We start from the raw sequence: 72,089 nt of genomic DNA on the forward strand, positions 1-72,089 counted from the left end.
AGGGGGGGGAGCGAGGGTGGTGGGTGGAGGGGGGGGAGCGAGGTGGGTGGAGGGGGGGGAGCGAGGTGGGTGGAGGGGGGGGAGCGAGGTGGGTGGAGGGGGGGGAGCGAGGTGGGTGGAGGGGGGGGGAGCGAGGTGGGTGGAGGGGGGGGAGCGAGGTGGGTGGAGGGGGGGAGCGAGGTGGGTGGAGGGGGGGGGGAGCGAGGTGGGTGGAGGGGGGGGGGAGCGAGGTGGGTGGAGGGGGGGGGGAGCGAGGTGGGTGGAGGGGGGGGAGCGAGGTGGGTGGAGGGGGGGGGGCGAGTTGGGTGGAGGGGGGGGGGGAGCGAGTTGGGTGGAGGGGGGGGGAGCGAGTTGGGTGGAGGGGGATGAGCGAGGTGGGTGGAGGGGGGGGAGCGAGGTGGGTGGAGGGGGGGGAGCGAGGTGGGTGGAGGGGGGGGGGAGCGAGGTGGGTGGAGGGGGGGGGGGAGCGAGGTGGGTGGAGGGGGGGGAGCGAGGTGGGTGGAGGGGGGGGAGCGAGGTGGGTGGAGGGGGGGGGAGCGAGATGGGTGGAGGGGGGAGCGAGATGGGTGGAGGGGGGAGCGAGATGGGTGGAGGGGGGAGCGAGGTGGGTGGAGGGGGGGGAGGGAGGTGGGTGGAGGGGGGGGAGGGAGGTGGGTGGAGGGGGGGAGCGAGGTGGGTGGAGGGGGGGGAGCGAGGTGGGTGGAGGGGGGGGAGCGAGGTGGGTGGAGGGGGGGGAGCGAGGTGGGTGGAGGGGGGGGAGCGAGGTGGGTGGAGGGGGGGGAGCGAGGTGGGTGGAGGGGGGGGGGAGCGAGGTGGGTGGAGGGGGGGAGCGAGGTGGGTGGAGGGGGGGGAGCGAGGTGGGTGGAGGGGGGGAGCGAGGTGGGTGGAGGGGGGGGAGCGAGGTGGGTGGAGGGGGGGGAGCGAGGTGGGTGGAGGGGGGGGAGCGAGGTGGGTGGAGGGGGGGGAGCGAGGTGGGTGGAGGGGGGGGAGCGAGGTGGGTGGAGGGGGGGAGCGAGGTGGGTGGAGGGGGGGGAGCGAGGTGGGTGGAGGGGGGGGAGCGAGGTGGGTGGAGGGGGGGAGCGAGGTGGGTGGAGGGGGGGGAGCGAGGTTGGGTAGAGGGGGGGGGAGAGAGGTGGGTGGAGGGGGGGAGCGAGGTGGGTGGAGGGGGGGGAGCGAGGTGGGTGGAGGGGGGGAGCGAGGGGTGGGGGGGGGTGTGGAGGGGGGGGAGCGAGGTGGGTGTAGGAGGGGGGGAGCGAGGTGGGTGTAGGAGGGGGGAGCGAGGTGGGTGTAGGGGGGGGAGCGAGGTGGGTGTAGGGGGGGAGCGAGGTGGGTGTAGGGGGGAGCGAGGTGGGTGTATGGGGGGGGAGCGAGGTGGGTGTAGGGGGGGGGAGCGAGGTGGGTGTAGGGGGGGAGCGAGGTGGGTGTAGGGGGGGGAGCGAGGTGGGTGTAGGGGGGGGAGCGAGGTGGGTGTAGGAGGGGAGCGAGGTGGGTGTAGGGGGGGAGCGAGGTGGGTGTAGGGGGGGAGCGAGGTGGGTGTAGGGGGGGGAGCGAGGTGGGTGTAGGGGGGGAGCGAGGTGGGTGTACGGGGGGGGGCGAGGTGGGTGGAGGGGGGGGGGCGAGGTGGGTGGAGGGGGGGGGGCGAGGTGGGTGGAGGGGGGGGGGGCGAGGTGGGTGGAGGGGGGGGAGCGAGGTGGGTGGAGAGGGGGGATAGAGTGAGGGGTGCGTGAATGAGGGACGGGGTGCGTGAATGAGGGACGGGGTGCGTGAATGAGAGACGGTGTGCGTGAATGAGGGACGGGGTGCGTGAATGAGGGACGGGGTGCGTGAATGAGAGAGGGTAAACCATCAGGTCATTGCGACTCATAAGCGTGATTCTATTGTGACTGACACGAAAATGTGGAGAATATGAAAAGACGACAACCACAAGTGTGGCTAGTATTGAATTCCTATTGGACACCGCCGCGGGTATAACCCCTCTTAGATCATTACCGTGCCAATCAACACAGCCTGTGTGCATTACAATGCATTGCAGCCAGCTCTCTCAGTGACAGGTTTAATGTCAGGATCTCCCTTTTTCCCACATCCTCAATGGAACGCAGACCTTTTATGAGTTATACATTCAATTGTAATTATACATTTAATTACAATACTGCTCAGCTCCTAACACTCCCCAATATACTCACTGTCGCCAGCAAAACTGGCGCAGAGTATATTCATTCATAGAGGCAAAGCAATGCAGTCTCATATGATGTAGTGATGCTATTATAACCAAAATCCCCTTCAGCTCAATATTGTGCTTGATTTTTCCTGTCGCAACCCCTTGTTGTTTTGTTGAGAGAAGGTGCAGCTCCAGTTACTACCAGACTGAAGTCCAATATACAGTATGTGACTTTATCACAGACCTGAGCATCAATTATTCCCTACATTCAAAGTAACTTGCTGCAGACACCCCTGGCAGGTAAACAAAAGTCACATTATTATTATTATTATTATTATTAATCATTAGGTATAGAATACACAAACATATCCCAGATGTGGACCCTTGGGAGTGGGACATGTCTGTGCTCATGTCTGATTTCCCCCCCCTCCTCCCTCCTCCCTCCCTGCCTGTGAGAGGGGAGCTGGGGCAGGTTACCTCCAGGTAGTAGAGGTCCAGGGCGGTGATCTGCGAGTCCAGGAAGTCCTCATACGTGTGGAACTGGGTGATGATGCTGTCCGCGGCGGCAGCCTCTTCTTCCTCCATCTTGGTTGTCAAGGCTGCGGCGTCCCTAGCAACGAAGGGGGCGAACAGCAAGTGGGCGGGGCTTGTGTAACACCCACGCCGCGGCTGGGGAGCATCTAGGGACGTTAAGGAGGCGCGACCAATAGGAGTGCCCGCAAGTGGAATTGAAACCCCGCCCACTCCTGGGAGAAGCGTGGCTGTCCACACAAGGTGATGTCACTGCATGTGATGTTTGTACAGAGGCAGGCTGATTTACTGACTGCATGTTTTTGTCCTGTACTATCAATATAAAAAAAAAATGCAAATATATCATAATGCTTAAAAAAAAATATCTATTTGTGTACATGTTTAATGCTTCCCCTTTATTCCACCTGATATTATAATCACTATATATAATATACAGTGTATATGTGTCACTTGAAAAAGTGAAATAAATGTCTGTGCTGACCCAAACCAAGTGATTTAGACAGAAATGCACACTAAAGTATTAATATTAAAAATAGATATACTTGAAGAATCTGTGCAAAAATATAAAAAAAAAATACCCAACCTTATCTCAAAGGTGGCTGCTATTCAAAAAGATGGCTCATCATCTCAGAAGCTAAAGGAAACAGAAAAAGGACAAGCACACGACTCTAAGGCTGCAGCCCGCTAGCGCTGAGCAGGCGGTGCTTGGCGAGCTGACTTGCGAGCTGACTTGCATATATGTGTGCTCATTTGCATGTCATTTCCCAGAATCCCTTGCTGCAGTGGAAGTGCTGTATGCTGGGTGATAATGGGGAAAGGCGGGGTTGCAGACCTGCCTAAGACATGCAGATGAGCATACAGCTATATTTGCATATATATATATATATATATATATATATATATATATATATATATATATATATATATATATATATATATATATATATATATATATATATATATATATATATATATATACACACACACACACGAGTCCCCGCTCACGCGATGCACGTGCGGGTATGCGCGTGCACACACGCGATACGCTTAGGTAAATAAAAATTTTATACTTACCCGCTCGCTCAATATTCGGCAATGCTGATCCCCCTCCCCACGCACGTGAGCAGACGCAGGACACCCGCCATGCATGCTTTGAGCGCCAGCGCGCTCAGCGCTAGCGAGACTCAGCCTAAGGGTTTGTGACGGGAGGGGGCGTGGCGGTGGGTTTGCAGGGGCGTGGCCATAACCTCACGCGGCTGATTCGCCCTCATTGGCTGAACCGCCGGCTGGGGCGTGGCCACGCCTCCGTCGCAAGTTGTAAACTCTATTTTCATTGGGTTTAAAAAACCTGGCAGTACGGCGCGGATGCACCTTCTGCGGGAAGGTGCGTACTGGGCCCAGCCCCATTGAGGGGTGGTGCTTATACAGTACTAGCTGATATACCCGGCGTTGCCCGAGCGTGGAAGGGCAGGGGGAATGGCGTGGAAGGGGGGGGGGGGGCAAAGGGCAGGGAGGGGGGGGGCAAAGGGCAGGGAGGGGGGGGGCAAAGGGCAGGGAGGGGGGGGGCAAAGGGCAGGGAGGGGGGGGGCAAAGGGCAGGGAGGGGGGGGGCAAAGGGCAGGGAGGGGGGGGGCAAAGGGCAGGGAGGGGGGGGGCAAAGGGCAGGGAGGGGGGGGCAAAGGGCAGGGAGGGGGGGGGCAAAGGGCAGGGAGGGGGGGGCAAAGGGCAGGGAGGGGGGGGGCAAAGGGCAGGGAGGGGGGGGGCAAAGGGCAGGGAGGGGGGGGGCAAAGGGCAGGGAGGGGGGGGGCAAAGGGCAGGGAGGGGGGGGGCGAAAGGGCAGGGAGGGGGGGGGGGAAAGGGCAGGGAGGGGGGGGGGAAAGGGCAGGGAGGGGGGGGGCAAAGGGCAGGGAGGGGGGGGGGCAAAGGGCAGGGAGGGGGGGGGGCAAAGGGCAGGGAGGGGGGGGGGCAAAGGGCAGGGAGGGGGGGGGGCAAAGGGCAGGGAGGGGGGGGCAAAGGGCAGGGAGGGGGGGGGCAAAGGGCAGGGAGGGGGGGGGCAAAGGGCAGGGAGGGGGGGGGCAAAGGGCAGGGAGGGGGGGGCAAAGGGCAGGGAGGGGGGGGCAAAGGGCAGGGAGGGGGGGGGCAAAGGGCAGGGAGGGGGGGGGCAAAGGGCAGGGAGGGGGGGGGCAAAGGGCAGGGAGGGGGGGGGGCAAAGGGCAGGGAGGGGGGGGGCAAAGGGCAGGGAGGGGGGGGGCAAAGGGCAGGGAGGGGGGGGGCAAAGGGCAGGGAGGGGGGGGCAAAGGGCAGGGAGGGGGGGGGCAAAGGGCAGGGAGGGGGGGGGCAAAGGGCAGGGAGGGGGGGGGCAAAGGGCAGGGAGGGGGGGGGGCAAAGGGCAGGGAGGGGGGGGGCAAAGGGCAGGGAGGGGGGGGGCAAAGGGCAGGGAGGGGGGGGGGCAAAGGGCAGGGAGGGGGGGGGGCAAAGGGCAGGGAGGGGGGGGGCAAAGGGCAGGGAGGGGGGGGGCAAAGGGCAGGGAGGGGGGGGGGCAAAGGGCAGGGAGGGGGGGGGGCAAAGGGCAGGGAGGGGGGGGGCAAAGGGCAGGGAGGGGGGGGGCAAAGGGCAGGGAGGGGGGGGGCAAAGGGCAGGGAGGGGGGGGGCAAAGGGCAGGGAGGGGGGGGGCAAAGGGCAGGGAGGGGGGGGGCAAAGGGCAGGGAGGGGGGGGGCAAAGGGCAGGGAGGGGGGGGGCAAAGGGCAGGGAGGGGGGGGGCAAAGGGCAGGGAGGGGGGGGGCAAAGGGCAGGGAGGGGGGGGCAAAGGGCAGGGAGGGGGGGGCAAAGGGCAGGGAGGGGGGGGCAAAGGGCAGGGAGGGGGGGGCAAAGGGCAGGGAGGGGGGGGGCAAAGGGCAGGGAGGGGGGGGGCAAAGGGCAGGGAGGGGGGGGGCAAAGGGCAGGGAGGGGGGGGCAAAGGGCAGGGAGGGGGGGGCAAAGGGCAGGGAGGGGGGGGCAAAGGGCAGGGAGGGGGGGGCAAAGGGCAGGGAGGGGGGGGGCAAAGGGCAGGGAGGGGGGGGGCAAAGGGCAGGGAGGGGGGGGGGCAAAGGGCAGGGAGGGGGGGGGGCAAAGGGCAGGGAGGGGGGGGGGGCAAAGGGCAGGGAGGGGGGGGGGGCAAAGGGCAGGGAGGGGGGGGGGCAAAGGGCAGGGAGGGGGGGGGCAAAGGGCAGGGAGGGGGGGGGCAAAGGGCAGGGAGGGGGGGGGGCAAAGGGCAGGGAGGGGGGGGGGCAAAGGGCAGGGAGGGGGGGGGCAAAGGGCAGGGAGGGGGGGGGCAAAGGGCAGGGAGGGGGGGGGCAAAGGGCAGGGAGGGGGGGGCAAAGGGCAGGGAGGGGGGGGGGGCAAAGGGCAGGGAGGGGGGGGGCAAAGGGCAGGGAGGGGGGGGGCAAAGGGCAGGGAGGGGGGGGGGCAAAGGGCAGGGAGGGGGGGGGCAAAGGGCAGGGAGGGGGGGGGCAAAGGGCAGGGAGGGGGGGGGGCAAAGGGCAGGGAGGGGGGGGGGGCAAAGGGCAGGGAGGGGGGGGGGGCAAAGGGCAGGGAGGGGGGGGGGGCAAAGGGCAGGGAGGGGGGGGGGGCAAAGGGCAGGGAGGGGGGGGGGCAAAGGGCAGGGAGGGGGGGGGGCAAAGGGCAGGGAGGGGGGGGGGCAAAGGGCAGGGAGGGGGGGGGGCAAAGGGCAGGGAGGGGGGGGGGCAAAGGGCAGGGAGGGGGGGGGGGCAAAGGGCAGGGAGGGGGGGGGGGCAAAGGGCAGGGAGGGGGGGGGGGCAAAGGGCAGGGAGGGGGGGGGGCAAAGGGCAGGGAGGGGGGGGGGCAAAGGGCAGGGAGGGGGGGGGGCAAAGGGCAGGGAGGGGGGGGGGGCAAAGGGCAGGGAGGGGGGGGGCAAAGGGCAGGGAGGGGGGGGCAAAGGGCAGGGAGGGGGGGGGGGCAAAGGGCAGGGAGGGGGGGGGGGCAAAGGGCAGGGAGGGGGGGGGGGCAAAGGGCAGGGAGGGGGGGGGGGCAAAGGGCAGGGAGGGGGGGGGGGCAAAGGGCAGGGAGGGGGGGGGCAAAGGGCAGGGAGGGGGGGGGCAAAGGGCAGGGAGGGGGGGGGCAAAGGGCAGGGAGGGGGGGGGCAAAGGGCAGGGAGGGGGGGGCAAAGGACAGGGAGGGGGGGGGCAAAGGACAGGGAGGGGGGGGCAAAGGGCAGGGAGGGGGGGGCAAAGGGCAGGGAGGGGGGGGCAAAGGGCAGGGAGGGGGGGGCAAAGGGCAGGGAGGGGGGGGCAAAGGGCAGGGAGGGGGGGCAAAGGGCAGGGAGGGGGGGCAAAGGGCAGGGAGGGGGGGGGGCAAAGGGCAGGGAGGGGGGGGGGCAAAGGGCAGGGAGGGGGGGGGGCAAAGGGCAGGGAGGGGGGGGGCAAAGGGCAGGGAGGGGGGGGCAAAGGGCAGGGAGGGGGGGGCAAAGGGCAGGGAGGGGGGGGCAAAGGGCAGGGAGGGGGGGGGCAAAGGGCAGGGAGGGGGGGGGCAAAGGGCAGGGAGGGGGGGGCAAAGGGCAGGGAGGGGGGGGCAAAGGGCAGGGAGGGGGGGGGCAAAGAGCAGGGAAGGGGGGGCGACTCAATCCCCCACACACACACACAATCCCCCCCCACACACACACACACAATCCCCCCCCACACACACACACTCAATCCCCCCACACACACACACTCAATCACTCCCCCCCCCACACACACACACTCAATCCCCCCACACACACACACTCAATCACTCCCCCCCCCCCCACACACACACTCAATCACTCCCCCCACCCCCACCACCACCAACACACACACACTTAATCAGTCCACAATTTCACCTGGGGGGGCGACATGCTCCGATCCCCCAACCCCCCATGCTGCTGAAAACAGGAAGCAGACAGGAAGAGAAGGAGGGCTTGTCTGTGTGCAGAGGAAGCCCCGCCCCCTCTGCAAGACACAGACATAGAAGCAGCAGCACGGATCTTCTGGCCCCGCCCCCTCTGCAAGACACAGACATAGAAGCAGCAGCACGGATCTTCTGTCCCCGCCCCCTCTGCAAGACACAGACATAGAAGCAGCAGCACGGAGCGCCCCCAGGTTTCCCTGCCAGCTGCTCGCGCCCCCCCCCTACATAATCGTGCGCCCCCCCAAGGGGGCGCGCCACAAGCTAATGTATGTAACAACCCCCCTAGTGTGTGTGTGTGTGTGTGTGTGTGTGTGTGTGTGTGTGTGTGTGTGTGTGTGTGTGTGTGTGTGTGTGTGTGTGTGTGTGTGTGTGTGTGTGTGTGTGTGTGTGTGTGTGTGTGTGTGTGTGTGTGTGTGTGTGTGTGTGTGTGTGTGTGTGTGTGTGTGTGTGTGTGTGTGTGGCCCGTCACTCCGCCTGAGGCCAATGAGAGGTGTGCGGGGGCGGGCGGCCCAAGGGACCAATGAGATTTCCCCTAGGGACACCGGACATCCAGACAGGCATACAGTGCTTTCACTAATATAGTATATAAGATGCACAGCGCACAGCAGTCACTGGGACCGCAGCCTTATAGTGTAGTATGTAAAAAATATATCTTATGTATTGTGAAAAGGGGTGAGTATCACACGTACAAAAAAGCAGTTCTTTAAAGCATTTCATGTAATATTTTGACATGGGATACCGCAACACCACCTGAACACAATCCTCATGAACGGCATACAGTACATGATTAACGCAGATGACTTCCTGCCAACGTCGCCCCGGATCAGAAGCACGCAGAGTGACTCATCTACTGCGTTCGTGAGTACTGGGTTCGGATGGTGTTGCGGTAACCCATGTCAATATGTTACATGAAATGCTTTAAAGAACTGCTTTTTGTACGTGTGATACTCACCCCTTTTTACAATATATAAGATATATATTTTACTGTACATACTCCATTAGGAGAGTCGTGCGCTTGTCTTTTTTTTATGTATATATATATGTAGCCCTCTTGCCCCCACCCTAAGTGAGATTGGGGTGGGTAGATGTATCTGACTACTTATCAGTGTGGTGCTGTACCTGTTTGGCAACCAGGAGGGCTGAGCTTCCGCCACGGGGAACCTGGGGTATATACTTAAACTCGGTGCAGCGCCTCCACTGATGAGGGATCCCAACGTGGTGGGAGTGTGCCCTCACCAGAACAACCATACAGTAAATACACACCGTGTGAATAAACAGTATTTACTGAGCATGAATGGTAACTTCAATGAAACTCTCTTTGCATAACATCAATACATCATTACATCATATGAATAACATTGCATCACCCTGAATGCATACCATCCCCTCAGCCCACATGTCCATCATCACATCACCCTCAGTCCCTTTGATAATAATGTGATTGGGCACTTATCCCTTGAGTGTCCACAACACTAAGGTGAGTGTAAGTGTGAGGGATAGCGCTTCCCTGTGTTGGGGCCCGGTGGTGCACTTAATATACTACCTCCCTGATCCTGATCAGGATAATCCTTTGTAAACAGCAACTCCGCACAGTGATCCCACGTCGCGATGCGCTGCTTCTTGCAGGAATGATTACTCCATCTGACTCCTCTGGGGAGGGATCCCCAGCTGGATGATCCTTTAAGAACAGTCTCTGCTATGGAGTCAAATCCTCTTCCATCTACATGCTGTACTGACAGTCAGGCACTGTCCTGCAGCATCTCTCTCTCTGAGTATGGTGAAGGAGTCCCTGTCTTAAGGCAGTCCCTATAACATACAGTATTACTCTACAGTGTCTCAGGTGACTAACTGGGCCCTAGGGGTATACTTCCACCCTAGTCCTTGCATGAAGAAGACCTCTTCCTGTAGATACTGTCTGATCCCAGACTCTGGCAGTTCACCACGTGCAACTGGCACTGGTGATATCACATAACACTGTGTAACTCAGAAAGAACCCCCCCCCCCCTTCTTTCTATGAGGGGCCTTTCCCTGACACAGCCAAAGCCAACTACTCTGGCTGCACTGCAAACAACTCTGTTGCAACTAGCTATCCTGCTCAGCTAAAGTGGCAGCCTCCCTATCTGGGGTCTGTCCCTAGCTACAGTAACTCACTGGTGACTCAGGGCAATCTGGGGCCTGGGGAGGGTACTCTGGCCTAGTGCATGGGTCCCTGCCCTGCACACCTACCTCCTCCCCTGTCTGCTTCCCCACCCTGAGTGACTTCCTTCCTGCCAGCCTGCTAATATCCCTATATTGATCCTCCCCTTAACAGGAGGATTCCTCAACCCTATTGGCTAAGCTAAAACATCTGACTGCCTGCAGCCATGCCTCCTGGGAACTTTAGTTCCCATGGAGGCTCCTGCCTGTCGAAACCGCATGGGCGCCTCTCTAATGGCTGCCCCTCTTGTCCTACCTGCGCCTGCGCTATCCTAATGGCTGCTGCGCCACTTCCCTGCACATGCGCAACCTCTAGAGGGTCTTCCTGCCTCTCTGCCTTCTCCTGCGCTTGCTCTGTCACCTCTAAGATGGCCGCCGCACTCGTCCACGCATGCACGAGCGATCGCGCACGCGCGGTCGACTCCAACATAGCGGCGCCCGCCCGGATGGCGGCGCCAACCAGTGGAGAGCCGCCGGAGCCTCCCTGCACCTCCTGCTGCCGGCTATCTCACCGCACCGCCATAACTAACTGCGCGGCACCTGCCCATACGCCAGGGAGAGCGCTGGGAAGAGTCCCATAACCGGGGACCCGCGCTGGTAAGGGAACCAGGGCTATACACTCCCCTTGGTTAAAAACGCATCGTCCCCGCTTAGGGAACAGCATCGCACAGTACAAGGATACACAAGCAAAATACATTACTATATATATACATCTTAATGTGCAAACTTTATCACCAGTGGCATACATCAAACTGACAATCAGGGTGCATATAAGATACCCCGCAGTGATACCCGAGGCCAGCTGAGCCCCATAGTGGAGTGCCCCTAACTGATTGGACGAGGGTACCTCCCTCTGATTGTCATGAATGACTGCCTGGTCAGTCACTGGTACTGGAATGGTAGCCTCTGGTTTAGGGTCACTTCCTCCCCCGGGTGGGGGAAATAGCAAGAGGTCCTTGGTATTGACCCTTCCCTGATCCCCCGCATTCGTCTCACGGGAGACAGAGAGGTTCAGTCTCTTGCCTCAGTCCACCACATGGCTGGCAGAGCGCTCCATGTTGCGCTTAGAGGAGGCAAATTTCAACGGAGCATTCACAACACAGTCTTTGCCCGTAAGCACTTGAGTGGATTCTACTGGGGAGCGAACAATTAGCAAAGTCTCTCTCACCTCCTGCAGGGGGTAAAGGGTTGATACCTTACCACTGCATTGATTCACGGTGGCCAACAGGTCATCAGGGGACGCTGGCAGTTCCCACCTCAGCTGTCTTGGGACCTGTCCCCGGTACTTCTGGGGCAGTCCCCTCACTTTCTAGAAACTCGGGAGCGTTGGATCCCAGTCCTGGGACCATTTGGGTTGGAGCGCACGGGCTCACACTTAGCTCAGTCACAGTAATACTTATGGCGGCACATGGGCCCACCACCAGGTCATGAGCAATCCCACCTCGGGCACACGGGCCCACAGCAGGGTCTGTATCCACCAAGATAGTTGGCTCTTGGTCTTTGCAGGAGTGGTCCGCCGGTAGGCGCATCACCACTGATGATTGATCAGTGTCAGTGATAGGAGAGAGAAGAGACACTTCCACAGGGGGACAGCATCTGGGTACCTTGTATTCGTCGTTGGCTATCAGCAAACAGTCTTGCTCCGGTGCCACTAGCGGAAATGCATCCCACTTCTCCTGGGCAGTCACCCCACTCAGCGGTTCTGGCATCTGAGATTCCTGCTCGGGAACCAGGTCCGGAACCGACATCCGGGGTTCCGACATCTGTGACTCTGCCTTCAGTGACTTCGGCTCGGGACCTGAGTCTAGAATGTCCATTAGTGCGCACGGGCTCTCGGCAACCTCCATGGCTGGGGTAGGTTAAATAGCAGCGTCTTGAAACCCCTGAGTAGAGAGATCAGTCACATCAGTTTTCTCTGTGGATTCTGAAGCCAGGGGCATAATAGGGTCCAGAAAATGTGCCCCGCAGCAGGCACAGTCAGGCCTCCACGTCAGGTCGTCCCTAGAACAGTCACATGTGACACAAAAACATTGTAGGCACTCCTTCCAGACCACCTCTGTCCTCCTGAATTCCAGTGGGAGCTGAAATAGGTCGACTCCCCTACCCAAGGCTTCCTGTAAGCAGGGGCACAGTAGCGCGAGTGCGTCTGTTCCAGGCAGTCGCCGAGCCACATACAAGTTAGGGTGTAACTCCTCGCAGTATAGTCCATCCCCATAGGAAAAAGAATCGGTTTCTGCAACAGTGTCTGGAACATCGTTTTGGACACACGGGCCCCCTGAAGCCTCGGGGATTAAGACAGACTGATTAGTAGCGTAACTCACTTCAGTAGAGAAGTCTGGCTCCTCCTCCTCTTCTGGTGGTTCTGTAGGCTGCAGCAGTCTGGGTTTCAGGAACTGTGCCTCGCAGTCGTACACTTGGGCCCCCGGGTCAATTCACCAACTGGGCAATCACAACCGACCAGGCAGCAGTGCAGGCATCCTTCCCCATCTACCACTGTCGTCGTGAGCGCTAGTGGTAACGTAGATAAATCGTCGATCCAGCCACCAGACACCTTCCAGTCTTCTAATACACATGGGCATACCACCAGGGGTGCGCCTAACTTTGGGGCCCGTATGACTTTATACAGTCGAGGGCGAAGGTCAGAGCAGTTGGTACCCTCCTCTGTGTGGATAGAATGGGCAAAGTCAAGCTCATGGTGATCCCTCCCCTTAGTTAAATCTGTGGGAGGGGGAGTAGAGATTACGGTTTTCAATACTGAATCACTCCCTTGCAGGGGGTGGGGCTCGGGGTTTCGTGCCAATCCCGGGCATCTTTCTGCAAGGTTATTCGGCGCCGCCTTCAGCGCATCAGCACGTGCACTCTTCCAACTTGGGGAAAGTTGCCATGGCGCTGGGTCAGCGTAGACTAAGGGATAACCCTCCGGCGGGCCCCCTGACATAAACAGTGTGGACGGTGCCTCTGACAGCCATATATCCCAAGTGGGGGTCACCACGAAAAGTATCGACATCCACATGGACGTGGGGTCTTGTTCTTCATCTACAATACAGGCGTAAGGCCACCCAGGAATATTACGCATATGATCACAGAGCTCCACGACTGATATAGTTGCGGGAAGGCCTCCTACGGCCACCACACGGCGGGGGCTAAAATCTTGCCTCATGGCCCAGGCGAGGAACTCGTGTCCGGACTTTACTACCATATTTGGAATTTGGAGATAAAAATCTATAGGGCACCCCAGGTCTGGAGCTCAGCAGCGCCTCCAAATGTAGCCCTCCTACCACAACCCTATGTGAGATTGGGGGGGGGGGTAAGTGTATCTGACTACTTATCAGTGTGATGCTGTACCTGTTTGGCAACCAGGAGGGCTGAGCTTCTGCCACGGGGAACCTGGGGTATATACTTACACTCGGTGCAGCGCTGATGAGGGATCCCAACATGGTGGGAGTGTGCCCTCACCAGAACAACCATACAGTAAATACACACAACCATACAGTAAATACACACAATGTGAATTAACAGTATTTACTGAGCATGAATGATAACTTCAATGAAACTCTCTTTGCATAACATCAATACATCATTACATCATATGAATAACATTGCATCACCCTGAATGCATACCATCCCCTCAGCCCACATGTCCTTCATCACATCACCCTGTGAGGGATAGTGCTTCCCTGTGTTGGGGCCCGGTGGTGCACTTAATATACTACCTCCCTGATCATGATCCTTATCAGGATAATCCTTTGTAAACAGCAACTCCGCACAGTGATCCCACGTCGCGATGCGCTGCTTTTTGCAGGAATGATTACTCCATCTGACTCCTCTGGGGAGGGATCCCCTGCTGGATGATCCTTTAAGAACAGTCTCTGCTATGGAGTCAAATCCTCTTCCATCTACTGTACATGCTGTACTGACAGTCAGGCACTGTCCTGCAGCATCTCTCTCTCTGAGTATGGTAAAGGAGTCCCTGTCTTAAGGCAGTCCCTATAACATACAGTATTACTCTACAGTGTCTCAGGTGACTAACTGAGCTCTAGGGTTATACCTCCATCCTAGTCCTTGCATGAAGAAGACCTCTTCCTGTAGATACTGTCTGATCCCAGACTCTGGCAGTTCACCACGTGCAACTGGCACTGGTGATATCACATAACACTGTGTAACTCAGAAAGAACCCCCCCCCTTCTTTCTATGAGGGGCCTTTCCCTGACACAGCCAAAGCCAACTACTCTGGCTGCATTGCAAACAACTCTGTTGCAACTAGCTATCCTGCTCAGCTAAAGTGGCAGCCTCCCTATCTGGGGTCTGTCCCTAGCTGCAGTAACTCACTAGTGACTCAGGGCAATCTGGGGCCTGGGGAGGGTACTCTGGCCTAGTGCATGGGTCCCTGCCCTGCACACCTACCTCCTCCCCTGTCTGCTTCCCCACCCTGAGTGACTTCCTTCCTGCCAGCCTGCTAATATCCCTATATTGATCCTCCCCTTAACAGGAGGATTCCTCAACCCTATTGGCTAAGCTAAAACATCTGACTGCCTGCAGCCATGCCTCCTGGGAACTTTAGTTCCCATGGAGGCTCCTGCCTGTCGAAACCGCATGGGCGCCTCTCTAATGGCTGCCCCTCTTGTCCTACCTGCGCCTGCGCTATCCTAATGGCTGCTGCGCCACTTCCCTGCACATGCGCAACCTCTAGAGGGTCTTCCTGCCTCTCTGCCTTCTCCTGCGCTTGCTCTGTCACCTCTAAGATGGCCGCCGCACTCGTCCACGCATGCACGAGCGATCGCGCACGCGTGGTCGACTCCAACATAGCGGCGCCCGCCCGGATGGCGGCGCCAACCAGTGGAGAGCCGCCGGAGCCTCCCTGCACCTCCTGCTGCCGGCTATCTCACCGCACCGCCATAACTAACTGCGCGGCACCTGCCCATACGCCAGGGAGAGCGCTGGGAAGAGTCCCATAACCGGGGACCCGCGCTGGTAAGGGAACCAGGGCTATACACTCCCCTTGGTTAAAAACGCATCGTCCCCGCTTAGGGAACAGCATCGCACAGTACAAGGATACACAAGCAAAATACATTACTATATATATACATCTTAATGTGCAAACTTTATCACCAGTGGCATACATCAAACTGACAATCAGGGTGCATATAAGATACCCCGCAGTGATACCCGAGGCCAGCTGAGCCCCATAGTGGAGTGCCCCTAACTGATTGGACGAGGGTACCTCCCTCTGATTGTCATGAATGACTGCCTGGTCAGTCACTGGTACTGGAATGGTAGTCTCTGGTTTAGGGTCACTTCCTCCCCCGGGTGGGGGAAATAGCAAGAGGTCCTTGGTATTGACCCTTCCCTGATCCCCCGCATTCGTCTCACGGGAGACAGAGAGGTTCAGTCTCTTGCCTCAGTCCACCACATGGCTGGCAGAGCGCTCCATGTTGCGCTTAGAGGAGGCAAATTTCAACGGAGCATTCACAACACAGTCTTTGCCCGTAAGCACTTGAGTGGATTCTACTGGGGAGCGAACAATTAGCAAAGTCTCTCTCACCTCCTGCAGGGGGTAAAGGGTTGATACCTTACCACTGCATTGATTCACGGTGGCCAACAGGTCATCAGGGGACGCTGGCAGTTCCCACCTCAGCTGTCTTGGGACCTGTCCCCGGCACTTCTGGGGCAGTCCCCTCACTTTCTAGAAACTCGGGAGCGTTGGATCCCAGTCCTGGGACCATTTGGGTTGGAGCGCACGGGCTCACACTTAGCTCAGTCACAGTAATACTTATGGCGGCACATGGGCCCACCACCAGGTCATGAGCAATCCCACCTCGGGCACACGGGCCCACAGCAGGGTCTGTATCCACCAAGATAGTTGGCTCTTGGTCTTTGCAGGAGTGGTCCGCCGGTAGGCGCATCACCACTGATGATTGATCAGTGTCAGTGATAGGAGAGAGAAGAGACACTTCCACAGGGGGACAGCATCTGGGTACCTTGTATTCGTCGTTGGCTATCAGCAAACAGTCTTGCTCCGGTGCCACTAGCGGAAATGCATCCCACTTCTCCTGGGCAGTCACCCCACTCAGCGGTTCTGGCATCTGAGATTCCTGCTCGGGAACCAGGTCCGGAACCGACATCCGGGGTTCCGACATCTGTGACTCTGCCTTCAGTGACTTCGGCTCGGGACCTGAGTCTAGAATGTCCATTAGTGCGCACGGGCCCTCGGCAACCTCCATGGCTGGGGTAGGTTAAATAGCAGCGTCTTGAAACCCCTGAGTAGAGAGATCAGTCACATCAGTTTTCTCTGTGGATTCTGAAGCCAGGGGCATAATAGGGTCCAGAAAATGTGCCCCGCAGCAGGCACAGTCAGGCCTCCACGTCAGGTCGTCCCTAGAACAGTCACATGTGACACAAAAACATTGTAGGCACTCCTTCCAGACCACCTCTGTCCTCCTGAATTCCAGTGGGAGCTGAAATAGGTCGACTCCCCTACCCAAGGCTTCCTGTAAGCAGGGGCACAGTAGCGCGAGTGCGTCTGTTCCAGGCAGTCGCCGAGCCACATACAAGTTAGGGTGTAACTCCTCGCAGTATAGTCCATCCCCATAGGAAAAAGAATCGGTTTCTGCAACAGTGTCTGGAACATCGTTTTGGACACACGGGCCCCCTGAAGCCTCGGGGATTAAGACAGACTGATTAGTAGCGTAACTCACTTCAGTAGAGAAGTCTGGCTCCTCCTCCTCTTCTGGTGGTTCTGTAGGCTGCAGCAGTCTGGGTTTCAGGAACTGTGCCTCGCAGTCGTACACTTGGGCCCCCGGGTCAATTCACCAACTGGGCAATCACAACCGACCAGGCAGCAGTGCAGGCATCCTTCCCCATCTACCACTGTCGTCGTGAGCGCTAGTGGTAACGTAGATAAATCGTCGATCCAGCCACCAGACACCTTCCAGTCTTCTAATACACATGGGCATACCACCAGGGGTGCGCCTAACTTTGGGGCCCGTATGACTTTATACAGTCGAGGGCGAAGGTCAGAGCAGTTGGTACCCTCCTCTGTGTGGATAGAATGGGCAAAGTCAAGCTCATGGTGATCCCTCCCCTTAGTTAAATCTGTGGGAGGGGGAGTAGAGATTACGGTTTTCAATACTGAATCACTCCCTTGCAGGGGGTGGGGCTCGGGGTTTCGTGCCAATCCCGGGCATCTTTCTGCAAGGTTATTCGGCGCCGCCTTCAGCGCATCAGCACGTGCACTCTTCCAACTTGGGGAAAGTTGCCATGGCGCTGGGTCAGCGTAGACTAAGGGATAACCCTCCGGCGGGCCCCCTGACATAAACAGTGTGGACGGTGCCTCTGACAGCCATATATCCCAAGTGGGGGTCACCACGAAAAGTATCGACATCCACATGGACGTGGGGTCTTGTTCTTCATCTACAATACAGGCGTAAGGCCACCCAGGAATATTACGCATATGATCACAGAGCTCCACGACTGATATAGTTGCGGGAAGGCCTCCTACGGCCACCACACGGCGGGGGCTAAAATCTTGCCTCATGGCCCAGGCGAGGAACTCGTGTCCGGACTTTACTACCATATTTGGAATTTGGAGATAAAAATCTATAGGGCACCCCAGGTCTGGAGCTCAGCAGCGCCTCCAAATGTAGCCCTCCTACCACAACCCTATGTGAGATTGGGGGGGGGGGTAAGTGTATCTGACTACTTATCAGTGTGATGCTGTACCTGTTTGGCAACCAGGAGGGCTGAGCTTCTGCCACGGGGAACCTGGGGTATATACTTACACTCGGTGCAGCGCTGATGAGGGATCCCAACATGGTGGGAGTGTGCCCTCACCAGAACAACCATACAGTAAATACACACAACCATACAGTAAATACACACAATGTGAATTAACAGTATTTACTGAGCATAAATGATAACTTCAATGAAACTCTCTTTGCATAACATCAATACATCATTACATCATATGAATAACATTGCATCACCCTGAATGCATACCATCCCCTCAGCCCACATGTCCTTCATCACATCACCCTGTGAGGGATAGTGCTTCCCTGTGTTGGGGCCCGGTGGTGCACTTAATATACTACCTCCCTGATCATGATCCTTATCAGGATAATCCTTTGTAAACAGCAACTCCGCACAGTGATCCCACGTCGCGATGCGCTGCTTTTTGCAGGAATGATTACTCCATCTGACTCCTCTGGGGAGGGATCCCCTGCTGGATGATCCTTTAAGAACAGTCTCTGCTATGGAGTCAAATCCTCTTCCATCTACTGTACATGCTGTACTGACAGTCAGGCACTGTCCTGCAGCATCTCTCTCTCTGAGTATGGTAAAGGAGTCCCTGTCTTAAGGCAGTCCCTATAACATACAGTATTACTCTACAGTGTCTCAGGTGACTAACTGAGCCCTAGGGTTATACCTCCACCCTAGTCCTTGCATGAAGAAGACCTCTTCCTGTAGATACTGTCTGATCCCAGACTCTGGCAGTTCACCACGTGCAACTGGCACTGGTGATATCACATAACACTGTGTAACTCAGAAAGAACCCCCCCCCTTCTTTCTATGAGGGGCCTTTCCCTGACACAGCCAAAGCCAACTACTCTGGCTGCATTGCAAACAACTCTGTTGCAACTAGCTATCCTGCTCAGCTAAAGTGGCAGCCTCCCTATCTGGGGTCTGTCCCTAGCTGCAGTAACTCACTAGTGACTCAGGGCAATCTGGGGCCTGGGGAGGGTACTCTGGCCTAGTGCATGGGTCCCTGCCCTGCACACCTACCTCCTCCCCTGTCTGCTTCCCCACCCTGAGTGACTTCCTTCCTGCCAGCCTGCTAATATCCCTAACTAGATCCTCTCCTTAACAGGAGGATTCCTCAGCCCTATTGGCTAAGCTAAAACATCTGACTGCCTGCAGCTATGCCTCCTGGGAACTGTAGTTCCCAAGGAGGCTCCTGCCTATGGAGGCCACATGGGCGCCTCTCTAATGGCCGCCCCTCCTGTCCTACCTGCGCCTGCGCTATCCTAATGGCTGCTGCGCCACTTCCCTGCGCATGCGCAACCTCTAGAGGGCCTTCCTGCCTCTCTGCCTTCTGCTGCACTTACTCTGCCACCTCTAAGATGGCCGCCGCACTCATCCGCACATGCACGAGCGATCGCGCACGCGCGGTCAACTCCAACATGGCGGCACCCGCCCGGATGGCGGCGCCAACCAGTGGAGTGCCGCCGGAGCCTCCCTGCGCCTCCTGCTGCCGGCTATCTCACCACACCACCGTAACTAACTGCGCGGCACCTACCCATACGCCAGGGAGAGTGCGAGGAAGAGTCCCATAGCTAGGGACCCGCGCTGGTAAGTTGACCAGGGCTATATATATATATATATTATATATTTTTTTAATTATTTATATAGCACCATCCAGGTACATAGGCTCATTCATAAGCCACTTATCGAGCACTTATCGGCCAAAATGCCTACTGCGATTCTGTATTCCCTGACAAGGGGGCGATAAAAGAATAAATCGCCAAATTTTTCAGCCGTCAAAAAAAGATCGCCAGGTGAGCCGCGATAAGCCACTTATCGGCAGGTTCTGAAACTCGTGCAATTCTAGTAGCTGTGATTAGTTTATCAAGGCTAATTGCGTCTCTAGAATGGCGGTTTCTACCAAAATCCTCATGCCAGGAAAAGTTGGCGTGAGGCTGGTGAGAAGCTGCTGAGAGGCGGCGAGACATGACTAAGAAAAAAAATGCTATTTTTTGATGCCAGCAATCAAGCTAGGCTTAGAAAAGGGAGGGCAGATTTTGCCAACTAGTATTTCAATAAAGTGGGCTGGGGTGGGGAGGGGGGGGGCAATTTAACAGTGTAAATTGTAAGGCAATATAAAATAACACCCCTCCTCCTCACTTTGACCTATCTCTCCTAGAAATGATCCCTCAATGGCGATATTTGCATTGGGAGTTTTAGGGGTTAGCCATGTTTCTGTGAGAACGATGGCTTTGGGTTTATGCATAAGGCACCATGCCCTTAGTTCATCCAGTTTGGGCATCAGGCTACAGATATTGATATGGGTGACAGGCCTTTTTGGAATTTGAAAGGGGAATTCCCAGGGGTATGGGACAGAGTTGAAAGGGAAGGCCTGGGTTAAGTTTAATATCACCTGCTAAAGAGAGTAATTGTATGAGTAGAAATGTGAGTAGTTGTTTGCAAGTTGTACATTTGTGATGTTTGCCATTAGAGTGAGCTGTGGTTGGTGTGCTGGTTTTCAGAGTTCTCCACCAACATTCAGTAGCTAGTGCAAGGCTTTTGAGTAATCCAGGGTGTATGGTGATGTTGGGTGTGGGCCAGGAGGGAGGAGTTTGTAGTGCATAGAGAGAGTAACATTTCCACGAGGCCACAAGTAAGAACAAAGTTGAGGCACACACCATGTTCATTATCACAGAGGTAGGTAATGTTGCATGAAGCTGTTGTGAGCCAAGTGAGTGTGTGCAGACTAAACAGTAAGGGTGTGCCTTTTCCTTGTCAAAATGTTTTGCTGCATTGCAATGCTAGGGCCTATTCAGGGATTGCAGAGGGTTGAGTGGGGTGAGGGTTGAGGAGGGGGAGGGGGGGGGCAGATGTGTGCAGTCAGTGTTGGGAGAGGGTGTAGTAAAATAAGGTGGAAGGCGGGGGGGGTTAAGTCTGCAGGCTAACAAGAATGGGGTCATAGTGTGGTCAGAGTAGCTCTCAGTTTGTTGCCTTGTGTAGAAGAGTTTGCAGAAGATGCAGTCCCAAGTCAACCTCTAGTCAAACTATAGTGTAACTATATATTCTCACTTAAAAATGATCACAGGGGGTGAAATGAACATGTGGTTGCAGATCAATCAGTGGGTTAGGAAGGAGTGGTCAGTGAGTAAAGACACAGACTGGCACTGAATTTGAAGCAGCGGAACCCGCTCTCAGCTCCTTGTGACCTTGGGCAAGTCACTTTATCTCTCTGTACCTCAGGCACCAAAAACATAGATTGTAAGCTCTACGGGGCAGGGACTGTGTCTGCAATATGTCTCTGTAAAGAGCAACGTAAAAAAAACTAGCAGCACTATACAAGAACAAAAGAAAGATATATATCCATTAATATAAGTGCCGGAGGCCCGTGGTTTGAATCCCATGCAATAAAAATGCATTTACAGTCAATTAACACAGAATTGAATGAAGGGATAGGTGTATTTGGCATAGAATATACTAGGTAAGGCAGCGCAATTGCCACATTCAAAGAAATAATGCCATTATATTAGTAAACAGTAAAATCCTACCATATTAAGCCTTCTTAGTTTTTAAATGTCTAGTGCAGTGATGCCCATGGCGGTGCGTTTAAACATCCAGCTACAACCTTGTAGGCAGTGCGAGACACAGCGTCCGATCCTCCTCCTGGATTGACGTCACTGCGTCATACACCCAACGCGTTTCCCTCCCTATCGAAGCTTCGTCAGAGGCTGATGAGTGACAGATGCTGCGTGATTTGCCTTAAGTAGCGGCAATGGTTGCTATAACAACTCTACTCCAATCGAAGCTTATTGTGTTGCAATCCGAGCTAATAGGCTCTTTAGATGCTACTTATATTGGCAATACACTGCTTGCATTAGTGCTGGCTGATGCTATGTTACAGAAGTATTACAATAAGATAAAAAAAATTACAAATATATAATTCATTTGTATTGGGAGACAAACTGTGTGCATATCTTGGCTACAATTGTCTGCACTGTAGAGTGCAGACAAATGTAGAATATAATCTAGGGCTACTCAGATCCCTAGGCAGATAGAATTGATTTATATAGCAAGATGAAGCATATATATACAGTGATGAATAACGCAGTAGAGTCACAAAACATAGTGAATATACATTAAAATCTCAATATAATTAATTTGGACTAGTGTTGTAAGATCAAAGCTTTTTTTGTTTATTGATAGTCACATGTAATAAAAGATTGTCAGTTGATATACTGAATTTGGCTGTAGTTAATGTGAGCATATGGGGTAAAGTAGAGAATATGGATCATGATTTGCACATAATATGAGAATCAACTCTTGTAAATGTATATGGTCTACAGAGTGTGAATACAAATAATTATACTATTGATCAAAGTTTCAAATAAACACCTAAATAAAGGGAGCATATGTAAATCCTTCATTAAGACCAAATGGACTTAGGGCCTCATGCAGTAAGCGTTGATAAGGGAATTATCGCCATTTTATAGCCAAAATTGGGTTTGAGATTCAGTAAGCGCCGATAAGTGCTTGATATCGCCAGGTTTCGGAGCCGATTATTTTGTTATGGCCAGTCGGCTGCCGATAAGCCTGTTTTCGCCACTGATCGCCACTTTTTTAAATCGGCTGGATTCAACAAAAAAAAACAGCTTATCGGGCCTGATCGGCACTACGAAATTGAGATGTTATGGCCAATTTCTCCCGCCAACTAAAGTTGGCAGTTTGGAGGGGAGAACGATCGCTAAGGCTGCCGCAACGGCACTTAGAAAAAAAAACTTCTGTACATCAATGGAGTCAATGGAGCGGGGACGTATAACAGTATAGTACTGTTTACGTTTCATTGCTCACAATACAAACGTCATTTGCATTACAGTGTGGGGGCATTCCCTGCATTGTGTCACAGCTGACGTGTATTATTTGCATAACATTATACTTTTACATGTTTGCAGCATTTGCGGGTCACATTACTCATCATGTGATGATGTGCCAAGGGAAAATACTATACTCAACTCTTAAAGGAGAACCTCACATCATATCACACATTTTACTGAACTGAGCGACAATTATTTACATGATGTTACACATGTCACACATGTCACACATACACAGTATATTCATGTTCCTTTACATTACACAATGCTTGTAATGTGACACGCATCTTTAAACGTTCATGTACATCTGTCTTCTCATGTTTACATATAGTTTTGGGTCGTCCCTATTTTCATGACGTCACTTATTGGACGCTCAATCACATTGCATGTTTACATTGTAACCGTAGCATTACAAGCACTTCAACCTAACTTATACACACATGTACAGTAATTCAGCATTGGGACACCTTGTAAACTCATTCTATAGCAACTATCCTCATTACACAAATGCATGCATATGCACACGACTATTCATTGTTGTCAACATGTCACAATAACATGCCTAATTACACATGTTACACAAAACTTTTCCCACGTCAATATCAGCCTTTTTGCCTAATTACATGACTGACTGTTGCGTTCACAAGTGTTACATGCATTGCACATGCAACTATTTATTTGCAAGCAATGTTTCTACAAAGGTTCACGTCACATCATTGCCAAATATCATCATTCCCTGCAGAATACACACAACAAATACTTATAACAAGAACTGCACACAGCTTGCCACAGAAGTACTTTATTATGTTAATGTAACACCTTGCATTTTACTATGTCACCTGACATCATCACATACCTACTTAAAGGACGCCCATTACCTGATCATTCACAGCTACTCATTTCAAAATGTTGAGATTGTTTAGGAGACGGAGGAACATTCTTTTCTATGACATGCTTGATGATGAAGACAATCATATAGGGCAAGGGAGGGACACACCGAGGGACAGTGACAGTGACAGTCACGCGGATACGACAGAGACAGGGAGAGGGACAGGAGATCAGAGGAGAAGACAGAGGAGACAAGTTGTGCCTCGTCCGCGTCTGTACAGGGAGAGAACCCTGTTAGATGGGATGAGTGAGGAGGAGATTGTAAGTCGCTATCGTTTGAGTTCAGCAGCAATCTTAGCTCTTTATCAGGAGTTAAGGGGAGATTTAGATTTTTTCACAGCCAGAGGTCGTGCAGTCCCTGGGCTTGTTAAAATGCTGTGCTCATTACATTATCTTGCTTCCGCGTCATACCAGACAACTGTGGGCATAGTGGGCGGGGTCTCGCAATCTACATTCTCGCGGGCCTTGACCCAGTTTCTCTATGCACTCAATAGACGCGCTAGGAATTATATTCATTTTCCTACAGAGGCGACAGAGTGGCTGGAAGTCAGGACTGGCTTTTATAATATAGCAGGGATACCATGTGTGCTGGGTGCAATCGATTGCACACATGTTGCTTTGATTGCACCTAGTCAGAGTGAGCATGTGTACCGCAATCGTAAGCACTACCATTCACTTAATGTACAGGTGGTATGTGATGCCACGATGAGGATAATGCATGTGGTACCCAAATTCCCTGGTTCCAGTCACGATTCCTCTATCCTGAGGAACTCTTCAGTCTTCCATGCGTTCGAAGAGGGACATTTTGAACATGGTTGGCTGCTGGGTGAGTACACATTTACATGTTCTAACACAAAACACATTTTTATTTAGGAATGTTGGCATTGTACAATTTGATCACTAATGTCAGCTTATGTGTGCTCCATTCATTATAGGTGACTCAGGATACGGAATTAGGCCGTGGCTCTTGACTCCGGTGCTAAACCCTCAAACTGAAGCAGAGGAGAGGTACAATGCAGCCCATATATCTACAAGATCTGTTATAGAGAGGACATTTGGCCTACTCAAGACCAGATTTAGGTGTCTGGACAGAACTGGTGGGGCTCTTCTATACAAGCCTCAAAAAGTGTCTGATATTATCCTTGCCTGTTGCATTTTGCATAATGTTGCACTCAGGCACAATGTACAGTCAGACCTAGCTGAGCCTGTGGTAGACGAGCATCCCACCCATGTAGCTGCTGAAAATGAACAAACAGCCAGTGGTGGCCAGACACGCCAGAATCTCATCAATTCATTTTTTTCTTGTAAGTACAAACATATATGTTCCAAGTTCTACTTTTATACTTACATTATGTTATCTTAACAATAATGTTTTTTTATATACCCTTCTGGTAGGACACAGATGAATATGGGTTGCACACCTTTCTTCTCTCTGCTGTGTGCACAAAGGGATGTGGCACCGGTATGTTATTGTTGCACAGGTTATATAATCCCACTTCAATTTTACTTTAGTTGTGTGTATGTGAATAAAACTGGGGTAACAAAGCACTAATATTTTAGCATTGTGTTGTTCCTTATGCTAACACAATACACATATTATGCCCATACTCATTCATGCTTCTAGTATGCTTACATACAATGTTATTGGTGCAGTGTAACATGTACATCCATATGATGTGTACACCAGCCTGATTTACATTTTGAATGTCATGAAATATACATGGTGTTGCACATTTAACACCAAATACACACTTTGCTGTGTTGTTTACGGTACTGAAGATGGCATGTCAATGTTTGCAATTTATATATTGTTCCTTTGCATTATAGGTATATCTCCAGTATGACTGATCATGGTATGTATATTTGCTGACATCTCTCATAAGATGTGCCTACATCAATCTTCCTATAATGATTTGAAGTCAAAACCCAACATATTGGTTTAAACACAAATGTTACATATATGTACTTTCTGTATCATGTATATGCATTTAGCTACTCTTGAGCTTTCATGTGCATTGTATTAGAAAATGATTACTCCCATTTCATCACATTTTATGTATGTTTCCTTATAAATTCCATTAATGTAATATAGAGGTGTTTGGAGACAAGGGGATAACTGTACTTATTTCTTTACTTACGGGAGATCATTCATCACGGATGAAATTGACTGATCATAAAACTCCATGCATGAATGCCTGCAATCACAACAATGCGTACTACATCTTATATTTAGCAATGTTGGTGTTTTGTAATGCTAGGAATTAATAGTCAACATTAATTTACATTTGTGACATGTGTATGTATAAGTCACACGTGTGTGGATGTGTCCTACATGTACCAAGTGTTAAACTGTTAACAGAGAAGACAAATTTGTCACTAATGTTACTGTCATTTAGCATTTATAATTTACCAATATGACAATGTTGGTAATATTTTTGCAATATAAATCACGTCACTTCATCATTATCATGATGATAATTATCAAGTATTGTCACAATTGTAACGTCAATCACGTGCACATTAGCATAGACACACTTTGTAAGACAACTGTTTGTGTCTGTATCAATTTGTGTAGGATCCATGTATAACACCGACAAATGATAACACCAGCTTTATTATGGTAGCTTATATCATCATATTGACTATACTATGTATTTTTAGAACGTTTAATAAACACAGTAAACTATAGTTAGTTAGGTTAATGAAATATACACAGAAACGTACTTCATTACATGATGTTGATGTCATAATCAGAACATCATGCATTGTAGGGGACCACAACATCTGGCCAATAACATTATTTGCTACAGTCCCAAACCATTTTATCAACATACCCATGTAACAAGAGATTTTTAACAAGAAATGGCTAGTTGGTTGTAAGTGTCCTTTACATTGGGAGAAGGAGTGGCTCAGTGAGTAAAGACACACACTGGCACTGAGATTTTGAAGCAGGGGAGTCTGGTTCAATTCCCGGTGTCGGCTCCTTGTGACCTTGGGCAAGTCACTTTATCTCCCTGTGCCTCAGGCGGCAAAAAATAAATTGTAAGTTCCACGGGCCAGGGACCTCAGCCTGAAAAATGTGTCTGTAAAGCGCTGTGTACAACTAGCAGCGCTATACATGAACATGCTCATATTATAATTATTATTATTATTATTATTGTTACATAGTTTCGACAGTCATACGTTCCATTACACAATAGAATTCACAAATGTGTTAGCAGAGTGGGAATGGTTGTTATATATAAAACACACCATGCCATAAAATGATAGTAGTCATTAAAGAACACTCAATAAAAATTCATGAGGCACTATTTTGCAACATCATTATGTTAATTAAGTGCTTATGCAATATAGGCATAAGGGTATCACATTTTTAATTGTTTGTTAATAAGCGCTGCAAGCAATATAAAATTAGTTCCATATGTAGTATAGTAGTCGGTGGCTCCTCCTCACAATCATCTCATATAAAGGTAGACTCTTCTGAAATCATACATTGATCCGATTGTATCTTCCCCGACATCTCTGAAATACAGCAAACACATGATGGTCAAATATGGCACCTTACTATATATGTATCCGTGACAACGCGTTACACAGCTCTATATGATTGTGTACATACACACGTCACTCACTTATATGTTAGAAGTACAAGTGTACATCAGTATGTAATGTTTCTTTAAATTTGTAGCAGGCATAACTATGTATATGATGTGAACGTTGCCTGTATACTGAAAAATGTGCGCGCACATCTTAGTGTGCGCACGCACTTCAAGCTTGGCTGCACTAACTGTTAGCGCATGCGCAAAACAAAGCATACGTTGTGCGTTCAATACATCTTGAAAATACCATTAAACATAAAATCTTTATTTCAAATACAATGAATACGAAACTACATTCGTTCTAAACGAGTACATCTGTATTCTTTTTAAACAGACGTGTTTGGACAGAAAGGACGGCCGATAACACAATGCGCAAATGCAATACGTGTGACGTCATGTTAAACCAGCGTGAAACGCACGCTAACTCTCCTCCCACTCAATTAACATTCGGCTAACGCCCACTTTACGGCTACAAACACTGAGCCGCACACATGACACACTGCAGTTACCGTTACTATAACAAAACATGACAGCCAATAGGCTTTGAGGCGCGCACGTCGCTTGGGGGCGGGACTTACATCCGTAATCCTTTTTAAGGACGCCTTGGGCCATGACAAGGGTCCCACGTCATACGTGGTGGACCCGCTTTTAAATGTTGCATGATAACAAAACAGGTATGTGTTAGAGTTATGTTAAAATGTTGCTACTATGGTTAAAGGGATAGGAAAGTACGTATATTTATTCCGTCAGCAATGTGTACTACTCTTTCAGGTTATACTATATTGTATTCGGCAACAATTTCTTTGTGATCGCTACATGTTATGCAGTCTGCAATGTTACGCTGTATCCACGCATTGAAAGGGAAAATGGTGGTTAAAAAAAAAAAAAAAAAAAAAAAAACATTTAAACGCACAGTCAACGCATAACGGTTGTTATATTTACCATTCTTCTAGAATTAACTGTTCGTCTGGCTGCAACTGGTCGCTCCAGAAATGCAAGGCATTTTCATCCACGCTTGACCCACCCGCTGAATCCAGTATGACACACATCTCCTCCATGAAGCGCTCATAGGAATCGCCACTGCTTTCTTCAAACAATTGGTCGGGAGGTAGGTTAATTTCTTCTGGTTCCCATTCCAATGCATTTTCAGCTGAAAGGCTTGGTACATAATCATAGTACTTTTGTTGTTGTACAATGTGGGTTTCAGGAATGGAGGGTGCAGATATTGCAGCAGGTATCGATTCACACGGAACAGTAGTAGCGGATCCATTGCTATTGGCATTAGGAATAAATATGCCTTTCACAACAATATATGTGCCCTCTTTCAGGGTAAAATGCTTTTCCTTTGCAATCTTCCAGAAACCATAGGTGTGTTCTAGCTTATCCTGCACACGTTCAAAAAAGTCATTAGTTGATAAAGTGAATCTTATTGAGGAATTAAAATTCCGCGCATGCCTACGGTCTTGGTAATAAGGATATTTAGCTCGAATCAAATCATAGATTTGGCGTGTGCTTGCTTTGTGTCCGCGACTGTTTAAAATTGCTTCTGAAACCATGTACTTATACCCTAAAAGGGGATTCATATTGTTAACGAATTCATCAGCCATGTCAGAGTAGCACAAAAGATGTGTGCAGTTCTGTCTTCTTTGCTCATCAAAATGATTCTGCTCAATGGCTAACAAATTCCTGTGTTTCGTTTTCAAGGTCAACAAAAGTAACTACTTTTACTCCTTATTTCAAACGCCAATTGGATGTGTCCTTTTAATTGGGTTAAGTTTTGTGGTTAGTGATAGGCGAATGTGGGAAAAACATGTATCATTTTTTTATCTCGTTTGTGAAAACATTCCTACACTTATTTCAGTAACATTGAGTTTTCTAGAAAAATAACAAAGAGCACTGTGTGAAAATAGTGCTTAGACAGCCATATCAGTAAATACACACACCTGCAAAATGAAATGTTTTTTTCCCACATACTTTTCTGTGTGTATTTGAAAGTCTGGTTAACTACCTGTCTGCATGAGTTTAAATACGTGTGTATCTATATATATATAAATATATCTCTCTCATAAAAATATATATATATATATATATAAAGTGTATATTGTACTACTGCACCGACACACTTTATTCGAGCAAATACCCGGTATGTACCTGGCAGATACCTGGAATGCGCCGCTCCTCACCTCTGACAAGCCCCGTTGCATTTGCCTTCCCAGCCTGGGTTCATGCCTGGCTGATGGGCGGCTGATCTGTTAAATGATAATGATTAGGATTTAATAGGCTGCAATGCTTCGCGTGTCTACCAGATGGCATAAATTCATGAATTGTAATGCAGTATAAATATATATACTGTGCAGTATTGCAGCCAGCAGGAATAAAATGCTTCAATCCCTGCCTGGAAAATAACTCAATGCACTCGGGCAGAAAACAGTCACAAACCTCAATACACCCGGGTATACCTGAATTCGTGGGACTAGCCAAGCTCGAATAAAGTGTGTCGCCAGTGTATATGTATAGTGTGTGTGTGTGTGTGTGTGTGTGTATATATGTATATGTATATGTATATGTATATATATATATATATATATATATATATATATATATATATATATATACATGTAGAGGTATCAGTACCGTGTTAGCCGAGCTTCAATAATCAAAAAATAAATAGATGATACCGTTCTGTGGCTAACGAAATGCTTTTATTTGTGCGAGCTTTCGAGATACACTGATCTCTTCTTCCGGCGATGTTACAATGAATGAAGCAAGGATAACTTAAAAACAGTGTCTCTTGGAATGTTATCTGTGCTTCTCCTTCCCCCGGTGTGGATGTGTTTTATGGCTAGAGGTGTCAAAGGGTAACTGAAAGCAAGTGAAGAAAGATTGTGTATGTGTATCAGTGTGAATAAAAATGAATGGAGAGCCCACAGTATAAACAGTGCTCTACACAAGGTGTGTGTGGAGTGAGAGGGATATAAATGGTGTGGGTGGGTGTGGAAATGTGAGAGTTTGTAGCACAACTAAAAGTGTGTGTGGATACTATGTGGTCCCTATTGGTGTATATGGATGGAAAAATAGGGAGTATTAGTATGTGTGAGAGACAGCTGTGTGTGCATACATATAGCACAGTATGTACAGACATGGCCTTTAGCGCTCATGGGAAGAGAGTTCGCTAGTGTCAGTAATGACTCATAAAATTTCGATCTCTGTTTAGGCCACTGCTAAGTGTCCCGAACAGTTGCATAAATTTGTATTCATGCAACCGTCTCTCTTTCGGGGTTTTAAGATTACCTTTGAGTATGGCAACCCTCAGATCGTTCATCTTATGGCCAGAGTCAGAGAAATGTTCGCCAACAGGACTGTCTCTTGTTCCGCGTGTGATGCTGTGGCGATGCAGGTCATTCTCTTGTTTAGCCCCTGTCCTGTCTCACCTATGTAGTAGCAGCCCCCTGGGCATTTCATGCACATGATGAGGTACACGACATTGCTGGAGGAACAGGTGAACCCTCCTCTGATTTTGTATTCCCGATTCTTGTGTGGTATTTGTATTGTGTCCGCTGTGTAGAGCATTGCGCAGGTTTTGCATCTTGGGTCCTGGCATGGTTTTGTCCCGCATTCAGTTGTACTGCTGAATACTTTACTCCTCACCATAATATTCTTGAGATTATGGGGTTGTCTGTATGATAATAAGGGTGCTTCAGGGAAGACCTGTTGCAGTCTTGTATCTTCCTGGAGGATGGGTTGTAGTTTCCTGGCGATCTTGCGTAGGTCTCCTAGGTGTGGGTTATATGTGACCACCAAAGGAACCCTGTTGCTTGTCTCCTTCTGTTTGTATTCAAGGAGATCACTTCTTGGTATTCTGGTGGCTTTGTGAATTTGCTGGTCTACAATTCTGTGGTTATATCCACGGTTTATAAAGTCTGATCTCAAGGCTTTAATCCGCTGGTCTCTGTCTGCTGTGTCGGAGCATATCCGGTTGTATCGTATGGCTTGACTGTAGATGGTTGCATGTTTGGTGTGTGTCGGGTGGAAGCTGTTGTCCCTCAAATAGCTGGCTCTGTCTGTAGGTTTGCGGTATACAGAAGTCAGTAGTTGGTTGTTCTTTATAGTAATGGTGGTGTCTAGAAAATGTACTTCATCCGGGGAATGGGTGAGTTTGAGGTTGATGGTCGGGTGGAAAGTATTGAAGTTGTCATAGAACTGTAGGAGGTCCTGTTCGCCAGAGGTCCAAATCAGGAGGATGTCATCGATGTAGCGAAGGTATGTAAGGGGTTTCAAGTGACAGGTGGACAGAAAGTCACTTTCCAGTTTTGCGCAGAACAGATTGGCATACTGTGGCGCCATCCGAGTACCCATAGCGGTCCCGGTTGTCTGGAGGTATGTGTCATTTCCAAATGTGAAGTAGTTATGGGTCAGAATAAATTCAATGCATTTAGTCACTGTCTCTGTGAGTGGCTCCTGCGATCCCAGAAAGTATCTGCAGGCTGAAATCCCATCCTCGTGGGGGATGTTTGTATAAAGTGACTCTACATCCATAGTTGCTAGTAGTGTTCCTGTAGGGAGGGGGCCAATGGCATTCAGTTTGTTTAGCAGGTCGGTGGTATCCTGGATATAGCTGGGTGTGTTCCTGACAAGTGGTTTTAGAATGCCCTCCACCCAGCCAGAAATATTCTCGGTAAGTGTGCCAGATCCAGAGATAATAGGGCGCCCAGGGTTACCCTCTTTGTGAATTTTAGGGAGCATGTAGAATGTGCCAGGTTTTGGGTTAGCTGGTATCAGGTCCAGAATTTGTTCTCTTGTGTGGATCGGGAGTGTTTTAATGATCCTGTTGAGTTCTCGCATGTATTTTTTAGTTGGATCCTCCTGCAGTTGGGTGTAGTACTTTGAATCAGAGAGTTGCCTGTGTGCTTCCTGCAGGTAGTCTGTGGTGTTCATTATGACCACTGCTCCTCCCTTGTCCGCAGGTTTGATTGTTATGTTGTGGTTGGCCTTTAGCGATTCTATGGCTCTCCTCTCCATCAGTGTCAGATTATATGTTTGTTTCCTTACTTTGTCCAGGATGGTGGTTTTGGCGCTGTGTCTGAAGCTTTCAATGTACCGGTCCAATGTGGGGTTGCGCCCAGTTTGTGGGATCCAGTTTGATTTTTGCTTCTCCCTGCTGATGTGCAGCGGCTCTCCTTCTGCAGTGTTGGCATAATCTTGGTTGTGTCTGTCATGGAAGAACTCCTTAAGACGCAGCCTTCTGAAGTATTCTTCTAGGTCACTGCACAGCTCAATCTTGTCCATAGGCTTGGTAGGGCAGAATGTGAGACCCTTTGATAATACTGAGGACTCTGCTTGATTAGGTGTGTAATCTGAGAGGTTAACAGTGCAGTCCTGTTCTTGGTGACTGTCAATGTTTGTTTTATTAGTTGTTGTGCTGGCTGTTGCAGAGTATCTCATTCTTAGCCTCAGTCTGTGCAGTTTCTTTTCCTTATTGCTAATTAGAGCCTTCAGGAGTTTTTCATGGAATGTTTGGAGACTCGTCCTCAAAAACCCACTTGCTACCACATACAACACAAAATTCTCCCAACAACTGTGCACCAGGAACTCAGAAAGATTAAGGAACCATCTCATCAGCATCTGTTACAGCAACAGGAGAAAGACAAAGGTGACAATAGACAGCATCCTGGAGACAGGAGAAATTCACACAGACACATGGAGAGGACTCCAAACATTCCATGAAAAACTCCTGAAGGCTCTAATTAGCAATAAGGAAAAGAAACTGCACAGACTGAGGCTAAGAATGAGATACTCTGCAACAGCCAGCACAACAACTAATAAAACAAACATTGACAGTCACCAAGAACAGGACTGCACTGTTAACCTCTCAGATTACACACCTAATCAAGCAGAGTCCTCAGTATTATCAAAGGGTCTCACATTCTGCCCTACCAAGCCTATGGACAAGATTGAGCTGTGCAGTGACCTAGAAGAATACTTCAGAAGGCTGCGTCTTAAGGAGTTCTTCCATGACAGACACAACCAAGATTATGCCAACACTGCAGAAGGAGAGCTGCTGCACATCAGCAGGGAGAAGCAAAAATCAAACTGGATCCCACAAACTGGGCGCAACCCCACATTGGACCGGTACATTGAAAGCTTCAGACACAGCGCCAAAACCACCATCCTGGACAAAGTAAGGAAACAAACATATAATCTGACACTGATGGAGAGGAGAGCCATAGAATCGCTAAAGGCCAACCACAACATAACAATCAAACCTGCGGACAAGGGAGGAGCAGTGGTCATAATGAACACCACAGACTACCTGCGGGAAGCACACAGGCAACTCTCTGATTCAAAGTACTACACCCAACTGCAGGAGGATCCAACTAAAAAATACATGCGAGAACTCAACAGGATCATTAAAACACTCCCGATCCACACAAGAGAACAAATTCTGGACCTGATACCAGCTAACCCAAAACCTGGCACATTCTACATGCTCCCTAAAATTCACAAAGAGGGTAACCCTGGGCGCCCTATTATCTCTGGATCTGGCACACTTACCGAGAATATTTCTGGCTGGGTGGAGGGCATTCTAAAACCACTTGTCAGGAACACACCCAGCTATATCCAGGATACCACCGACCTGCTAAACAAACTGAATGCCATTGGCCCCCTCCCTACAGGAACACTACTAGCAACTATGGATGTAGAGTCACTTTATACAAACATCCCCCACGAGGATGGGATTTCAGCCTGCAGATACTTTCTGGGATCGCAGGAGCCACTCACAGAGACAGTGACTAAATGCATTGAATTTATTCTGACCCATAACTACTTCACATTTGGAAATGACACATACCTCCAGACAACCGGGACCGCTATGGGTACTCGGATGGCGCCACAGTATGCCAATCTGTTCTGCGCAAAACTGGAAAGTGACTTTCTGTCCACCTGTCACTTGAAACCCCTTACATACCTTCGCTACATCGATGACATCCTCCTGATTTGGACCTCTGGCGAACAGGACCTCCTACAGTTCTATGACAACTTCAATACTTTCCACCCGACCATCAACCTCAAACTCACCCATTCCCCGGATGAAGTACATTTTCTAGACACCACCATTACTATAAAGAACAACCAACTACTGACTTCTGTATACCGCAAACCTACAGACAGAGCCAGCTATTTGAGGGACAACAGCTTCCACCCGACACACACCAAACATGCAACCATCTACAGTCAAGCCATACGATACAACCGGATATGCTCCGACACAGCAGACAGAGACCAGCAGATTAAAGCCTTGAGATCAGACTTTATAAACCGTGGATATAACCACAGAATTGTAGACCAGCAAATTCACAAAGCCACCAGAATACCAAGAAGTGATCTCCTTGAATACAAACAGAAGGAGACAAGCAACAGGGTTCCTTTGGTGGTCACATATAACCCACACCTAGGAGACCTACGCAAGATCGCCAGGAAACTACAACCCATCCTCCAGGAAGATACAAGACTGCAACAGGTCTTCCCTGAAGCACCCTTATTATCATACAGACAACCCCATAATCTCAAGAATATTATGGTGAGGAGTAAAGTATTCAGCAGTACAACTGAATGCGGGACAAAACCATGCCAGGACCCAAGATGCAAAACCTGCGCAATGCTCTACACAGCGGACACAATACAAATACCACACAAGAATCGGGAATACAAAATCAGAGGAGGGTTCACCTGTTCCTCCAGCAATGTCGTGTACCTCATCATGTGCATGAAATGCCCAGGGGGCTGCTACTACATAGGTGAGACAGGACAGGGGCTAAACAAGAGAATGAACCTGCATCGCCACAGCATCACACGCGGAACAAGAGACAGTCCTGTTGGCGAACATTTCTCTGACTCTGGCCATAAGATGAACGATCTGAGGGTTGCCATACTCAAAGGTAATCTTAAAACCCCGAAAGAGAGACGGTTGCATGAATACAAATTTATGCAACTGTTCGGGACACTTAGCAGTGGCCTAAACAGAGATCGAAATTTTATGAGTCATTACTGACACTAGCGAACTCTCTTCCCATGAGCGCTAAAGGCCATGTCTGTACATACTGTGCTATATGTATGCACACACAGCTGTCTCTCACACATACTAATACTCCTTATTTTTCCATCCATATACACCAATAGGGACCACATAGTATCCACACACACTTTTAGTTGTGCTACAAACTCTCACATTTCCACACCCACCCACACCATTTATATCCCTCTCACTCCACACACACCTTGTGTAGAGCACTGTTTATACTGTGGGCTCTCCATTCATTTTTATTCACACTGATACACATACACAATCTTTCTTCACTTGCTTTCAGTTACCCTTTGACACCTCTAGCCATAAAACACATCCACACCGGGGGAAGGAGAAGCACAGATAACATTCCAAGAGACACTGTTTTTAAGTTATCCTTGCTTCATTCATTGTAACATCGCCGGAAGAAGAGATCAGTGTATCTCGAAAGCTCGCACAAATAAAAGCATTTCGTTAGCCACAGAACGGTATCATCTATTTATTTTTTGATTATATATATATATATATATATATATAAAATGTATCTTTTTTTTTTTTTTTTTATATTGCAGGAGTACACACAACATATTGATGGCAGTAAGTAGGCCTTTTATGAAACCTATTTAAATGGTGATAAACATGAGTGAATTAAGTCATAAACATTTGTTTGCACCCAATAATGTTAGAGGCTCACACTTAGTATAGTTGTCAAACATTAGGCCTGTATTATTAAAATAGTGTGTTTTCACAAGGAAGCATGAAGTGTATGTTTTTTGTAAATACATCTATACCAGTTTAGATAGTACTATATATATACACACACACACACACACACACACACACAGTGTGTGTCTGTGTGTGTGTGTGCATATATCAATACATACTACATATATTTTAGTATAAATTCAGAGATGTTCTTGAAACAAGAACACATAAATGATTAAAGGACAACATTACAATGGCCACCAAAGGTAAGTAATATTTAACACAAAATCCTGCTGTACACGTACAAGAAAGATGTTTGCAGTTAAATAGGTGCTTTTATAATTGCATGAAAATAATATGCACATGCAATGATTACATCAATTAACACACCCAAATGCAATGTTTTGCTGCAAAGTCAATGGCAGCTTCTCTAAACTTAGCAACTGGCTCCTGGTGGAGCATTACTGAACAGACGATTAATACATCAATATTTATAACACTATTCATTAATTAGGAGTGTTAACATTTCCAAAAATTCACGTGTACAAGAACATACTTGAAAGTTTGGAAACAACACAGTCTTCAGCATACATACAATAGTAATTAGATAATCTGAAGTCAACAAAACAAGGCCAAAGACATATTTTGTGAATTTTAAAATTTATTTTTTTTGTTCTTTTTGCGAGCGAGTAACAGGCCTGCTTGTTGTCTCTTGAATTTTCCTTTTTCTTTTGCCACCAACATTAGGTACAACAGAGCCACTTTGAGTGGCCTCTGGCACTTCACGGGCAGGGCTTGTGGCCAGTGACTCACCTACAGGGCTTTTGGGCAGTGACTCACCTACAGGGCTTTTGGGTAGTGACTGTTCACCTACAGGGCTTGTGGCCAGTGACTCACCTACAGGGCTTGTGGCCAGTGACTCACCTACAGGGCTTTTGGGCAGTGATTCACCTACAGGGCTTTTGGCCAGCGATTCACCTACAGGGCTTTTGGGCAGTGACTCACCTACGGGGCTTTTGGGTAGTGACTGTTCACGGACAGGGCTTGTGCCCACTGACACATGTGAGCAAGTTGGTAGACACTGCACAAGTGATGGTTGGTCTGTTTCATGTGTGTCTTTTGTTGTTTTTGACCAAAAACTGGTCAGTAGTAACTGCTTGTGTTTTCTTTTTGTGGCCTCCTTTGTAGGTGTCAGCTGCTGAATTTGTACAGATGGCAGCGGTAGGATGTCGTCAGGAACCTGCACAGCAATGTCTGCTACTTGACTGGTAACATTTGGGCCTGGTGAATGAATATCAGAAGCATGTGGTGAAAACTGACCAGCATGAACAGATCCTGCCTGTGAGCTGTTGAATTGTGGTACATTAGTCATTCTCCAGTAATTAGCTTGTGTTTGCTGAACAACTAATGCTTCGAATGAGGTGTTGATTTTTTGCAACTGTTTAGGCACTTCAATGAAGACTCTGTGGAGATGTGCCAATTGTGAAACTGTTTCTTCCTGCAGTGCAATCATCCTTTCCAGCACTGTCATCAGGTCAGAATGGCGACGATTTTCTGCTTCCACAATTTTTCCCTCAGAAGCTACAATTGCATCATATGTGGTATTTGCTGGACGTTTTGGCGGTAAAACAGTTTCAATTGGAACCTCTTCATGGTCACTTGCTTGTATTTGTGTGTCTATGGCGGCGGCGGCGGCATCATCATCATCATCATCATCATCATCATCATCATCATCAAAATCCTCTTCATCATGTTCTACAAATAAATGTACACATTATTAAATGGCATGTTAATCTCTGCTGTGTTACTATGTAATTGTACTGTGTCATAAGTAACAACTAACATGTTTCCATACGTTTTATAACCTCACATTAAAAACTACCTTGACTTAAGAATAATGTTTGGACTCAGTATGAAATATGAGTGAATGAAAACTTGCTGTAAACTCACAACTCCTACATGATACACTGGCGAAACACTTTATTCGAGCTTGGCTAGTCCCACGAATTCAGGTATACCCGGGTGTATTGAGGTTTGTGACTGTTTTCTGCCCGAGTACATTGAGTTATTTTTCAGGCAGGGATTGAAGCATTTTATTCCCGCTGGCTGCAATACTGCACAGTATATATATATACACTGCATTACAATTCATGAATTTATGCCATCTGGTAGACACCCGAAGCATTGCAGCCTATTAAATCCTAATCATCCTCATTTAACAGATCAGCCGCCCATCAGCCAGGCATGAACCCAGGCTGGGAAGGCAAATGCAACGGGGCTTGTCAGAGGTGAGGAGCGGCGCATTCCAGGTATCTGCCAGGTACATACCGGGTATTTGCTCGAATAAAGTGTGGCGGTGCAGTAGTTAACATCACTAACACAATACAAGTTGCCTTACACTTCATTTTCACTGACACTAAGTAATCCTATTTAAAGAAGATGTGCAAAACAAATAATGAACATGACAACATAACATATAGAAGAGCACATATTATATGGCCACCAACTGATACACTCACCTTCTAGGTGTGTTGAGCTGGCTGACCCAGGTGAAGACACTTGTTCAGTCTCAGGTGACACATGTCCTTCAGGGGCAACTATATATAACAATAACATAAGTTTTACATTTACATGTGTAAATATTGAACAAACAGTTATTGTATGTTCTGTATTTATGAGTACCTAACAGCATCATTTCCTTAACCCAAAATGTGTGTGTGAAAGTGAACATAAATAGTTGTAATAACAATGTGCATGCCTGTGTACTTAGAACTTTTGAGTTCCCTAACATAAAACATACTATGTTCCTGCAGTAATGCGTGAGGATAAATAGATAAAATTTGTACATAAAAATCATATGTTGTGTAGTGATATCAGTATCATAATGTACATAACTATCATGAGATGACCATTCACAATGGTTATCATGAAGGTGGTCATATTGCAAAAAGTGTTGTTTTTGGTAGAGGATATGTGTGGTACATTAATATAAGATGTGGCACACCTGAATGTGGCTGTGACTCAACAAGACAACACATGCAGTGTGTGATAATGTGTCGTTGATAGTAGTTCAACTATAGATATGAGTGAACTAATGTGTGACGTACGCTTTGATAAGTAATGAGTTGTTGGGGCATTTAGTAGCTAAAGTGAAGCTTTCAAATGAGTGTGATTAACTTCAGTTGTGCTAGTCAGGTTGTAAGAACGGTATTCACTTCCCCAAAAAGCCTAATCAGCCACACCTTTCAATTACTTGAAACAGGTGAAAATGGTGTGAACTAAGTTGACCCTAAAATGAGGCTGTAATTAGTGTGTGTGCTGAACCCCACCCCCTCTGTTGAAGTGTATGCTGTGATGAGATATTAATTGCAGCTGCTTTAACACAATGGTAGATGAGCTAAATAGTCGTGTGCAGTTTTTAAGTTATGAAAACAATGACATAAAATATGATACGTGTGCCTCATTATGCTGTCTGTATATGACTTAAAGCAAAAATGGACCTTTTCATAAACAACTATAGATGTGTTAGTGCAAGTGATGTTTGTAGGCCGTTGCATGCAATATATTTGATGCATGCTTAAAATAGGCAGTAATGTCATGTTTGTCGGAGTAAAATAAATAAAATACACAATAATATTATACATATTTCTGTTCTGTACCTGTAGCTACTAATAATTTCTCATTAACATGTGTTACACATGTGTACTACCCTGTTGTTCCCCATCTTCGCCCACCATCAATTGCTTCCACTGCAGCAATGCATTTTGGGAATTCACATGTAAATGAGCACGCAATGGCACGTGCTATATTAGTTACTGCTTTTAGTAGGACTACAACATATATGTCTATTTTGAGATATATATATATACAGAATCAGACATATACATATATAGATGCAGGTATGCTTATATTGTGAAGACAGTATAAAAAGCAGTGTAACTATGCAAAATAACTGTAAGCAACGACACGCCTAGTACAGTAATATTTCTCACCTGGTGGAAATTGTGAGGGGTAAATTCCTATATCACGGTCACCAGGTAAGCCTTCCACGACGACGGGAAGTAATTTTGCCCGAAGCAGCTCCTCCAATGGACTTAATATGAGACGTTGTGGTGTGGGCCCACCTCCAGTGCCAGTAGCATGCACGCGTTGGTGTTGTATTTTCTTTTTCAATTTGGACCTAATATCATCAAATCTCTTGTGACAATTCCGCTTGTCCCTCACATGATTCCCACACGCATTGACACCAATGACTATTGTGTCCCACATTTCTTTTCTGCTTGCTGAACTTGTCCGCCCTTGAAAAACATATAAAATATATGAGGTAAATGATTAATAATAGAAGCACCAGTTTCCTACACTGCTAGCTGTTCCAAGAGATAGCAAACATGCTGTTTTATGTGTAATATGTGAAGCACATGAGCATTCACTACTAAACCTATACATGTAAGCAAGGTTGCATTCATATTGTATGCAGTTATGGCAAATTGACCGCCTGTGTTTAGTTGTCCTTGTAAGGCATGATAAAAAGCTGTGTTTCCAGACTAATTAACATAGAAAGATATTCTGAACCCATATTTGCATATGAACAAAACTCAGATGACCTAGGATCACATGTATTTGAATAATAAATGTAAAGGTACACTTACCTAGTAAATGTCCATATATACTGTCATAGTGCTCCAGAATGCCAGTGACAAGAGCTGTATTTTCCTGGTCATTGAAGCGAGGATTACGTGGCTTCTCCACACGTTTCTTCCGAGCAGGTTTAGGGTCAGAGCTTGGCTGGTGCTGACTGGACTCTCCTTCTTCCAATGGAAGAGCCTCCAAAAGCTGCCCACCAGCAAGCACACCACCACCATCCACCCCATCAGCAACTGCGCCACCAGCAGCACTCACAGCACCAGCACTCCCACTCCTAGCACCAGCACTCCCACTCCTAGCACCAGCACTCCCACTCCTAGCACCAGCACTCCCACTCCTAGCACCAGCACTCCCACTCCTAGCACCAGCACTCCCACTCCCAGCAACAGCACTCCCACTCCCAGCAACAACACTCCCACTCACAGCAACAGCACTCCCACTCCCAACAACAGCACTCCCACTCCCAGCAACAGCACTCCCACTCCCAGCACCAGCACTCCCACTCCCAGCAACACCACTCGGTGCACCAGCAACATCACTCCCCTGAACAGTACGTTCACTCCGACGCGTACTCGCACGAGTAGCACTCCCACTCCCACCAGCATCACTCTTCCCACGCTTTGCGGGCATACTTCCAGCACTCACAAAAAACAGACAACTAATGTACAGCCAATCACACGAAACACTTCCACATATAAAACAAGACAAAGATGTAAACAAAACAACAATGGACAAAGCTCACCCAATACACAACAAGTCTCTCCGTCAATATGCAAATGTTCAATCAGCCAGCTCTGTGCGTCTCTCTCTCTCTCACTCCCAACAACACAGAGAATGATTAGCAGTACACGTTGCCTTTAAATATGGCGCGCAATCCAATACATGCTTGTTTCGCCTGATTCAGCAAGATTTGTGATTGGGCAACCTATCAGCACCCCGCCACGCACGCCGATACACCTGTGTGTGATCGGCTAATCATCGTGAGAGTGGGCGGATTTGTTTTCGGGTTGATTTTGAATGTATTCGGCACTTACTGCATACGGAGAGGAAAAATCGCCATTAACATGACTAATCGGTAAGCTTGCCGATTTCACTTAATCGACGCTTACTGCATGAGGCCCTTAGTGTTTTTAGTCTGTTTCCATTCTGATTTTCTTTTTAATAACCTATTATCAATGTCTCCACCTCTCATGTTATGTTTGAGATGATCAATTCCCAGAAATGTGAGACATTTGATATCTGTAAGTGTTCCGGTCCTGGCTTTGGCTGGAACTCACCCTTACCAGGCTACAGAGCTAAAGACATTGGTGGCCAATGCTACATCCAATTGACAAAACATATATGGTAATAAGTATAAAGTTTAAATACTTCAATAATACCAATTACTATAACTACTTGGTTATTTAGTTAAACCCTTTGGCCAAAGCGTTGTAAGCCTGCATACCAAACGTCAAGGTATAACCAAAAATGAAGGTCCTACACCAGTTGTTCCCAATCTGTGCGCCGCGGTGCCCGGGTGCGCCGTGGCTTGCCTAGAGGGGCGCCGCAATTAGCCTCCCCACCATCCCTCCGATCATCCTCCGATCATCCCTTCGATCATCCCTCCCCACCATCCCTCCGATCATCCCTCCCCACCATCACTGCTTCATGCCGGCCGGGCCGCAAGGGATTGCCTGCAGGTCAGAGGAAGCCGGGGGCGGGGCTTCCGCTTTGTGCAGAGCACACGGTGAGTGTGTGTGTCTGCCTCCCCGCTCCTGGCTCCTCTGTCTGCGCGGTGTCCCTTCCCCTTCTGCCAAGGGTGATAGGAGAAGGTAGGGGGGTGATAGGAGAAGGTAGGGGGGTGATAGGAGAAGGTGGGGGGGGAGGGAGAGAGAGACGTGTGTACATTTGCCTGTCCAGTGACTGTGTGCAGGGAGCTGCCTGCATGGATCGCATGCCTTCCCCCTCCTCCCCCCCTCCCCCCAGTCACTCACATCCGTCGCTTCCTCTGCTCTCCACTGCTCTCCAATGTGTGTATCTGTGTGTGTGTGTGTATCTGTGTGTATTTATTTGTGTGTGTGTATCTGCATCTGTGTGTGTATCTGTGTGTATTTATTTGTGTGTGTGTGTGTGTGTATTTATTTGTGTGTGTGTGTGTATTTATTTGTGTGTGTGTGTGTATGTTTGTATTTATTTGGGTGTGTGTATTTATTTGTGTGTGTGTATTTATTTGTGTGTGTGTGTATTTATTTGTGTGTGTGTATTTATGTGTGTGTGTGTATTTATTTGTGTGTGTGTGTATTTATTTGTGTGTGTGTGTGTATTTGTTTGTGTGTGTGTATTTGTTTGTGTGTGTGTGTGTGTATTTATGTGTATTTGTGTGTGTGTGTTTTTGTGTGTGTGTGTATTTGTGTGTGTGTGTGTTGCAGGGTACATGCAACTACACACGCGGGTTTCTTGACAAGGCTTATTTATTTAGCCTTAAAAGATATACAGCACACAAAAACAAAAATAGCTTATCATCAGCAAACAAAAAGAAAAATGGCTTTTTCTTCAGCAGACAAAACAAAACAGTTTCTCTTTAGCAGACAGTGTAAAAATCAGGCAGCTACCCTTTTCTATGCAGGAGACAGACAGTTCATAATTCATGTACTTTGATAACAGACATTGTATCAGTAATCTCTCCAGTAGCTTACTCCTCTCTCCTCAACAGCCAGCTCCATGTGTCTACAGCCTGGGGTTTTAACACACCTTGATTAGGCAGCTGGGATCCAACTAATTGTCCTGAGGTTCCCAGCTGAGGTTAACCTAGTCAGTGCTGCACTGCAGACTAGACATAGGTTTTCCAGGCATATAGCTGGTGGCTTTTATTTACCCTGTCACATTCCTCCCCTGTTAGTGTGTGGCTGGGGCTACGCACGGCTGAAACCCGACCATCCACCCATTCTCTAGAAAAGAAGTCAGCATTTGCGTTCTCTTTTCCCGGCCTGTGCTGAATCTCAAATGAGAAGGGTTGGAGGGCCATATACCACCTAGTCAATCTAGCATTGGAATCCTTCATACTATTTAACCACTTCAGTGGAGCATGGTCCGTCACCAAAGTAAAATGGACTCCTGCCAGGTAATGCCCCAAAGCCTCTATTGCCCATTTTACTGCGAGGCACTCTTTCTAAATCACTGAGTAGTTTTTTTCCCTCCGGAACAATTTCCTACTCAGGAAAAGGATAGGGTGTACAACTCCCTCAAACTGTTGTGACAACACTGCCCCTAGCCCTATCTCTGATGCATCTGTTTGCACTATAAAAGGGCTGTTGAAGTCTGGGCTTCTAAGGATGGGACCCTCTGATAGACACCTTTTTATGTCCTCAGAGGCTTTCTGACAATCCCTTGACCATACCACTTGTGTAGGGGCACACTTTTTTGTGATGTCCGTTAAAGGGGCTGCCACTTCCGAATAGTTGGGGATGAACCGCCGGTAGTACCCTGCTAAACCCAGCAGAAAGCGTACCTGCGTTTTTGTTTGGGGGGTCGGAACTTCTTTCAGGGCCACTACCTTGTTGGCTAGTGGCCTTACTTTTCCACCTCCCACTGTATACCCTAAGTATTTGGTTTCCGCCTTACCCAGGGCACATTTCTTAGGGTTGGCTGTGAGCCCTGCCTCTCTTAGAGATTTGAGGACCACTTTCAGCCTATTTAGATGGGCCCGCCAGTGTTTACCATAAATGACAATGTCATCTAGGTAGGCTGCGGCATAAGTCCTATGGGGCCTCAGTACCTTATCCATGAGTCTCTGAAATGTGGCTGGGGCTCCATGTAGTCCAAATGGCATTGTCACAAACTGGTATAAACCCATGGGAGTGGCAAAGGCTGTTTTGCATTTGGACTTTTCCTCTAAGGGTATTTGCCAGTATCCTTTTGTCATGTCCAGCGTGGATACATATTCTGCATTACCAAGGGCGTCAATTAATTTGTCCACCCTTGACATCGGATATGCGTCAAACTTGGATACCGCATTGACCTTTCGGAGGTCCACACAAAATCTTACCTTCCCATCGGGTTTAGGGACCATAATTAGTGGACTACACCACTCACTGCATGATTCCTCAATCACTCCTAAGTGTAACATTTCTTGTACCTCTTTCTCTACCAGAGCCCTACGACTTTCAGGTAACCTATAAGGACGGGAACGTACTTTTACCCCAGGTGCTGTCTCGATCGCATGGGAAATTAAGTTAGTTTGTCCTGGTAAGTCAAAAAAAACATAATGGAATTGTGTAATTATTTCTAACAAGTCCCCTTTTTGTTCAGAGGACAACTGTTTACCCATTGGGATTTTATCGTCACTCACGATGTTCTCCCGTGGAGGCTGAGGACCCAAGTCCGTTTCCTCCTCCACCGGGTAGATGAATAGAGACCACTGCATCTTCCAGGGTTTCAGCAAGTTCACATGGTAAATTTGTTTACCCTTCCTGGACCCTGGTTGAGCGATCTCGTAATCCACATCATCCGTACGGCGAAGTACTTCGAATGGGCCCTGCCATTTGGCCAGGAGTTTACTCTCGCAACTGGGTAACAATAACATCACCTGGTCTCCTGGGTGAAACACTCGCATGCGAGCATTCTGATTGTAATGTCTCTCCTGACTGTCCTGGGCTGATCTAAGATTCTCCCTGGCAAGATGGCCGACCACATCTAGGCACTTCCTAAGGTCTAGTACATATTGCAGGGTATTCTTAGAAAGGGACCGCTGTTCCTCCCAGGACTCCTTTAGGAGCTCTAGGATACCCCGGGGTTGGTGACCATAGAGCAATTCAAATGGAGAGAATCCCGTGGAGGCCTGGGGAACTTCCCGCACTGCAAACAGCAGAAAAGGGAGAAGTTCATCCCAGGCTCTCTTCTCTGAGTCTACAAATTTCCTCAGCATCCCTTTTAGAGTTCGGTTAAATCTTTCCACCAATCCGTCAGTCTGTGGAAGGTAGACCGATGTCCGAACAGACTTGACCTCTAGTAACTTTAAGACATCCTGCATCAGTTTAGCCATGAAATTTGTACCTTGGTCTGTCAACATAACCTGGGGAAGTCCAACCCGTGAGAACAGTTCCAACAACTTGTTGGCTACTTGCTTCGCTGTTGCTGTTCTTAGGAGGAACGCCTCAGGATATCTTGTTGCATAATCAACTATTACAAGGATAAACCTGTGTCCTTTCGCAGAAGGTTCTAGAGGTCCTACCAAGTCTACCCCAATCCTCTCAAAGGGAACTGACACCAAGGGTAGAGGAACCAAAGGGGCTGTTTTTTGTCCTTTTGGACTAGTTAGCTGGCACTCAGGACATACCGCACATAGCTTAGCAATATCACTATGCATCCCTGGCCAATAGAATCGGGATGAAATACGGTCCAATGTTTTATCCCTGCCCAGGTGACCACCCCAAGGGACAGTATGGGCTAGAGTGAACACAGATTTAACAAACACCTTGGGAACCAATATCTGTCTGGTGACCTCCTCTGTTTGTGTCTGCCTATTCACCCTATATAGGATATCATTTGATATCTCAAAATGGGGAAATACTATCACCCCCTGTGCATCTAAAATCTGCTCATCAATTTTCACCACCTTGTCATACTGTCTAGCAAGGACTGGGTCTTCCCTTTGCTTCTGGCGAAAGTCAGGGAGGTACAGATCTGGTAAATCTCCAGGGCCCATATCCCCCTCCCTTTGGCCATCCCCAGCCATCACTTGTGAACTCTGACTACTAGAATGGTCACCTTGAGACCCAGATTTCTGCAACCAGTCCTGTTTGTCAGAGCGTCTTTGCTTCCGTGTCTTTTGAACCCGGTGTCTACTGGGAAAAAGGTCTGCCAAGAAGGGGAACAGTTTACCAGGGTTCTCCTGAGCCCTAGAAGGAGGCTCCTCGTGAAAGACTGGGGCCATTAGGTCCGAATAGAAAGGCCAGTTCCGACCGAGCACAACGGGGGCAGGGAGCCAAGGAGCGACTCCTACTTCGAGGTAAGCCTCCTGACCTTTTACCTGTAGCCGGATTTTGGCCGTCGGATTGCGTTTTACATCGCCGTGTATACATTCTATGCTCCATGGGGAGTCAAAAGAACACACGTTAGGCGGTAACAGTTCCTGGAGGACCAGAGTTTTCCCAGAGCCCGAATCTACAAGGGCCTGGACTGTTTTTCCCCCAATCAGAGCTGGAAGTAGCCAGGGCTTGTAATTTTCTCCAGTAAAGGCCGAGGTGACGGTTCTGCTGAATGAACAATCCATCTGTGGACAGTCCACATACCGGTGGCCTTGTTCTCCGCAGGCGGAACATGGAGAGGGTTCCCTCGCAGGAGGGGGCTGTGGATAGCGCTCTTCTGGACCGGTTACTGGAGACCAGGCATCTGGTGGGTCCTGTGGGCGACGTCCTCGGAAGTTCCTCTCATTTTGCGATGAGCCGACATCCGGAAGGGGATGAGGGTCTCGACGGGGACCAGCATTTGGACTCCGTCCTTGCTGGAACGACTGCTCCTTCCGTTTGACTTGGCGGTTGCGTATGGACGGGCCGTAGGTTCCCCATTAATCCGACCTCCCTCTTTGGTCGTCCGCAAGTGCCGGTTGAGTCGGGTCCAGGACACTCGTCTGCTGCTCAGCCCCAAGGAAGTTCTCCACAAGTCGGACCGCCAAAGCTAGGGTTTCAGCAGCGTGGCGTTTTACCCATGAGCGTGCGGAAGGGGGTATTATTTGTAGAAATTGTTCCAAAACCACCTGCTCAAGAATTGCCTCCTTAGTGCACTCCTCGGGTTGTATCCAGCGCGTACACAAGTCCAATAATCGCTGAGCGAGGACCCGGGGTCTCATCTTAGCGGTGTACTTCATGTTCTGGAACTGCTGCCGGTAGGTCTCTGGGGTCAGACCTAAGCGATCCAGTACGGCGGCTTTTACTTGTTTGTAATCCATTGCCTGATCTGCTGGGAGGCCCTGATATGAGGCCTGAGCTTCTCCTATGAGGAGCGGGGCCAAAGCAGTTGCCCAGCGATCTGTAGCCCAGCCCTGAGCTTCCGCAACTCTTTCAAATGTCAGTAAAAAAGCCTCTGGATCCTCATTCGGAGCCATTTTCCTCAGGAGTATCGGGGGTCTGCTTGCAAGTTCTAGACTGGCAGACCCCTGGAATTGGGTCAGCAGCTTGGCCATTCGCTCCTCCTGTGCTGCCTTCTGCTGGGTTAGGAGCTGGGTTTGCTGCTGAAATAGTCTTTCATCTCTCTCTGCTTGTAGCCGGGCCTGTTCCTGCATTAACTGTAACTGCTGTTTGGTCTGCTCGCACAAAAACTCTTAAAAAAATTCTTCCATTTTTTTCATTCTTGTGTGTATGTGTGTGTGTGGCCCTTTGACTGCAGGGGCCTTTCAAAATCCCAGCACTTCTTGACATCATATGTTGCAGGGTACATGCATCTACATACGCGGGTTTCTTGACAAGGCTTATTTATGTCGCCTTAAAAGATATACAGCACACAAAAACAAAAATAGCTTTTCATCAGCAATCAAAAAGAAAAATGGCCTTTTCTTCAGCAGACAAAACAAAACAGTTTCTCTTTAGCAGACAGTGTAAAAACCAGGCAGCTACTCTTTTCTATGCAGGAAACAGACAGTTCATAATTCATGTACTTTGATAACAGACCTTGTATCAGTAATCTCTCCAGTAGCTTACTCCTCTCTCCTCAACAGCCAGCTCCATGTGTCTACAGCCTGGGGTTTTAGCACACCTTGATTAGGCAGCTGGGATCCAAATAATTGTCCTGAGGTTCCCAGCTGAAGTTAACCTAGTCAGTGCTGTACTGCAGACTAGACATAGGTTTTCCAGGCATATAGCTGGTGGCTTTTATTTACCCTGTCACAGTGTGTATTTGTGTGTGTGTGTATTTGTGTGTGTGTGTGTGTGTGTGTGTGTATTTGTGTGTGTGTGTGTGTGTATTTATGTGTGTGTCTGTGTGTGTATTTATGTGTGTGTGAGTATTTATGTGTGTGTGTGTATTTATGTGTGTGTATTTGTGTGTGTGTGTATTTATGTGTGTGTGTGTGTGTGTGTATTTATGTGTGTGTGTGTGTGTGTATTTATGTGTGTGTGTGTATTTGTGTGTGTGTGTATTTATGTGTGTATTTGTGTGTGTGTGTGTGTGTGTGTGTCTGTCTGTGTGCAGGGAGCTGCCTGCACGGATCTCCTGCCTTTCCTCCCTCCCTGAGAAAGTGTGTCTGAGAGAGTGTGTCTGAGAGAGTGTGTCTGAGAGAGTGTGTCTGAGATAGTGAGAGAGAGAGTGTGTCTGAGAGAGTGAGAGAGAGAGTGTGTCTGAGAGAGTGAGAGAGTGTCTGACAGAGTGTGTCTGAGAGAGTGAGAGAGTGTGCCTGAGAGAGTGTGTCTGAGAGAGTGAGTGTGTGTCTGTCTGAGAGAGTGAGAGTGTCTGTCTGAGAGAGGGAGAATGTCTGTCTGAGAGAGTGAGAGTGTCTGTCTGAGAGAGTGAGAGTGTCTGTCTGAGAGAGTGAGAGTGTCTGTCTGAGAGAGTGAGAGTGTCTGTCTGAGAGAGTGAGAGTGTCTTTCTGAGAGAGTGAGAGTGTCTGTCTGAGAGAGTGAGTGTCTGTCTGTCTGTGAGAGAGAGTGTCCGTCTGTCTGTGAGAGAGAGAGCCCGCCTGTCTGTGTCTGACAGAGTGAGTGTGTGTGTGTCTGAGAGAGAGAGTGAGGTCAGAGAGAGTGAGGTCAGAGAGAGTGAGGTCAGAGAGAGTGAGGTCAGAGAGAGTGAGGGAGTGAGGTCAGAGAGAGTGAGGGAGTGAGGTCAGAGAGAGTGAGGGAGTGAGGTCAGAGAGCGTGAGGGAGTGAGGTCTGAGAGAGAGAGAGTGAGGTCTGAGAGAGAGGTCTGAGAGAGAGAGGTCTGAGAGAGAGAGAGAGAGAGAGAGAGAGGTATGAAAGAGAGAGAGGTCTGAGGGAGAGAGAGGTCAGAGAGAGAGAGAGGGTGAGGTCAGAGAGAGAGAGAGTGAGGTCAGAGAGAGAGAGAGAGAGAGAGGTATGAGAGAGAGAGAGGTCTGAGGGAGAGAGAGGTCAGAGAGACAGAGAGAGAGGGTGAGGTCAGAGAGAGAGAGAGTGAGGTCAGAGAGAGAGAGAGAGAGAGAGAGAGAGAGACAGAGAGAGAGAGAGAGAGAGAGAGAGAGAGAGAGAGAGAGAGAGAGAGAGAGAGAGCGAGAGAGAGTGAGGTCAGAGAGAGACAGAGAGAGTGAGGTTAGAGAGAGAGAGAGAGAGGTCTGAGAGAGAGAGGTCTGAGAGAGAGAGAGAGAGAGAGAGAGAGAGGGGTCTGAGAGAGAGGTCTGAGAGAGAGAGAGAGGGGTCTGAGAGATAGATAGAGAGAGAGAGAGAGAGGTCTGAGAGAGAGAAAGAGGTCAGAGAGAGAGAGAGTGAGGTCAGAGAGAGAGAGAGTGAGGTCCAATAGAGAGAGAGAGAGAGAGAGTGAGGTCAGAGAGAGAGAGAGAGTGAGGTCAGAGAGAGAGAGAGAGTGAGGTCAGAGAGAGAGAGAGAGAGAGAGGAGAGAGAGAGAGAGAGAGAGAGAGAGAGAGAGAGAGAGAGAGAGAGAGAGAGAGCGAGAGAGAGAGAGAGAGAGAGAGAGTGAGGTCAGAGAGAGAGAGAAAGAGAGTGAGGTCAGAGAGAGAGAGTGTGGTCAGAGAGAGAGAGAGAGGTCAGAGAGAGAGAGAGAGAGAGTGAGGTCAGAGAGAGAGAGAGTGAGGTCAGAAAGAGAGAGAGAGAGTGAGGTCAGAGAGAGAGAGTGAGGTCAGAGAGAGAGAGAGAGAGAGAGAGAGAGAGAGAGAGAGTGAGGTCAGAGAGAGAGTGAGGTCAGAGAGAGTGAGAGTGAGGTCAGAGAGAGAGTGAGGTCTGAGAGAGAGAGAGAGAGAGAGAGTGAGGTCAGAGAGAGAGAGAGTGAGGTCAGAGAGAGAGTGAGGTCAGAGAGAGTGATAGTGAGAGTGTGTGAGTGTCTGAGAGAGACACCAACTGCGCACTGCAACTGTTAGGTATGTATATACACCTTTGTTTTTACTTTGGGCGCCGCTGAAAAATCCTGATCGCCTTGGGAAGCCTTGAAAAAATTCTGATTGCGTTGGGGAGCCTTGAACCGAAAAAGTTTGGGAACCACTGTCCTACACTACACTGTGAACCCTTCCCTTTACCTCTGTATGAGGGGAAAGAACCATAGTAGGTCCTGTTCTGAGAGAGTGAGAGTGCCTGTCTGAGAGAGTGAGAGCGTGTCTGAGAGAGTGAGAGTGTCTGTCTGAGAGAGTGAGAGTGTCTGTCTGAGAGAGTGAGAGTGTCTGTCTGAGAGTGAGAGTGTCTGTCAGAGAGTGAGAGTGTCTGTCTGAGAGAGTGAGAGTGTCTGTCTGAGAGAGTGAGTGTCTGTCTGTGAGAGAGAGTGTCCATCTGTCTGTGAGAGAGAGTGTCCGTCTGTCTGTAAGAGGGAGTGTCCGTCTGTCTGTGAGAGAGAGTGTCCGTCTGTCTGTGAGAGAGAGTGTCCGTCTGTCTGTGAGAGAGAGTGTCCATCTGTCTGTGAGAGAGAGTGTCCGCCTGTCTGTGTCTGTGAGAGAGAGTGTCCGCCTGTCTGTGTCTGACAGAGTGAGTGTGTGTGTGTCTGAGAGAGAGAGTGAGGTCAGAGAGAGTGAGGTCAGAGAGAGTGAGGTCAGAGAGAGTGAGGGAGTGAGGTCAGAGAGAGTGAGGGAGTGAGGTCTGAGAGTGAGGGAGTGAGGTCTGAGAGAGAGAGAGTGAGGTCTGAGAGAGAGGTCTGAGAGAGAGAGAGAGGTCTGAGAGAGAGAGATCTGAGAGAGAGAGAGAGAGAGAGAGAGAGAGAGCGAGAGAGAGTGAGGTCAGAGAGAGAGAGAGAGTGAGGTCAGAGAGAGAGAGTGAGGTCAGAGAGAGAGAGAGAGTGAGGTCAGAGAGAGAGAGAGGTCAGAGAGAGAGAGAGAGAGAGAGAGAGTGAGGTCAGAGAGAGAGAGAGTGAAGTCAGAGAGAGAGAGAGAGTGAGGTCAGAGAGAGTGAGGTCAGAGAGAGAGAGAGAGTGAGGTCTGAGAGAGAGAGAGAGAGAGAGAGAGAGAGAGAGAGAGAGAGAGAGAGAGAGAGAGAGAGAGAGAGTGAGTGAGGTCAGAGAGAGAGAGTGAGGTCTGAGAGAGAGAGAGAGAGTGAGGTCAGAGATAGAGAGTGAGGTCAGAGAGAGTGAGGTCAGAGAGAGTGAGAGTGAGGTCAGAGAGAGAGTGAGGTCTGAGAGAGAGAGAGAGTGAGGTCAGAGAGAGAGAGAGAGAGTGAGGTCAGAGAGAGAGTGAGGTCAGAGAGAGTGAGAGTGAGAGTGTGTGAGTGTCTGAGAGAGACACCAACTGCGCACTGCAACTGTTAGGTATGTATATACACCTTTATTTTTACTTTGGGCGCCGCTGAAAAATCCTGATCGCCTTGGGGAGCCTTGAAAAAATTCTGATTGCTTTGGGGAGCCTTGAACCGAAAAGGTTTGGGAACCACTGTCCTACACTACACTGTGAACCCTTCCCTTTACCTCTGTATGAGGGGAAAGAACCATAGTAGGTCCTGTTCTTGCAGCAAAGTGAAAAGACTTCCCAAGTTAAAAAGGTGAGGAGGAGTGAGCTCTGGGGGGAGGTGCCACCTACCTCCATTACAACTGTTGGGAAGGATTCACAGTGTAGTGTAGGACCTGCAAGTAGTTATTGTTATTATTGAAGTATTTAAACTTTATACTTATTACCATATATGTTTTGTCAATTGGATGTAGCATTGGGCACCCCTGTCTTTTGTTGTGTACATTTGCCACAATTCGTGACACTCTTTTTTTTACATAAATATATGTTCATGATGTGGTGTGTGTGGGAGTTTGAGCTAGCTGGGAATGCGTGTTAAGGCTAAAGAGATTCCAGGCAAATCCCTTCCTGTACTGGACAAATGGAATCACCTGATTCTGGACTTACAGTACACTGCAGTCTGCTTCATGCAGCTTGCTATGCAGCTCTGCCCTATTGGCTGCCCGTGCTATTTAGGTTCAGCCCTTTCATCAGGAAGTGGCTGAGCATAATTCTGGAATTCCTGTATTCGTGGTAACCTCTGCTTGCTACAAACATCTCTGCCTGACCTACCTTGGGCCTTCCTGTTCCTGTGCTGAAGAGCTGGATCCCCAGCACTAAAGCTTCATGGTTCCTGTGGTCTGTCTGCATATACCCTGATTCCAGAGGCCTTCATGACTCAAAGTCCCTTCCCTGTTTTGGAAACCTGTTCCTGTGCTGAAGCGCTGATCCTCAGCACTATAGCTTCAGTGTTTCTGTGGCCTGTCTGCATACTCTTCTTCCAGAGGCCTTCAACACTTCCTGCCCTGTATCCGTGCTTGTTACAAGCACCCCAGCTTGACCCGTCTGGCCTTCTTGTGCTGAAGCCCTGTGCTAAAGCTTCCAGTCTCCTTGTCTCCTGTTCCGAAGGTCCTCCCGTGCTGGAGCATCTGCGCTGGATCCCCTGTGCTGTAGCTGCTCTGTTCCGGAGACCCTCCCTTATGCTGAAGCGCCTACGCTGAAGCTTCCAGTCTCCTTGTCTCCTGTTCCAGAGGTCCTACCATGCTGGAAAATCTGCGCTGGATCCCCTGTGCTGTAGCTCCTCTGTTCCAGAGACCTTCCCTTGCACTGAGGTGCCTTCGCTGAAGCTCTATGCTGAAGCCTTCCTGTTGCCGACCCCAGCCTGTGACCTCGACCATCGCTCCTGTGCCATCTGCCTTGACCCCATCCTGGTTATCATTATTGCTGTTCTCTCCAACCCCGAACCGGCTACCCACGAAAACGGAATCCACAATCCAGACCCTGCTTCGCGGTCTCAGGTCGGTGCTTCTCATTCCCCACCTCTGCCTCGCGGTCCGGTCCAGGTTTGTGGCGAGCACGTGTTACAATATCACCCAATGTATATTATTAACGTGACGTGCGACCGGTGTATCCAGTTAATTTTTTATTGAGTTCACATATTGTAATTGTGAGGATCAGTCTTAGGTCCCGCCTTCGTGACAGGTCCCGTGATGACACGGGTGACACGCCTCAGACCAAGGAAGCTACACGTAGGCGCCGCACTGCCAGGCATGGGGACACCTCAGACTTCAAGCTTAGGTCCAGCCTCCACGTCACGTCCTGTGACGACACGGGTGACGTGTCATGCATGGAGGAAACTGCACTACGAGGATCACGTGAGGGGTTAATGCCAACACACAGCTCTGACCCAGGATCACCGGCACCCGCGGCACACTCCACTCCGTGACTACTGATTGGGTGGATGAACACCGTCGGTATTTGATGCTAATCCGTTGCAGCTCCTTGCACCATGCTCATTAGTTACCTGCCTTAATATGCTCAGCCAGCCCTCTGGCAAATTGGCTAAGCATTAACTTTCGTTGCTTAACATAGTACTTACCCCAAGCATCCTGTTTGTCGTTCTGTTGCCTTGTGCATTCGGCTCCTGTCTTGTATTCTTAGAATTTTACCTCGGCTTGTATCTGGACTCCCTACTTCTCCAATCCTCGACCTCAGCTTGCATCTGGATCTCTACCATCTCTACCCCTGCACCCCGGCTACCCTATATGACAACCCGACTTCTCAAACCCTTGACCATGGCGAGTATCATGACTATTCTCACTTCTCCAACCCTGACCCGGCTATACAACTACCACTCTGCACTCGGGACGCGGTCTCGTGGCTGGAGTTCGGTGTACCCTAACATCCCCACCTCGGCCTCGCGGTCCCGTCCTTTTAGTGGTGAGCACCCATTACAGTATGCTCAGCCCCACAAACATGGACGCCGCTGAGGTGGGTCGAGTCTTGTGCACACACGCCAACATGTTTGACAGACTGGAAAAATATATGGAGCAAAATAATCAACTTATGGAGCTACCCCAACAGACTGTTCAGTCCATTACTGATGAGACACAACATCCTTCTTTCCACTCTGTGTCCTCTGTGGCACCAGTCCCTGCACCCATTCCTTTGGCCACAGCTTCCAAAACACGACTGCCTACACCCAACCGCTATGGCGGTGACCCACATGGCTGTCACGTTTTTCTTAACAAGTGCTTCATCCAATTTTATCCAGAGGCCGGACCTCACCAGCGACAGTGCACGCTTCACCATGTAGTTCCGCATTCGACACACCCGGACGCAAGGTAACTGCTGCCTTATCACTCTTACATATCTCCCAAGGTAGCCGTCCCGTGGCTCGGTACGCCCTCGAGTTCTGGACCATAGCTGCGGAGACCAGTTGGAATGATGAGGCGTTGACATCAGCCTTCTGGCAAGGCCTGTCCGAGGACGAACTCGCTGCACAGGAACGTCCCACAGACCTGTAGGAGCTCATCGCCCTATACATCCGGGTGGACCAGCGGTTACAGGAAAGAAGAACAGAAAGAACCAGATGCAAGTGAGGTATACAGCCTCTTCACAGTCTTTACAAAGGGGCTGTTAACCCTTCTCCGCTGGATCTGGAAGGACCCATGCATCTCGGGGGCAATAAACTATCAGCAAAACAAAAACAACACAGACGCAATGCTGGACTCTATTTATATTGCGGTTACATTGGGCATCAGGTACTTGTTTGCCCGCATAAGTCGGGAAACGCTAAGTCCATTTATGGGAGGACCGGCAACTCCAGACCCCAACCTCCTAGGCACATTCTGTAAACAGTTCCTCCACAAAAAAACCTTGAAACTCATACCCTAGCCGTCCCTGCTTGATGGCATGCTCAGAAAGGAAAAAACACAAAAAATATTTTTATTACAGCCAGTATAATGCAGTAATATAATGTTACTGGGCCCAAGAGCTAACTCTCTAAGACCCTTATACACGGACCAGGGGTAACCAAAACGGGCTTGACCTTTATTAAAGAGCCCGGTTACCCTCTACCGTCACACCTATATTTTTGCTATATATTTGGGTTTAACTTGATTCGGTTAGCTAAAGAGTCCATTTCCATATTGAATATTAAATGTGATCGCAGGCACCCCTGTAACACACCGTTCAAGACAGTGATGGAAGAGGTGCCGAATCTCCCTATCTTAATTAAACAGATACGTTGTTATATAGAGCTTTAATCCCCAATAAGAATTTCTTTACCAACCCAAACAACTTCATAATTTCAAAAAGGAAGTCCCATCTGATTCTATCAAAAGCTTTCTTGGCATCCAGGCCCAACACCACCAGAGGCGGCTTGGTTTTATTGGCAACATGGATCAAATGTACAATCCTCCTCATATTGACTACAGTATTTCCTAATAATACATTTAGATTTTTTTATTGGTTCACCCTCAGTATTTTTTTGCATTGGTGGTGCACCGCATCTCTCCATTTCCTCTATTGTTCCTGCTTTCAGCGGATATGCACACCGGACACTCCCTCATGACAAACGCAGAGCAAGCGGCAATACTCCAAAAGCATGCAAGTGTAATGCCATTCTCAAGACTTATTCTAGGATTGTATAGAACGGCTGTGTTACATCATTTATGTGTTTGAAGAAATCTATGACGCTACTATTCCTAGTTGCTGTGCTTTTTCCATTATGAAAGACTCAGGTAGACACTATCTTCTACACACAGGCCTTATCACTTACTTATTTGCGGTCATTTACACTATGTAACTATTGTATTTCAATTATCTGAAAAATCAGTGTGTATCCCTTTATCCCGTTTAGAGCGCCATATTTCTATCCCGGACTATATCTCTTCGTGGTACAAAGCCAACTTGATCAGAGTGAATTATCTCCTGGAGGAAATTGTTGAGCTTGAAAACCAAGATCTTCGAATTAAGTTTGATATCTAAGCTTCGTAAAGAGATCGAGTTATTAGCTTTCACATTTGGTTTTATTTTCCCCTTTGTAGATAACTACAATAATGACCCTAGTCATGGACTCTAAACAATCCATGCCTTTTATGAGTAAATTAAATATCTTAGTGAGGTGGGGGATCAGAGCAGATGCAAACTTATTGTAGTAACTACTGTGTTGGTGAAGCTGTCTTGAGTCCGGAGATTTATTGTCTTTTGGTGTTTTTATTGCCTCTTCACCATCTCTGGGAAGATGGAGTCCTCGAGGGCTCAGCCTCACAAGATATATTTTAAAGATTGCGGTTTCTAATGTACTCGGCAAATTTAGGGTTGTTCTGATCTTTATTTAAACTAGGGCACTTAAGGTTATACATGGAAAATGTTTAATCTTCAAAGCATTTGATCTTGTGTTGTTTTTGTCTCTAATAGAGTGTATAATAGAGTACTTCATAAGGTTATTTAGCTTATCTTCTAGAAGGGAATCTGCTTTATTTGCTCTGGAGTAGTACAGTAGCATTGTTTTTAACCATCTCCAGGCTCTCTCTGTCTTTCCTTGTAGTAGTAATTCACTGCTAAGGCTCATCATCCTGGCCAAAAGTTCTTTACAAGGGGGCTTCTCATGATAGTTGTCAAGGGACACTATTTTCTGAGTAAATTCCTCAATCTGTTTCAGTTTCATCTTTTTATTGTGTGATGCTATGCTAATTAGAGAACCTCTAATTACTGCTTTGTGGCTTTCACAGATAGTGGTGTAAGGCACCTCAGGGTTGCAATTTATGCTAAAATTATTAATAATTTCCTCTTTTTCTTAGCGAACCATATCTGGATTGTCAAACATACCCTCATTAAGTCTCCAGATTTTTGGGGCTAGAGTGATTAAATATGTCAAGTGCTATTTTCAACGCAAGGTATTATAAACGAAAATGTCATCTATCCTTTAATATGTGTCATGAACATGAGAGAAAATGAAGTAATCTTTCATAGTCAGCTTAACCTTCCTCTAAGCATCTGAGATAAACTGGGATTTGCAAAAAAGACGTAAGCATTTGGAGTTATAGGTTTCTATGAGGCAGTTTAGGGAGTAGGAGGGGCTAGCTTTGTCTAACAAAGATAAAACCTGAAAAAAAGTTATCTAAAAATTCAGCTCGTATTAGCTCGGTACAGTCCTCTCACTCCAGAAGTAATCAACTGATATTTCAAATACTTCGACCAGAGCCAGTACTGGCTATCTCAATGAATTCATACAGCGCCTCATCAACCCATGTAGACTGGGGTCTCGCCTGCTTGTTGCTACCATTCTGGGGCCTGCACCTTTTAGGAGGATTTATCTTCTCTGGTACTAGGTGTGGAACCTGGAGATTATTGGCTTTTCAGATATGTCAGACCATCTGCAAGAGTGCGGATGAAAGTCTGAGAGTTCCCCAACATGATCACCTGGCAAAAAGGGAAATCCCGAAAAAGTTGTAGCCTCATGCTCGATCTCTGGCAGGTCTCAAGGTTTTCTCAAGATTGCCTCAATTGTGTGTTGATAGTGGAAACATAATATAGTGTCCCTGGACCTGTTGGTTGAGGCTACTTTTGGGGCTAATGTCTTGTGTATCCGGGCGATTAGCAAGAATTATTCCTTGCTCTCTGGCAGCGGGTTCTTGAAGACAGTCCATAACATAGCTGAGCCCTTGGTCCGCAAGGCCAGTATTTAAGCAAGAAAAGGAATCTGTGATTCCACTAACAGAATGGTCCTCAGGGTTCCAGGGTAAGACAGGCGGTAAGTCAGGCGGTATCCCCCGTTCCGGTGAGCTGTGACGTCACGATACGGAAGTGATGCACGCAAGAGCTGTAGCAGTGTGTACCGGACGGGGAGAGCTGCGACGTATGAAAGACCCAGCTGTTCAATGCTTTTACTTCTCCGATTGCCGTAAGCCTCCATTTGTGAGCTTTTGATTGATAAATTTGTATTTTTGATCTGCACTATGGCTGTTTTCTCTTTTCTCTGAGATTGCTGACCCATATACCATACCTCCAGACCGGGATATACTATAGTTCCAGACTGGCACAAATGCTCCTTTTTCTACTTTGTTTGTGAGTAGGAATTTGGAAGCTCTTTACTTAATTTACTATCACGTTGTATACAGTATTACACTATCCACATTTCTTCTTTTTTGGGGCACTCGGCGACGCTCCCCTGGATTTCCATCAACAGTGCATCTCCTAGACTTTTGAAACAGTCTTTTCTACAGGGTCGAGTGATAAGTTGTTTTTGCCTATTTATTCATTTATTTATTTGTTTTATTCACTGTTCACTGTTGTTTACACATACAGTATTGTTTATTAATTTGTATTGATATATTTTTCACATCACTGTTTTTTGGGTGTAGTAGAGCGCCATCTAGCGTTCTTTTTTTACTTAAGACACAGACTGCAGCAAGTTCCAGGTCTTTAAACCTTGCTAATGATGCAGCTGAGAGCTAGCTAATTACTTCAGGCTGAGATTTAACCAGCTCAGCGCTGGATTCAGCAACTACACATGCAAAGTAATTAAGCAGTGAAACAATTCTGTCACATTCTTCCCCTATTTGTGTGTTTCTAGGGTTCCACACGACTGAAGCCCGACCCTCAACTCCTTTTAGCAAAAAAGTGCGCGTTGGCATTTTCCTTGCCGGGCTTGTGTTGTATATCGAATGAGAAGGATTGGAGGGCAATATACCAATGGGTTAACCTGGCATTTGACTCTGTGGCATTTAGCCACTTTAGGGGGCATGATCCATCACTAAAGTGAAGTGTACCCCCACTACTGCCCTAATGCCCATTTTACAGTGAGGCACTCCTTTTCTATAATGGCATAATTCCTCTCCTTTGGGAATAACTTCTGACTTCTAAAAAGAGGATGGGGTGCTCTATGCCCTCAAACTCGTAGCTTTACACTGGCGACACACTTTATTCGAGCTCGGCTAGTCCCACGAATTCGGGTATACCCGGGTGTATTGAGGTTTGTGACTGTTTTCTGCCCGAGTGCATTGAGGTATTTTCCAAGCAGGGATTGAAGCATTTTATTCCCGCTGGCTGCAATACTGCACAGTATATATATATATACTGCATTACAATTCATGAATTTATGCCATCTGGTAGACACGCGAAGCATTGCAGCCTATTAAATCCTAATCATTATCATTTAACAGATCAGCCGCCCATCAGCCAGGCATGAACCCAGGCTGGGAAGGCAAACGCAATGGGGCTTGTCAGAGGTGAGGAGCGGCGCATTCCAGGTATCTGCCAGGTACATACTGGGTATTTGCTCGAATAAAGTGTGTCGGTGCAGTATATCTAAGGTATCAGTTTGCACTAGAAAGGGCCTGTTGAAATCAGGACTCCAAAGGGACCCTCTGATAGACACCTTTTTACCTCCTCGAAGACTCTGTGGCACTCTCTAGACCAGGGGTGCGCAAACTGGGGGGTGCATGTTTTTTTTGAGGGGGGGGGGCGCAGCATTTACCGAGGCCCCGCTCGCTTTCCCAAAGCATTTAAATTAAATTCTGGGGAGCGTGCAAGGCCTCTGTAACTTACTTACCTTGACTTCGGGCAACGCGTCGCCGTGGCAACAGGGTTTCAATAAGTTTGAGACATTTCATTATTCACATCTCCTGTGCATTTGATTACTTCAAATGAGCCCTTCCATTTGGGTAGAAGTTTACTCTCACAACCAGGTAAAAGCAACATCACTTGGTCAACAGGTTGGAACACCCTCATGCAAGCATTTTGGTTGTAATGTCACTGTTAATTCTCTTGAGCATGTTTAATATTTTCCCTTGCAAATACTGCCGCTCTTGTCTAGGCAGTTTCTAAGGTCTAAAAAATATTGAAGGGTATTCTAAGGAGATTGCTGTTCCTCCAAGGAATCTTTTAGGAGGTCTAGGCTATCCAGGGGTTACCAGACTATAAGAGCTCAAATGAGGATGTCAAGACTTCAGGTGGACTTCAATGGCCAGAACAGCAAGGTGTAGTGTGGTTCACAGGCAATGGTCCAAGGCAGACAGCAAGAATCGTAGACCAGGTCACAGGTTCAGGGCAGGTGGAAAGAGTTGTAGTCGAGGTCACAAGCAGAGGTCAGCAGCAGGGAATCCACAGGAACAAAGGCAGGGCAAGGGACATGCCTAATTGCAGGCAAGGACCTTTATTGGAAGGGACAGGACAAATACAGGAGCAGGAACAGGTTCAGGCAGAGAAGTCAGGGAACACAAAGCAAAGGCAAAGAGGAACAGAAGATGGGAAACTATAAAGGCAGGTAGGGACAGAGGACAGGAGAACCAAGAGGAGATAGAGAAAACCCCAGAGCAGACAGAAAACAGCAGCTCACCCAGTTGACAGACAAAAGGGACTGTGGCTGGGAGCAGGATGTCCACGAAGAACCTAATAGAATAGCATCCCATGGAGGCTTGTGGAAATTCTTGCACTACAAATAGCAGAACTAGGAGAAGTTCTCCCCAAGCGCTCTTTTCAGTATCTGCAAACTTCCTTAACATAGTCCTTAGCGTTTGGTTAAACCTTTCTACCAATCCGTCAGTCTGTAGATGGTAATCCAATGTCTTTACTTACTTGAAATCTAGTAACTTTAAGACATTCTGCATCAATTTAGCCATGAAATTCATCCCTTGGTCTGTTAACATTACCTGGGGAAGTCCGACCTTTGAGGACAGCTCCAACAACGTGTTGGTGTCACGATTGTGCTCGCCACAAACCGGGACAGGACCGCGGGGCTGAGGCTGGGTTATGAAATTACCGACCTTAGACCGCGCAGACTGGAGTGCGCAGGAGTGCGCAGTTCATAGTCAAACAGGCCGGGTTCAGGACTGGAGATAACAGCATAGTCGTTGGATGAGCAAGAGTCGGGGTAGGAGATATCCGGGTAGTCGTAGTCCAAACAGGGAGTCAGCAACAGGAAATCAAGCTGGTCCTTTTGCTTCAGCGCAATCGCTGCTGGTCAGGAACGAGGTTTGCACGAGTGGCGTCCACGACCCATGGCGCCGATCTAGGAGAGGGAAGACTGACCGCAATGGGCACACCGCCAGGCAGCACTATTAACCCCGTGTTACAGCTCAAAAGAAAGCATGTCTCTAAGACCCAGGAACTCAGGAACTCAGCGTAGCAGCAGCAGGCCTGGAGGAAACTGGACGAGTACAGCAAACTGGAACAAAACAGAGAGATACGTAATGAGAGAACAAGCCAGGGCTCGTGGCAGAAACACAGGTAACATCCCATAAGGATCTATGCTCGGCCGGGAAGTGAAGGCAAAGCAGGATATTTAAAGTGACAGTGACCAATCCGGATGAGAGGCATGGCGGAGGCGTGTCGAGGAGCTGCCCGTGAGTGGCTGAGAGACAGAAAGTAGTGGAGCACAGCTGAGAGTCTGTAACACCAGTGCCAGAATCCAAGATGGCGATGGCAGAGTTCAAGGTATGCACTGGGCGGCGGCATGGGTAGCGACGGGGGGCAGGGGCAGCAGCCGCTGCAGTACTGGTAGTGGGTAAGGGGAGGGGTCACGCCGCAAGGGACATGGCCCCCGATTCTGTACAGTACACCCCCCCTTCAGGATCGACATCAGGACGATCATAACCACTCCTAGAGTTGGGGGACCTGGAATTGTTCCGGAATTGTCTAGGATGGAGAGTAGAGTTGTGGTCCAGAGACTCGTGGGCACTCATTGGTCACGGAGACATGGAGTTATTCCTAAATTGTTTTAGGCGAGCAGGGGATCCATAAACCAGCAGTTCATTGGCGAGTACAAACTTAGGATAAGAGAGTGGTGGCACAGACATTTTTGGTACGGGGCTCGCCACGCGAAATGACTTGTAGATCCAGAGCTGTGGAGAAGGAGGCATTTCCAGAATAGAAATGGCAGAGGGGCCCCAGCTGGGTATCCGGTCCCAGTAAATGTACCAGAGTGCGGGCCAAGAGGCACAGATAATTGACCGGGTATAACAGGGAGACCCTCCGGACAGGCCAAGTTTTTGCTGACATCAGCACGTGGAAATTTGAGAGGGTCTTCTCCTCCAGAGGTTTTCCGGGTAGTGGTCAGCGAGGGTATAGGGTGGGTGGGTGCATTGCCATGTATGGGTATAGTAGATGACAAGGTGAACAGTAAACCAGGCTTAGGGACCGAAATCTTGAGGTGTGAACTGAGTATTTCCAACACAAAGGACACAGGCACAACAGAAGGTTCCGTGAGGGATAACCATGGGTTCGCTGAGGCAGAGAAGCAATCAGTAGTGGAGCTCCCAAATATTGTAGAACGCTCAGAGAGAGACAGTATAGTCTGTGATCTCCACTTCCCAGAGTCCAAGCCAGAGACAACAGGGAGAGAAACCCCATAGTTAAAATCATACTGAGGTACTTCAGGGGCCACCGAATGGTCCGTGAAAAGAAACTGGGGATTTGGAGCGCGGCAAGGGTTACTTCGGATATGGCACCAGAGTCCGGGGAAGGTATACAGGGCCTTGCAGAGATTTGAACAACCGCATGAGGCGGATTACGTGCTGCAACTAACTCCAAGGGCATCGTACTTGTCATAGGAGTGGGAGTAGGCTCTGGAGCTTTAATATCTGGAACTTGACAATAAGGCAGGACAGGGGCAGCGGAGGGAGGGGAGCTAGTGTCTGGAGCTGGAGGCTCAGAATCAGTAACAGGGACACAGGTAGAAGGAGAACTAGCGTCTGAAGCTGACGCCTGGGAATCAGTGACTGGTACTGGGGAAGTTAGAGGGTCAATAAGCGGTAAATTGGAACCGGGAAAACTCTAAATAGCAGAAACCTTAGTAGGAAAAAGAGTTTTATCAAAAACTGCAAGGGCCCTAACTGGTGTACTTTTCCTGACAAAATCAGAAATAGGTATGTTTACTAGTGCAAAAATTCTGATAACGGAACTGCTAGCCAGTGATGTGGGTGTCTGGGTTACACTAATAAGAAAATCAGATACTGTGGAAAGTGACTTAGGACTAATCATGGAAGTTCTAGGTTTGCAGGATATGTGTGAGGAGGTACCCTTTAACACAGGGGTTTTAATCTTAGCCCTGAATAACCCAACGGTTGCTGTAGCACATTTAGATGCATTGCTAAAGGACTGAGGTTTAGCAAGTGAAGGAAGACAAAATAGCTCAGATTTATACACCTGAATTTGTAATGTAGGCAGGGTGGTTTCTGACTGTACTAAGGGGGTGAAAACAGATACGCTGATCTCTGGAGGGGTTGCTTGGGAAGGAGTGTCTGGGAAATCAGAAAAGACTACAGATTCCATGACAAGGGAACTATGTGCTGAAGCAGGGATCTCAGCATTCTGAGTGACAGACTGGGTCAGCGAAATACCTGGGAGTGGAGATTCTGCGAACAGGCTTAGGGAAAAACCCGGTTCCTGAATACCTTTAACTGGAACCAGTATTTTAGCAGAAGTTTCAGGGGACACGGCAACGGAAACTTGAGCTGAAGCAGGGAGATTGTAGTAAAGAAAATTCAAGGACTCTGCAAGCTTAGGGTAGTCATTCAGTGCAACCTCTGCTGTCAGACTTGGGGATTCATTCTCTGAGGCTAGAAAGGATGCATTAGCCTGGGGGCAGCAAGGATTTACAGGAGTCAATGCAGATAGTACCTGAGAGTCAAAAAGAGGGAGATTTGCCTCTGAAATTGAGGATACAAGGAGTTCCTCCTCTGGAGCCAAGGATGTGGCTTTAGCTGGCAAACAGCGGATTACCAAAAGAGGCTCATAGGGCTGACCCGCAGGGGTTAATATAGGAATGAGCTCGGGAACAGAGCTTAGGGATTCTAACTTAGAAGGTTGAAGCAGAAGGGGTTCCTTCTCTGACATGGGGAGCACACAGAGCTGCCTATCAGGGGTTAAAGCAGAAAAAACCTCAAGGGCAGGAGTTAGGGATTCTGAGTTAGAAAGTGTGGGTAGATTCTCAGATACTAGGGCCGCAGCTTTTGAAATACAAGTAAACTCCACGGGAAACTCACAGAGCTGACTGGCAGGGGTTAACGCGACATATCTTTGGGATTTAAGCAATGGGAGGTGCAATCAGGGCTAGAAATCATGGCAACTTCTACTTTAGGGGGCAGTGATAGTGGGGTGGTTTGGACATTTTTTGGAGAGGGAGGTATCCCCACAGGTTTAACAACAGGACTAATTATATCATATGAGAGAAAAAAGGACCCAGTCTTCCAGCACTCTGTCACAACAAATGTAGAATTATAAAATTAAAATACTTTATTGATAACCAAGAATAAAAAATAGGGTGTTAAAACGTAATTAAACGGTGTGTTATAACAGCACTTGACTGTATCCTTCATAACCCATCCGAGGTAAGGTGGGTAGATATAGTGATAAGATCCCTTATAGATATTCGGGATCAAGGCGCTATATGTTATAGCTTCCTAATAGATATAGGAGATGGGTCTATTGGAGCTCACTAAGAGGTTGATCTCACTGTTAGTGTATCAGTGCATGTATTACGCACTCAAGTGACACACCAATTAATAAGCATTTATGGCATAGTAAGCGACAGGTTAGACCATATCTGCCCCTGCTTGAAATAGCGCTGCTCGCTTGATAATCTCGCTAACATTAAAGGTGCTAGGTCTATGGTGGAATCATATTGTGCCCACAAATGAAATAAAGCGCAGGCTAATAAGCAAACAAAAGGTAAGGTATAATTCCGTTGGCGTTGGTCAGGTGTGTATTTGATATACCTTGGTCACCTATACTGCAGAAAAGTAATTGATGCAGACCACCATATGTACTGCTGATATGTCGTAGGATTTATGGGTGTGCTCTTAATCCACAGGGCTCACCTATATTATCAGTTGAGTATGGCTGCATCAATATTGAGCTTGATGGTGCAGTGTGATTGCCAGTCATATATTGGCCATTGTGTTTGAATCCACATAAATACACCTAATGCACATTCACAGTCACTGATCCCAGGGCTGGGTTATATGGTGCATAAAGGAGGCGGCTAATGTTAAAGCAACCTCCACTATAATTGTGGTGGCTAGAGCTGGTATCAACGCTGCAAACTGCTCAAAGTAAGTCTGCCAGTATCCGGTGAGTACACTGACAAATTACCAACAGTGTCAACCGGTAGGTAAAGCGGGTGTATGTGGGGTTTACTACTGGGATGAAAAACACACTGTAAGATCACTCCACCCCCCTTGTTAATCCTTGATGGATAAATACCTAATACCAGTTTGTGGGGGGGGCCGGTCTATCTGTGAATCGCATGGTCCCCTATATCAGCGCTGATCTTGGTTATATCAGCGCTGATATGCTCGAGGACCTGCCTGTCTGTGAGTGAATAGACCCTGTGAGTGGGGTATCTTGACCCATTACTACACCCAGCACGCTATAATACCATCCATTGTCTAGCACACTATGTCTGGTTTCCTATCAAACAAAACTGATTTCAATGAATGGCAGGTAGAGGCGGAACGAATGTTTTCAACAGACTATGTAGCTCCAGAGTCATCAACTACACCAAATATTAGTGACTTCTTTAGAGAATTGGACAAAGTCTATAAATCCCAGAGAAAAACATGGTGGGAGATATTTAGTTTTGAGAAGTATCTCAAGGCAGAATGTATCCCTAGGGGTCTAAGGGCAAACATCGCACCTGCATATGATATAATAGATGAAGACTTCACCAGATCCTGGGAGTTAGTACTCAATCAATGCTCTATTATGTTGATGGAACTACTGGTCACTTATCAAAAGGACAAACTCACACAGATCAATTCTGAACTTGACACCTTACTGGCCAAAGTAGAGGTATGGAAAACCAATGACAAGTTCATTGATCTAGAGGGCCGTCTAAAGAATAACATAGACAAGTTCACAAGTGACCTAAAGGACCGAAAACACAAGAAATTCATGAGAGACACTGAAGACTACCAAACAGGGAAGATTTATAGGTACAAATTCACATCTAAAGGTCGTAAACAAACTAAACCCAAGCCTAATACCCAGGAGTCCTCCACAGAGTGGGAGATATCAGAAAGTGAGGAGGAGAGACCAACAACCTCAGAAAGCAATACACCAGGACGCAGGTCCTCAATTGCACATTACCTACCCCAGGTTTCTTTTTTAGAGCAGAGACCGTCGGGAGAAGTACGACCGAAGGAAACAGAGAGGGAAAAAGAAAAACCAGGAGAGGGAAAGGTATGGGCTCTAAGAAGCGGGAATATGAGTACCTCCAGAAACAAACCCAGAAACAAGAGAGGGAGAGGCTACCAGGGATATTAGGAAGGGATGAACTTCAAATTATAAACCTTACAGACAAAATCCTCAATGACAATCACATACGAGTATTGAAACGTGGCCTATCCTTTTCACCTTCCAACAATCTGAATACATTTGAGTGGGTTAAAGACGTGAACCTCTTTGCACGAAAACTTAAACTACAAAAAATGTACAGATCAAGAGATAGGAGACTGGCGAACCGTGAGGGGGCCTCAATACCAGACGTAAGGGAAACAGAGGCCATTGAGGATCTTTTGTCTCTACAGGCAGAATCAGATAGAATTCCTGGTGAATGGCCCTTCACTGATTTCAGACCTAAATCAAGATTCATGCCTCATGGGGAACAATATGCCCATATTGACACCTTTGTAAATTTAGTCACCAAAGATCTTGAATCTCTCCCAAGGACAAAACAACTTGACAATATGAGTGCAGGTGAGACTCTAGCCCTTGAAGAACTGGCCAATGCTAAAGACATTGTGATTAAACCATCTGACAAGGGTGGAAACCTTGTCATACTAAGATCTGAAGACTATGAGAAAGAAAACATCAGAATTTTGTCTGATCGGACCTGTTATGAGATTCTCGAGACAGACCCTACCCAGAGATTCACCAAAGAATTGATCAGTATCCTGAATGGGGGTCTGTCTTCAAAGCTCATCTCAGAGAAAGAATACAATTATATACTGGTCCGCACACCAAAAATCGCTACATTTTATAGCCTTCCCAAGGTGCATAAGAACAAACAACCACCCCCAGGCAGACCCATAGTCTCTGGGATTGGAAACCTTACAGAGAAAGCGAGTGCTTATGTAGACAAGATCCTTAGGCCTTTTGTTACCACTTTGCCGTCATTTATTAGGGACACTAAAGATGTCCTCAACAAGTTGGATGGCATATCAGTGGCTAATGACTGTATTCTGGTCACCTTGGACGTGGAGGGATTGTACTCTAGTATCAGGCACGATCAGGGAATACAGGCAGTCAACCACTTCCTCAGCACACGCAGCCAATATCACCACGAACACAGTAGTTTCACAGTGGAACTACTACAGTTTGTTCTGAGGAGAAACTACTTCTGGTTCAACAAAACCATTTACCACCAGATACAGGGCACGGCTATGGGCACCAAATGTGCCCCAACATATGCTAACCTGTATCTGGGATGGTGGGAATCAGAGGTGGTTTTCTCTGAGGAACTAGAACATCTAACCATCTTTGTGGAAATTTGGCTGCGCTTTATTGATGACGTGCTGATACTGTGGCGCGGGACTGAGGCCTTGTTGAAACGCTTCATTGAAATTCTCAACAAAAATGATCTCAACCTCCGCCTGACTCTTGAATATAGCCCTAAACAAATTTGCTTCCTAGACCTACTGATCACAAAGGATGACAACGGCAATCTTGAAACGAGTATATATCGTAAAAAAACAGCCACAAACAGCATACTCTTAGCCAGTAGTCATCACCCCAAATCACTCATTAGGGGGATACCGGTGGGGCAGTTTCTTCGCCTAAGAAGAAACTGCAGCAAGGATGAAGACTTCGAGGAAAAGGCGAGGGACATGAAGGAGAGGTTTACTGAAAGGGGATACAGTCAGACAACAATTAAAAGAGCATACAAATGGGCAAGGCACAAAGCCAGATCAGAACTGGTTATGGACAAAAGAACGCAGCCAGAACAAAGAATAGTTAGATTCATAGGCACCTTCAACAAACAATGGAGGGTGGCTAGGGAAATCTTACAAAAACACTGGCATATACTCAGGGCGGATGAAGACCTATGCGACTCCATACCAGCTTTTCCAGCAATGGTCAGCAGACGTGCCAAAAATCTGAGAGACCATCTGGTCCATAGCCACTACAATGTGGCAACCCCAAGGGCCACCTGGCTACCACCTCGTATAAACGGCAACTACCACTGCCAAAGGTGTAAGGCCTGTCAGTATATGACAGTTTCCAAAACCTTCAGTAATTATAACAACAGGAAGCATTTTGACATACGCAAATTCATCAATTGCAATACATTGGGAGTGATTTACATGGGAACATGTAAATGTGGGAAAAAGTACGTGGGCAAAACCCGCCGTCCCCTAAAAACACGGATACTTGAACACGTAGGCTCTATCCGGAACAAACTAGACGCTCCAGTGGCCAATCATGCCAACAGGTGCCAACCTGGGGATCTCAAAGCCATGAGCTTCATGGGGATAGACCAATTTTCTCCAGGAATTAGACGCGGGGATTGGGACAACGAACTATTAAAGATCGAGTCCAGGTGGATTTATACCTTGGGAACACTAAGCCCACTTGGACTCAATGAGGGGTTTGTATTTAGCCCTTTCATATAATCCCCACATGCCCTATGTCTAGCACTCCCCCCCCCCCTCCCCTTGTATCAGCCATCAAACATCAGAATAAACCTCATACATTCGATGAAACAATGACACAGTGTGCTTACATTACTTTATTATTCAATCAATGGAATATAGTGTATTAGCATTTGGTACGATCTAGATTCATAGATATACCCTTACTATTAGTGACCAACCATCACTTTCAACCATGAATATTAAAGCTTACAACACTAATCCCCTAGCCTATGTGAGTAGTTACAACAGCAACACATCACATATACAAACAGTATTGCAGCCATAGCTATTCAGCCCAATGTGATGTTGCAATTGATTTGACACTATTGCAACAAATGAGTGGGCACCCTGAATCTGGCATCAAGGCAGTTACGAGTATGCAGGCCACACACAGTGCACTAATGGTAGTGGGACATCATATCCGCCATGCAGCAGTAATGAAGGGGTTAAGTGAGGAAACAGGCAATTCCATCTTGGCTATATAAACATACCTCTACACGCAGGGACCTCCCCCTACGTGCCCTGAAGAAGCGTTCACTACGTGAAACGCGCGCGTCGGCATTTTCTCTCCTGCACACGCGGGAAACCAGTTGATTTGAACACAACAGCTGATGGATATTGATCCGCGTTGTTAGACTTGTGGTTTCCCCCGGCGTGTATGTTTACTTAGGATCGCGCTGTGTCACTGTACCGCGGGATCCTACTACCTCACAGGGTCTATTCACTCACAGACAGGCAGGTCCTCGAGCATATCAGCGCTGATATAACCAAGATCAGCGCTGATATAGGGGACCATGCGATTCACAGATAGACCGGCCCCCCCCACAAACTGGTATTAGGTATTTATCCATCAAGGATTAACAAGGGGGGTGGGGTGATCTTACAGTGTGTTTTTCATCCCAGTAGTAAACCCCACATACACCCGCTTTACCTACCGGTTGACACTGTTGGTAATTTGTCAGTGTACTCACCGGATACTGGCAGACTTACTTTGAGCAGTTTGCAGCGTTGATACCAGCTCTAGCCACCACAATTATAGTGGAGGTTGCTTTAACATTAGCCGCCTCCTTTATGCACCATATAACCCAGCCCTGGGATCAGTGACTGTGAATGTGCATTAGGTGTATTTATGTGGATTCAAACACAATGGCCAATATATGACTGGCAATCACACTGCACCATCAAGCTCAATATTGATGCAGCCATACTCAACTGATAATATAGGTGAGCCCTGTGGATTAAGAGCACACCCATAAATCCTACGACATATCAGCAGTACATATGGTGGTCTGCATCAATTACTTTTCTGCAGTATAGGTGACCAAGGTATATCAAATACACACCTGACCAACGCCAACGGAATTATACCTTACCTTTTGTTTGCTTATTAGCCTGCGCTTTATTTCATTTGTGGGCACAATATGATTCCACCATAGACCTAGCACCTTTAATGTTAGCGAGATTATCAAGCGAGCAGCGCTATTTCAAGCAGGGGCAGATATGGTCTAACCTGTCGCTTACTATGCCATAAATGCTTATTAATTGGTGTGTCACTTGAGTGCGTAATACATGCACTGATACACTAACAGTGAGATCAACCTCTTAGTGAGCTCCAATAGACCCATCTCCTATATCTATTAGGAAGCTATAACATATAGCGCCTTGATCCCGAATATCTATAAGGGATCTTATCACTATATCTACCCACCTTACCTCGGATGGGTTATGAAGGATACAGTCAAGTGCTGTATTACGTTTTAACACCCTATTTTTTATTCTTGGTTATCAATAAAGTATTTTAATTTTATAATTCTACATTTGTTGTGACAGAGTGCTGGAAGACTGGGTCCTTTTTTCTCTCATATGATATAATTAGTCTCCATCCAGTCAGCACCTCACTGTGGTTAGCATAAGCTGTGCGGGTTTTTTCTGTGTGTATCACTCTGTACGTGGGGTATCTTGACCCATTACTACACCCAGCACGCTATAATACCATCCATTGTCTAGCACACTATGTCTGGTTTCCTATCAAACAAAACTGATTTCAATGAATGGCAGGTAGAGGCGGAACGAATGTTTTCAACAGACTATGTAGCTCCAGAGTCATCAACTACACCAAATATTAGTGACTTCTTTAGAGAATTGGACAAAGTCTATAAATCCCAGAGAAAAACATGGTGGGAGATATTTAGTTTTGAGAAGTATCTCAAGGCAGAATTTATCCCTAGGGGTCTAAGGGCAAACATCGCACCTGCATATGATATAATAGATGAAGACTTCACCAGATCCTGGGAGTTAGTACTCAATCAATGCTCTATTATGTTGATGGAACTACTGGTCACTTATCAAAAGGACAAACTCACACAGATCAATTCTGAACTTGACACCTTACTGGCCAAAGTAGAGGTATGGAAAACCAATGACAAGTTCATTGATCTAGAGGGCCGTCTAAAGAATAACATAGACAAGTTCACAAGTGACCTAAAGGACCGAAAACACAAGAAATTCATGAGAGACACTGAAGACTACCAAACAGGGAAGATTTATAGGTACAAATTCACATCTAAAGGTCGTAAACAAACTAAACCCAAGCCTAATACCCAGGAGTCCTCCACAGAGTGGGAGATATCAGAAAGTGAGGAGGAGAGACCAACAACCTCAGAAAGCAATACACCAGGACGCAGGTCCTCAATTGCACATTACCTACCCCAGGTTTCTTTTTTAGAGCAGAGACCGTCGGGAGAAGTACGACCGAAGGAAACAGAGAGGGAAAAAGAAAAACCAGGAGAGGGAAAGGTATGGGCTCTAAGAAGCGGGAATATGAGTACCTCCAGAAACAAACCCAGAAACAAGAGAGGGAGAGGCTACCAGGGATATTAGGAAGGGATGAACTTCAAATTATAAACCTTACAGACAAAATCCTCAATGACAATCACATACGAGTATTGAAACGTGGCCTATCCTTTTCACCTTCCAACAATCTGAATACATTTGAGTGGGTTAAAGACGTGAACCTCTTTGCACGAAAACTTAAACTACAAAAAATGTACAGATCAAGAGATAGGAGACTGGCGAACCGTGAGGGGGCCTCAATACCAGACGTAAGGGAAACAGAGGCCATTGAGGATCTTTTGTCTCTACAGGCAGAATCAGATAGAATTCCTGGTGAAGGGCCCTTCACTGATTTCAGACCTAAATCAAGATTCATGCCTCATGGGGAACAATATGCCCATATTGACACCTTTGTAAATTTAGTCACCAAAGATCTTGAATCTCTCCCAAGGACAAAACAACTTGACAAT

At 48.1% G+C, this 72,089-nt stretch overlaps 2 protein-coding genes across 2 annotated transcripts in view; both read right to left on the reverse strand.

Annotated features, from left to right (window-relative positions):
* Positions 1–2,851, reverse strand: part of CFAP299 (cilia and flagella associated protein 299) — a 742,637-nt gene extending 739,786 nt beyond the window's left edge. Inside the window, exon 1 of the mRNA XM_075606538.1 lies at positions 2,636–2,851. Within this exon, the coding sequence (XP_075462653.1) occupies positions 2,636–2,743 (108 nt within the window). The 5' untranslated portion in view covers positions 2,744–2,851. The remainder of the gene's footprint in view (positions 1–2,635) is intronic.
* A 16,424-nt stretch (positions 2,852–19,275) lies between these two features.
* LOC142497332 (uncharacterized) lies at positions 19,276–38,501 on the reverse strand. The gene is made up of 3 exons (XM_075605026.1): positions 38,187–38,501; positions 36,403–37,422; positions 19,276–19,295 (listed from the first exon to the last, which is right to left on the reverse strand). The coding sequence occupies exons 1-3, from the start codon at positions 38,281–38,283 to the stop codon at positions 19,276–19,278; spliced, it is 1,137 nt and encodes a 378-aa protein (XP_075461141.1). The 5' UTR covers positions 38,284–38,501.
* Positions 38,502–72,089: the final 33,588 nt, after the last annotated feature.

Source organism: Ascaphus truei, chromosome 1 (assembly GCF_040206685.1).
Source record: "Ascaphus truei isolate aAscTru1 chromosome 1, aAscTru1.hap1, whole genome shotgun sequence".
NCBI classification, from domain to species: domain Eukaryota; kingdom Metazoa; phylum Chordata; class Amphibia; order Anura; family Ascaphidae; genus Ascaphus; species Ascaphus truei.

Bases quoted from the DNA above. Each gene is read 5' to 3' on its own strand.
- LOC142497332 (XM_075605026.1), bottom strand. From the start codon at position 38,283: ATGTTATTGTTATATATAGTTGCCCCTGAAGGACATGTGTCACCTGAG. The intron at 37,423-38,186 runs GTGAGTGTATCA...ATTTATTTGTAG, and splicing joins CAGCTCAACACACCTAGAAG to AACATGATGAAGAGGATTTT. The intron at 19,296-36,402 runs GCAAAAGAAAAA...CCCCCTTGTCAG, and splicing joins TGTTGTACCTAATGTTGGTG to GGAATACAGAATCGCAGTAG.